The 72,089-nt window shown below is 40.4% G+C and overlaps 3 protein-coding genes across 3 annotated transcripts; all 3 read left to right on the top strand.

Moving 5' to 3' along the window:
* The first annotated feature begins 7,979 nt into the window (after positions 1–7,979).
* Positions 7,980–14,986, top strand: LOC132709803 (vomeronasal type-2 receptor 26-like). Its single transcript, XM_087891725.1, has 4 exons — positions 7,980–8,765; positions 10,325–10,549; positions 11,603–11,729; positions 13,427–14,986. The coding sequence occupies exons 1-4, from the start codon at positions 7,980–7,982 to the stop codon at positions 14,323–14,325; spliced, it is 2,037 nt and encodes a 678-aa protein (XP_087747851.1). The 3' UTR covers positions 14,326–14,986.
* Positions 14,987–28,351: 13,365 nt separating this feature from the next.
* LOC148113622 (vomeronasal type-2 receptor 26-like) lies at positions 28,352–36,187 on the top strand. Its single transcript, XM_087892085.1, has 4 exons — positions 28,352–28,768; positions 30,398–30,622; positions 31,679–31,805; positions 35,289–36,187. Exons 1-4 carry the CDS (start codon positions 28,352–28,354, stop codon positions 36,185–36,187), a joined length of 1,668 nt encoding a protein of 555 aa, XP_087748211.1.
* A 6,683-nt stretch (positions 36,188–42,870) lies between these two features.
* Positions 42,871–52,166, top strand: LOC148113621 (vomeronasal type-2 receptor 26-like). The gene is made up of 3 exons (XM_087892084.1): positions 42,871–42,948; positions 47,624–47,750; positions 51,268–52,166. Exons 1-3 carry the CDS (start codon positions 42,871–42,873, stop codon positions 52,164–52,166), a joined length of 1,104 nt encoding a protein of 367 aa, XP_087748210.1.
* The last annotated feature ends 19,923 nt before the right edge of the window (positions 52,167–72,089 follow it).

Below are 72,089 nucleotides of genomic sequence, written 5' to 3'. Positions count from 1 at the left end.
TATAAGATAGAATTCACTTTCTTCTTTATCTTGGAGTTCTAGTGTCAGTCTATCCATTTCGGCACATTCTGTTATCTTCGAGATTAGTTTGTCTTTGGTTGGGAGTTGATCTGATTTCCAATCTTGCGCAAACAGTAACCGTGCTGCTGTCAAGATGTGTATGATGAGGTATTTTGTCTCTTTGTTGTGTTGTGTTGTTATCATTCCAAATAAAAAAAATTCTGGAGTGTTTTCTACTTGTTGGTTTATTATTTCTTCAATAATTTCCTTTGTGTCCTTCCAGTATTGTTGGGCCTTTGTACATTTCCACCAGGCATGGTAGTATGTCCCCTTTTTTGTTTTGCACTTCCAACAGCGTGGGGAGGTGTTTGGATATATTTTGGCTAGTCTGGCTGGTGTTAGGTGCCATCTGTAAAACATTTTTATGAGGTTTTCTTTGTAGGGTATGGCTCTTGTCATTTTGATGTTCTGTTTCCACAATTTCTCCCAGTTTGCCAGTTGAATGTTGTGCCCTATGTCCCTGGCCCATCTTATCATATTTTCTTTTACTGTTTCTTCCAGTAATTTATATCTAAGTAAGTAGTTATATAATTTGGTTATCATTTTTTGTTCTGGGCCTTGTAAAATCTTATCCAATTCATTCAAATTATTCGAGATTCCATATTGCTTTTTGTCTGCTATGTGTCTTGAATGTATTTGAGTATAGGGCCACCAATCGATATTTATGCCGGAGTTTTGGAGTTGCTGTCTTGAAATGAGTTCGCCTTCATGATTCAGTAAGTCTTGGTACCTCATCATTTTTCCTATTTCGAGAGTGTTCGGGTATATCAATGCTTCCATCGGGGACCACCATTTTGGTATTTTAGTATAGTGAGTTCTCTTAATATCCTGCCAGATCTTGAATAATGAAGCTCGAATTATATGACATTGGAAGTACATGTGTCTTTTATCCGATCCGTCCCATAAGAAAGCGTGCCATCCTCTTATTAAGTCAAAGCCTTCTAAATATAAAGTTCTTTTGTTGTCGAGTTCCATCCATTCTTTAATCCAGGTCAATCCTGATGCCTTATAGTAGAGTTCCCAATCTGGTGTTGCTAGACCTCCTTTGTCCCGTGAATCCTGTAGGGCTTTGATTTTAATTCTGGCCTTCTTTCCCTGCCATATGTAGTTCATTGTTGTTTTGTTGAGGTTCTTAAAGAAATCTCTTCCGGGGTGTATTGGTATCACTTGATATAAATATAGTACTCTTGGTAATATATTCATTTTTATTGAGGCAATTCTGCCCATCAATGAGACTTGTAATCTACTCCAAATTTCTAAGTCTTTTTTGATTTGTTTTAACAATTTGATATAATTATCTTCTTTAATTGTAGTTGCTTTTGCTGTCAGCCAAATACCTAGGTATTTTATTTTCTTTACTATTTGAAGTCCTAATTCTTGTTCTAATTTCAACTGTTGTGTTTGGGTCATATTCTTCGTCAATACTTTCGTCTTCTGCTTATTTATTTTGAGGCCCGCAACTTCCCCGTATTCCTCTATCATTGTCATCAACCTGGTTCCAGATCGTATTGGGTTTTCCAATATGAAGATCACATCGTCTGCAAAGGCAAGTAATTTGTACTCCTCTCCCCGAATCTTAAGGCCTTCTACGTCTTCTTCCTTCCTGATTTCCGTTAGTAAAACTTCCAGTGCGATTATAAATAATAGAGGTGACATGGGGCAACCTTGTCGTACGCCTTTCTGAATGTCAAAAGTTTGTGTCATGTCACCATTTATTGCAATTTTGGCTGTTTGACAGGAGTAAATCTTTCTTATCAATTTAAGGAATTTCTCTCCGCAATTCATTAATTCGAGTTGTGATGTAAGAAAGGACCAATTTAAATTATCAAAGGCCTTCTGGGCGTCGAGAGATATTAAAGCTATTTCCTTATCTATTTTCTTATCGTAGTATTCCAGTATATCTATGATCGTTCTCAAATTATTTTTAATCTGCCTCCTGGGTATGAAGCCGTTTTGGTCTGTATGTATGTATTTATGAATTATTGTTTTAAGTCTCTGCGCTAATATTGACATGAATAGTTTGTAATCTACATTGAGTAATGAAATGGGTCTGTAATTCCTAACTTGGGTCCGGTCTAAATCTTCTTTGTGTATTAACGTAATAATGGTTTCTGTCCATGATTTTGGGATTTCAGCTGTCAATAATGCTGCGTTGAAGATTTGTAGCAATATTTCGTCTATTTCTTGTTGGGAGTGTTTATAAAATTCAGTAGGAATTCCATCTGGTCCTGGAGTTTTATTGTTCTTTTGTTTTTTACGAGCTTCAGTCAATTCAGTCATTGTTATGGGACGGTTCAGGGTCTCTCTATGTTCTTCTTCAAATTGTGTAATATTCACTTTACTAAGATATTTTCGAATTTGGTCTTCCGGGACATCTTCCTGCCGATAAAGATTCTGAAAGAATGTTTTGGCTATGTTTTTCTTATCTACGTGTGTATGGAATAAAGTTCCTGATTCGTCCTGGAGTTGGTGTATAATTCTTTTGTCTGTTTGCTTTTTTAATTTATAGGCTAACCAGCGTCCAGTTTTATTTGCGTGTTCAAAGTTGGTCTGTTTTGCCATTTTTATTTTTTGTGCCAAATCAGCTTTTGTAGTCAAATTCAATTTGTGTTTAGCCAAATTAAGTTTTTGCTGTGCTATCTTATTATTAGGGTGCTGTTGTAATTTAGTTTCTTCTATCTTGATTTCTTCCAATAAGTCATTCCTGATTCTTTGTTTCTCTTTTTTTCTCTTTGCCACGTATGCAATGGTTAGGCCCCTAATATATGCTTTCGTCGTGTCCCATAGATTTTGTAACGACGTTTGGTCCTTTGTGTTAATTTGGAAAAATATCTTAATCTCTTTTTCCATCATTTGTAGATATTCTTTTTCCTTTATAATGCTTGTGTCCATTTTCCATCTTTTTTGTTTTCGGGAGCCTTTCCAAATTATTTTGATGGGGTTGTGGTCAGCCCACATGTTAGGCATAATTTCTACGTCGTGTGTTTCTTTACTTAGTTGGGGTGTCATCCAGGCCGTATCCAATCTTGACCACGATTGATGTGGGCCAGAAAAGTATGTGTACTGTTTGGTTGTAGTATTTAACTCTCGCCAAGTGTCATGTAGACTCATTTCTTGTACCAAGTTCTTGAATGTTTGTGGCAGTGTCTTCCTTTTGATTTTGTTCTTCCTGTTACTATAGTAGTCTTCTCGTGTGTTGACAATTGCATTAAAATCTCCGACAATGCAGATATTTTCATAATCCAGCTCTTTTAATTTATCTTGTAATTTTTTATAAAAGTCTATTTGGTTTCCATTTGGGGCGTAGATGGCTACTAACAGTATTATTTTTGTTTCCAGTTTTACTTCTATTATTAAGACTCGACCCTCTTTGTCCACATATATCGGCTTTGTTCTTATATGGTCTCTAACATATATTACCACTCCCCTTTTTTTACAGTCGCCTAAGGATGTGTACATTACTCCTAATTTTTTATTTTCGAGTAATTTTTTCTGTTGTTTTTTTATGTGTACCTCTTGTAGGGTGATTATATCTGCTCCTAATTTTTGCAGTTTAGTGAATATCTGATGTCTTTTGCTTGGTGAATTTAGACCATTTATATTTATAGAGATGAGTTTTAGTTCTTCTTCCATTCCTGGTGTTGTTTATTTGTCTGTTGTTTTGAGTTTTGATGTGTTTCTTGTGACTCTTTGTGTGATCCCCGTCATTTCCTCCTTCCCCAGCTTTCCCTTCTTCCGTTCCTTGTCCTCTTTATTTATTGGTTGCTCTTCTTGGTCACTGGGGTTTGAATCTTCTCTGCCTCCTCTGCTCTCCTGTTCTCCTTCATATCCTAAATGTTGGTCTGCGAAGTCCTGGGCTTTTTCTATGGTGTCGATTCGAAATTTTCTTCCTTCCCAAGAAATGAGTACTCCTTCTGGTATAAGCCATCTAAATTTAATCTTGAGTTTATTTAACTGTCGGGTTAAGAAGTTATATTCTCTTCTCCTATCCCTGGCCCTTCTCGGTACTTGTTTTAGCGTTAGAACTTCCCTCCCTTTGTACATGACTGTCTCCTCTCTCATCTTTCGGTATATTTCTTCTTTCATTGTTTTTTTTGTAAATCTGATGTGTACTTCTTTAGGGAGTTTGTTTCTTCTGGCATAGTTTGTGAAGGCCCTGTAAATTTCGTCAATACCACCTCTTATTTCATCCTTATCCTTATGTGTCGCCTCTGCCAAAATTCCAACCATAATTTCGCCCAAGTCTTCCTCTCTCTGTTCTTCTATATTTTGAAATCTTAAGTAGAAAGATGCCTTTTCCATTTCGAGAAATGTCAGTGCGTCTTCTGTGTCTCGACTTCTTGTTGCTTGTTGGTTCTCCATCTGTTCCAACCTGGTAGCTGTGACTTCCACCTTTTCCTCAACTTTATGGATTCTCTGTTCGTTTTCGGTTATATTTTGTTGAATTTTCTCTATTTTTTCATCTATATTTCTAATCTCATCTTTAATTTCCCCTACATCCAATCGCATTTGTTCATGGTTCTTTTTGGTTTCATCATGATTCAGGGTCATCTTATCTTCCATCCTTTTCATTCCCTCCTGAATCATTGCAAGGGCAGCTTGGATGTTTTGAATACCTATGTTGGTCTTTTCTTTATCTGTTGTTTCCCCTGTCTTCTGCTGGACCGGGGAAGCCACCAATAGTGTTTGGGTTGGGGGTATTTTCTTGGTTGATTTAATAGTAGTTGGTATGTTTGAGGTTGCCATATCTATTATGCTTATTATTTTTGCCCACAATTTCATAAAATTCTCAGGTCTAATGTTTATAACCTAGATGCAGGATTATTTTTACAAGGTTTTTTCAGAGTATTTCTGGTTAATAATACGATATTGGGAAAACAGCAAAAAGGAAGGCGGGGGGGGAAGCAAGAGAAGGGGGAAACAACGGGGAAAAAGTAAGCTTCTAACAATTCATTAGTTACCTTATTCTTCAATTACTTACAAAATAAAATGTATTTTATTATAATAGTTCTAAAATAGTATCAATAGCAATTTAATTATTATAATTCTATCTAATTATTTAAAATCATTTACTGTATATGAATAAATTAATTAAATATAATTGAAGATAATATGCTATAAATGTTTAATTAATTTCAAATAAACAAATTAGACAAACTACTTAAGAAAAAAACTAATAAGTTATTAAAGGTTATTTTCCGGGTCTAGTATCTTATGATATATAGTAGAATAAACTTAAATCAAGCCAAGCATATATATATTGTCCATTAATTATAATCTTTTATCTTTCTTGGTGTTATGTAAACTTATCTTTCTTCCAACCAAATACAGTTCCAAAGGTCTGAGTCACCCTATTCACTTTAATTATTCCACGATCCAATTTAATCTATAGTCCTCTGTATTCCTGTTGTTAGAATCCACATCCGATCCCCAGAGTATAATGTTGTATCCTCTATTTAAGTCCTTATTATCTGGTTCACCAAGTATTAGTCAATATTTAAATTGTTCAATCCAAACAGTTCAGTCTCTAGTAGTCAAATAATCAAAGTCCCTCACACTTTGTATCAGTTTTGTATCCTAATCTTCGCAAGAAGTATCACTAAAAGATAGTTTGTATAAATCCACTCCAATCAATTTTACCGGGGTTTGTCCCAACTCTCCGCACTCTCCCACAGACTTTTTCTTCTTCGAATTATCTAATTCAATCCACTCTGGCCACTCCACATCAGTAAAATCCAATACGATCAATTTATAAATCCACTCTGGCCACTGCACATCAGTTAAATCCAATACAATTTGTAGAAATCCGTCCAGGTTCCTCTCCTCTCCTCCGATCTCCGGCACTCCACACTGCACACACTCTCTCCGCTCGCTCTGGTGCTGCACGTTCTGTTCTTATTTGTCCAACTCTCTCCGCTCAATCCAGTCCACACTCATGAAGTCCAATAATAATATCAAAATCTTTTTAAATTATTCACTATTCTCGTCGCAGTGTTCATAGGAATTACCTTCTTCCGTTCTTCCGCTCTCACTGTACACTCAGCTGTTCAGATTTTTGCGCTGTCACTTTGCTTTCAAAATGGCTCCATTCCGATCTATCTTCCGTCGCCGCTTATCCTCTTTCTTTTTTCGGGTTTCTCTTCCACCAGCGCTGCTTCTTATTATCAGGTAGTTTTTTGGGTTTTTCTAGATAATAGTCTTCTGTTGATGACCTCTTATAGTTTTCAATCTTCGCTTCCCTCTTATACAGTTATCAGCGCCTCTGGCCAGTCCCGTAAGGCTGGTTTTTCCTCACTCTGGATTAAGGGCTTAATCTTGTACCTTCAGAGAAGTTGCGATCTCCTCTGAGGTCCTAAGATGTTCCCCTTTAAGCTATTGATCACTACGAGATCAATAACGCCTGTTTCGGCTCCAGATGCGGGATTGTTAGGAACTCAGGAGCGGAGCATCACCCCTTTCGTCCCTAACGCACTGATACATTAGAAAAGTAAAATTTAAATCTTAAACTACAGTACAAAATTAATCTTATTTGAGAGCGTCATCTGATCTTCTGGGTTGACCACTATCGGTGGTGAAATCGGAAGCTGTGTTGAGAGAAGGAGTGAAAAGGCTGCCTAGCACACACTACACCAGAGGTCTGCCACCTTAAACACTCAAAGAGCCATTTGGACCCGTTTTCCACAGAAAAGAAAACACCGGGAACCACAAAACCCTTCCTGTACCTGTCTATTTCTTGAACAGCCACAAAACTAGCATATGTAGTTGGATTAAACGTTCTGTTTTCTTCTGAAACTTTTCTTTTCTTGGATTTATCCATGGTTGGCCTACCCAGGTTGAAAAGCTCAATAAATCGTGTGCTAGTGGGTGTCACACATTGGTGGTTGTGATACATATTTTGATTGACAGGGAGCTGCAGAAGAGGGGTGAAAGAGCCACATGCGGCTCCAGAGCCACAGGTTGCTGATCTCTACACTACACAATTACTACGTAAGCTCTGCACGGTTTTAGGGAGTATCTCCTTCCAGCCACTTCCTGCCCATTCTCAACTTAAAGCTAGCCAGCATTTTCACTGCTGCCCTCAACTCTGTTCCAGATTCCAACTTGCCACCCAACAATATGTGAGTCAACTGTCTTTGTTATGTTTGGGTTGGTGTCCAATAAAAATAACAATATAAAACTTAACTGATTTGCCTGAACATTGTTGAAGGATTAGAAGTATGTATTACTTTTGGAGATAATAATAATAATTGCAGTAAATGAGGACATGATTAACCTTCTCTTATTCCTCCAGAATGTCAAGGGCATAGTTTATCCTGCATAAGGTATTTTACCCTACCTGGCGCAGAGAAAGGCAGAAGGTAATGCAATAAATCTAGCTCTTAATTTTTTTTTCTAAGCTAGGAAGAGTTCACATGCAGCTATCCAGCTGCTCATAGGGATGAGCTATCTGTAACTTTACAGTAGCAAACAAAATTTATTTTGTAGTCCCGTTATCTTCATGAAATGAGAAAATATTTCACCTTGGGGTTTTATTGTGGCATTGTTGATCAAAACTTTCAGAATGTACCTAGAGTTCGAGAATTTTTCAATTGTTCAGTTCCATCCAGGAATCATTTTGCAATCTTTTCCCACTGATTATCATAAATAATAATTTTCCTTCCCTTCCCTTCCCTTCCCTTCCCTTCCCTTCCCTTCCCTTCCCTTCCCTTCCCTTCCCTTCTCTTCTCTTCTCTTCTCTTCTCTTCTCTTCTCTTTTTCCCTTCCCTTCCCTTCCCTTCCCTTCCCTCCCCTTCTTCCTCCCTCCCTCCCTTTCTTCCTTCTTTTCTTCATCCCTTCTTTCATTTCTTTTCCTTTAGTTGACTTATGGCTCTTTTGCACATGAAGAGTTTCACAGTACCAAATTATCTTCACTTTACTGCATGGTCCCAAATGAGGACTATCAGTACACTGGAGTTATACAACTTTTCCTCCATTTTGGATGGAGGTGGATTGGAGTCTTTGCTTTTGAAACTAAGGGAGAACATTTTTTGCAGAAAATTCAGCCGTTGTTTTCACAGAACGGGATCTGTTTAGCTTTCACACAAAAAATTCCGCAACATCTCCACTTGGAAGATTTCCCAGAATTGTTAGATTCAGTCTCAATTATTTCAAATAAATTGATGGATCGAAAAGCAAATGTTTTTCTTGTCTACGGAGAATCCTTCACAACAGTGTGGCTCAGTTTTGTCATGTTTCTACGTGATCCTGAAAATAAAGAGAGCGCATTGTTTAGGAAGGTTTGGATCCTGATGAATCCGATTGATTTCATCCTGACGGGAACTCAAAGGAGTTGGGATCTCCAGGTGTACCATGGGGCTCTTTCCTTTACTGTGCATTCAAGAGAAGTTCGAGGCTTCAAAGAATTTCTTCAAGTCCTCAAACCTTCAACCCAGGAAGATGCATTTCTTCAAGAAGTTTGGCAACAATTGTTTGACTGTATATTTTCAAAGACAGACCTCCCTTCAACTATCAGTGGAACTTGTAGTGGGGAAGAGAATTTGGAGGATCTGCCTACACCATTTTTTGAATTTCAGATGACTGGCCAAAGCTATAGTATCTACAATGCTGTTTATGCAGTGGCACATTCTTTGCATGAGGCAGTGAGATCAAGACCCAAGTGGATAAAAATTCAAAGGGCCGAATTTCCAGATCTGCAGCCTTGGCAGGTAATCTCCCCATGCCATACCTATGATTTGTCTTAGCAGTCATTCTCAACCACAATCTGATATGACTTGTTTGCCCTGCCCTATGGCCACATATCAATAGAAATCCTAAAGCAGTGATGGGTAACCTTTTCTGGACCAAGTACTCAAACCCCCATGCATTTGCCCTGCCCCTTGTGCATGTACACATCCCCGCATGTGCCCCCATCCACACATGCATGCATGACCCTCCTCACATACCCCCACCCCCCAAGCATGCACATCAGTGGTGGGTTCCTCCCGGATAAGCACAGTTCTCCCAATCCGGTAGCAGGGACGATATGACATCACCGAACCAGTTCTGCTGCCCACCCCCCAATCCCTGTCCCCCCACCCCCCGCATTATTCTTACCTTTTATTTGGCCCTACCCCCAATCTATTGTTGCCTCCTGAGTCTCAGCTGATGGCTAGAGGGAAAAAAACTGTTTAAACTCTTGCCGCAGGGCTTCAAAGGGCCGCCCTACAGCCGATCAGTGTTAAAAGAAAACAAATGAGTAGACCAATGCCTGCAAAAATGCATGAGTAGATCAGTGCCTGCAAAAAATAAATGGGTAGATTGGTACAGCTCTACAAGCAGTTAGAAGCTGGTAGACCAGTACCTATGCAAAATCCTAAATAATTGTCACATGACCATCAATCCACAGCCACAAAATAAGCCATGCCCACAGAACAGGTAGTAAAGAATTTTAGAACCCACCCCTGATGCACATGTGCCCCCCCCGTATGTCCCCCACCCCTGCACATGCATGCGCAGCCCCCAACATGTCCCCCTGTGCATGCATGGCAGAGACCCGTAGACCAGCTGGCCGGTGGAAGGCACGCACGCATTCACAACAGAGCTGAACTGGAGTGACAGCTCGTGCCACTTCTGGCATGCGTGCCATAGGTTCACCATCACGGTCCTAAAACAACCACAATTTTTGTGTAAGAAATCACTCTATATTATAAAAGAAAAGAGTTTTCAAAGTAATACCGCTTTTGCAAATGTTTGGCCTCATCAATGGGATTTGTGCATCTATCATCATTCCGTTAACCACCATTTCTTCTTGCCCGACTTATAAATTCATCCTGGTTCCAGGAATTCAACAGAGAAGCATCTGTTGAATTTTGTTTCTTGGCACAACAAATGTTTCTTAAATGGGAACATTTCATTTTTTAATTAGTTTTTTGAAGACAGGTTTGTGAGCCTGGGGACGTAGAGTTTATGACAGTTATTCTAGTGTAATAGAGGTGCATTGTTTCCATCAAATGATCTTGGTTTTTAGATTTGTGGTAAATTACCAGAAGAATTGCTGAGTTTGCTGGCTTTAAAGTACTTAGGATAATTAATTAATAGACTGAGCTCCATATCTCAGTTATAGATTGTACTTTGCGTGTTGAGATTTTCTTCTTCTCTATGCGAAGAGAAGAAGGAATGTTGTTTGATTCCTTTGGAAGAAAGAGTAAAAGAAAGAGAAACTTCAATCAATTCCCGATGCATTGTTTCCTTTTTAACTCCCTCTTTCTTCTTCTCCTTCAAGTAGCTCCACGAATTTCTTCAACAGGTTTCTTTTAACAACTCAGCTGGAGAAAGAATCTTTTTTAAAGACAGAAGAGAAGGCCCAGGTGGCTTTGACATCATCAACATGATCACTTTCCCAAACAGATCCTTTCAGAGAGTTAAAGTTGGAAAGTTACACCCTAAGGCTCCAAAAGGAAAAGAAGTTATCATTGAGAATACAATTGTTTGGCACCCTGGTTTTAACCAGGTATGAATAGCAATAGTACTTAGACTTACTGTATTTTTCGGAGTATAAGACGCACCAGAGTATAAGACACACCTTAGTTTTTGGGGAGGAAAATAAGAAAAAAGCTGATTGACGGAATACCCCCAATCAGCTGTTCTGGGAAGTGAATTTTAACAACAGGTTCGTTGGTTGTGAACTCTTTGCCTTGCTTTTTTTTTTTTTTTTTTTTGCTTTTTTTTTCTGCCTCTGAAGGCCTCCGAAACAGAGCTTCAGAAAAAAAGCCTCTGAAGCTCTGTTTCTGAGGCTCTGTTTGGAGGCTTTTTTTTCTGAAGCTCTGTCTGGAGGCTTTTTTTCTGAAGCTCTGTTTGGAGGCTTTTCTGAAGCTCTGTTTCTGATGCTTTTTTCAGCCTCTGAAACCTCCATTTGAGAATCTGGACAGGGCTACATTCGGAGTATAAGACGCACCCAGATTTTCACCCACTTCTTTTAGGGAAAAAGGTGCATCTTATACTCCAAAAAATACGGTATGTATCACTTCATAATCAGTGGTGGGTTTCTACCGGTTCGCCCCAATTCTGGCAACCCAGTAGTGGCGGCAGCAGGAGGCTCCACCCACCTGCCTGGATGTCACCACAGACACTCTGCGCATACACAGAAGATTCTGCACATGTGCAGAACTTCCATACATGAGCCCCCCCAAATGCGCTCCCGGTTCCGAACCGGTAGAAAGGGTAAGAGGAACCCACTAGTGTTCATAATGTTTTATAGCACTCTCAAAGTGGTTTACACAGTCAGCATATTGCCCCCAACAATCTGGGTTTCCATTTTAATGCCCCCGGAAGGATGGAACTTTGATCCGGTGAGGATTGAACTCCCTGCAATGGGCAGAGTTAGCCTGCAATACTGCATTCTAACCACTGCACCACTATGGCTCAATCTTGTTCACATACAAAGGAACACATTCCCTCTGTAAAATGTTAGCAATGTTAAAGGTCATTCGCATAATCCAATGTAGACCATTTCCATAGTCTAAACGGGATTCTTTCAAATCAATGTCTATGTTTATATCTGTAGGTTCTTCCTGTTTCTTTGTGTAATGACCACTGTTCCCTTGGATACTGGAAGAGAGGGGTTGAAGGCAGTCAATTCTGTTGCTATGACTGTGTTCCATGCCCAGAAGGAAAGATTTCTAATCAAACTGGTAGGTTATCAGTTTCAGCATACATATTTTTCTTTAACACGTTGTTATTTCTTAAATTAAACATAAAACAGGCAGGCAGGCAGGCAGGCAGGCCAGCAGGCAGGCAGGCAGGCAGCTCTTAAGGTAAAGGTAAAGGTTCCCCTCGCACATATGTGCTAGTCATTCCTGAATCTAGGGGGTGGTGCTCATCTCCGTTTCAAAGCCGAAGAACCAGCGCTGCCCGAAGACATCTCTGTGGTCATGTGGCCAGCAGGATTAAATGCCAAAGCCACACAAAATGCTGTTACCTTCCCACCAAAGGTTGTCCCTATTTTTCTACTTGCATTTTTGACATGCTTTAGAATAGCTAGGTTGGCAGAAGCTGGGACAAGTAAAGAGAGCTCACCCCATTATGCGGCATTAGGAATTCGAAGCTCCAGCCAATTGATGTTGTGGGTCAGGTCCGCTGGGGTCCAGCGGCTCTGAGCCATGTGGCCCTGAAGATGAGCCCCCCCAGCCAAAGAGGCTGGCATCTGATGTTATCGTGATGTGACTGGGCTCCTGGAAAAGACAGCCCTTGTCCAGCACTGGAGACATCCACCACTTGAGGGAGAGCAACACCTCTGGGGAAACACATACCTTGGTCTGAGAGCTGCTGTTACCTGACCGTTGATATGGGAGCAGGAACCAGGGAAGGGTTCTTGCATGCAGCCAAGCCCAAGGCACTATCTGTTTGAATCTAGGCGCATGGGCTTACTTGAGAAATTCCTTGATCTGTTCTTTTGGGCTGAATTAATATATGATTTGTGGCAGAGGTGAAATGCTACTGGTTTGCCCCTGTTCGGGCAAACTGGTAGTGATAAAAACTATCGGTTTGGGTGAACCAGAAGTTTAAAAAAAATAGCTACCAGTTCGGTCGAACCAGTAGTTAAAAAATGCTACAGGTCCCTCCGAACCAGTATCTCTGACGATCAGCTTTGCCGCATGGTTTAGCTTTGCTAGAAAGCAGGAAATTCTTTCTAGCAAAGCTAAATCACGCAGCCCAGCTGATCCCCCCCCTCACTGTTCTACTTACCTTCCCAAACCTCCTTTAGGTTTGTACTGCACATGTGCGTGCAGTGTGCCTTTGGCATGTGCTGTGCATGTGTGTATGCAGCATGTGCTTGGTGCGCAGCGCCCATGCACGGCCAGTGAACCAGTACCAAACTGGTTCAGATTTCACCACTGATTTGTGGGTAAATCAGCTCCTCTTTTAAAGACAGTATAGAAATAAGCACAATTGAGTTAAATTTCAACTTAAACTTTAAGTAAATGGTGGCGTAAAGCTGAAGAAACAACAATCTGGGGTCTGTAAACTGATAAAGGTCAGTTCTGTGACAAATGCAACATTTATTTTCGACATGATCTGCCTTTTTCCAAGTTTTAACTTCCATGAAAACCTGAGAATATGTGAAAGCAAAGGAGTTTCACTAGACAAAAGAAGTCTTGCGAATGGATCAGCTATTCCATCATCCAAGGCACACCGGGTGGGTATTTGGAAAACCAACTCATGTTCCTCTCATAGATGACAAAAGATTCCTAAAGTCAGGATAAAATACAGGCAACCGATCATATCCCTTTATCAGAAAGGCACATTATAGGAAAGAATAAGAACTCAGGCTAAGTTTTTCAAAAATATGAAATGGATAGGAGACAAATCCATTGACTTTTCTTTCCAGATGTGGATGACTGTTTTGAATGTTCAAAAGATCATTATCCAAATAAAGAAAAGGAAGGCTGTATCCTGAAACTGCTGGTCTTTCTAAATTTCGAAGAACCCTTAGGAATTAGCTTGGTCTCCGCAGCTCTTTGTTTCTTCTTCTTGACAGCTTGGATACTTGGAACATTTATCAAGCACAGGGATACTCCCATTGTCAAAGCCAACAACCGGTCGCTCACCTACACCCTCCTTGTCTCTCTTTCGTTCTGTTTTCTCTCCTCTTTGCTTTTCCTCAGCCAACCTAGCAAGTTGACCTGCCTTCTTCGACAATCAACTTTTGGCATCACTTTCTCAGTTGCCATTTCTAGTGTACTAGCCAAAACCATCACTGTGGTTGTGGCTTTCATGGCCACTAAACCAGGATCTCAGATGAGGAGATGGGTGGGGAAAAGATTGGCTTTTTCTATTGTCCTTTCCTGCTCTCTCTTACAAGTATGTGTTTGTATACTTTGGTTGTCAACATCTCCCCCATTCCCTGAGTTGGACATGCACTCAGAGCTCCAGGAAATGATTTTACAGTGCAATGAGGGGTCAGCTTTCTTCTTCTACTGTGTCTTGGGCTACATGGGAATCTTGGCCATCGCCAGCTTCATTGTGGCTTTCCTTGCCCGTAAATTACCAGACAGCTTTAATGAAGCCAAGTTCATCACCTTCAGCATGTTGGCCTTCTGCAGTGTGTGGATCTCCTTCTTTCCAGCCTATCTGAGCACAAAAGGCAAAGCCATGGTAGCTGTGGAGGTCTTCTCCATCTTGTCCTCCAGTGCTGCATTACTGGGATGCATATTCTTACCAAAGTGCTACATCATTGTTTTGCGGCCTGACCTCAACCACAGAGAGCAACTCATAAGGCGGAATTAGCACATCATGTGTTCTTTCTGGCTACGGAAAATGATTAACAAAAAAGAGTAGAGAGTCTGCTATCTACAGGAAATTATAGACATAATTATTTTATATACCAGTAGGATTGGGTTTATTATTAAAACATATTGTTGCCTATTCCAAATGAAGTACTCATTTTGCTACATTTTCATTCTCCAAAATTGTTTAACCTAACCCTTTTTTCCTTTGAATACATCAAGCTAACAAGATTTTGAGCATCTATCTCTTTATATTCTTAGGAGATTTGAGCTCTTTATACCTAAAAGTTTGCAGCTTTCAGTTCATGGTGTTTATAGCTTCACTTTATAAACCAGTGTATAAATATGGGGGAAAGCTAATGAATATTTTATGGATGTGTATTTAACACAGTATTATAGGGTATCCATTTTGAATTGATTGGTCTTCTTTAAAATGTAAAAGTTAGATTTTTTTTTTTTGAACATTTAACATACATTTAACTGTGTTTTTGAAAAAGCTTTCACGAAGGGTCAAAACCATTCATTCACCATCCACCAATGTCTTTCTACTGTACTTAATCATCCAATTTTAATAATGTTGCAATTTAGAGGTATTATGTAAAACATAGTCTTCCATCTAACACAATCCAATAAAAGCATATGCTGGCCGTTGGCCATAATAATTTTGGATTTAATTTGGTTTGTTTTGGGTGTGTCTTCCACTACTCTTTTGGACGAGACCCTTTCCATTAAAAAGGTAAAGGTAAAGGTTCCCCTCACACATATGTGCTAGTCGTTCCCAACTCTAGGGGGTGGTGCTTATCTCTGTTTCAAAGCCGAAGAGGCAGTGCTGTCCGAAGACGTCTCCATGGTCATGTGGCCAGCATGACTAAATGCCAAAGGCCCACGGAACGCTGTTACCTTCCCACCAAAGGTGGTCCCTATTTTTCTACTTGCATTTTTGATGTGCTTTTGAACTGCTAGGTTGGCAGAAGCTGGGACAAGTAACGGGAGCTCACCCCATTATGTGGAACTACGGATTCAAACCGCTGAACTGTGGGCCTTTTGATCGACAAGCTCAGTGTCTTAGCCACTGAGCCATTGCTGAGCTTGTGGATCCCACTGAGCCCTTTCTATTATGCAATGTCTAATAAAATACCACACCAGGCTAGAAAGCAGGAGACAATGAGTTCAAGTCCCAGTTTAACCATGAAAGCCCACTGGGTGACTTTAGGACAGACTCTCTCTCTCTCAGCCCAACCCACCTCACACTTTGGGGGGGGGGAAATAGGAAGATGAAGGTGTGTTTGATATGTTCTATGCCCTGAATTATTTTAAAAAATAATAAAATGTGTGTCTGGGTCTGGGTGTGTGTGTTAATTCCATGATGTCAGTATTGCTGTTGATTCACCTTAGCATTCTCTGCCTGGAAACGTGGATGAACTCCTCATCCAAATATCTATCTGGTTTTACTGTCATTCCTTAATAGGTAAAAAAAAAAAAAATTCGTCTTCTCTATTAAACAAATCTGTTCATTTTACATGGTAAATGGGAGTCCTGCTCCATTGTAAGTGCTAGGTTTTTGTGCATTAATTCATTAATGCATTTTCTCCATTAATCCAATGAAACTCTGAAGACGAAGCAATTGATAATCAGCTTTATTATTGATCAAGATCAAAACTGGGCATTTTTAATCTCTTGCCTAAATAGAGCAGGCAGAGAGAGAAAAAGCAGGAGTGCCAAAAAAAAACACACACCTTCTGCTCGAACTTCTTATAGTTTACACAGCTTGCACAGATCGTCGTAGTGTTAAAAACATAATTTCTATCCATTGTTTTCATGATTTTCTTAGTGCTTAATAACAATGCACCTCAGAAAGGGAAAAGAATACATTTTCTGGCATATAGCCGAGTTTGCTAGCATTATTATATCACATTAAAGGTAAAGGTAAAGGTTCCCCTTGCACATATGTGCTAGTCGTTCCTGACTCTAGGGAGCGGTGCTCATCTCTGTTTCAAAGCCAAAGAGCCAATGCTGTCCGAAGACATCTCCGTGGTCATGTGGCCGGCATGACTAAATGCCAAAGGTGCATGGAACGCTGTTACCTTCCCACCAAAGGTTGTCCCTATTTTTCTACTTGCATTTTTTTTATGTACTTTCGAACTGCTAGGTTGGCAGAAGCTGGGACAAGCAACGGGAGCTCACCCCATTACGCAGCACTAGGGATTCGAACCGCTGAACTGCCGACCTTTCGATCGAAAAGTTCAGCATCTTAGCCACTGAGCCACCAGGTCCCTTTATCTCACATTACGTTACAGCAAACAGGCAGAATTCACCTTTTGCATTTCACAACAAGTTACTTAGCTAGGCTACTTGGCAGGTTTTATCTTTGCAGGTAGCGCATTATGGAGCTCAGGGAATCAAAAGTTTATTGCTTTTATTGCTTAACGCATTGTAAGCCGCCCTGAGTCTCTGGAGAAGGGCGGCATATAAATCAAATTTTTAAACAATTTTAATATTTTAACGTTTTTAATATCTTTAATACTTAAAGTCTAAATTGGTTTTAAATTAATTGGGGTTTTAATCTGTCTGGGCCAAACTATTTAATTCGATTTTATTTCTGCTTTTTAAATTTTGTATGAATGTATTTTATTGTTGGCTGTTCACCGCCCTGAGTCCTCCGGGAGTAGGGCGGTATACAAATCAAATAAAAGTAAAAAAGTAAAGTAAAGTAATTTTTTTTTAAAAAAGCTAAGTTAGGTTACACTCTGTACGTGCTCTAATCCTTTCATAAGGAATGAACGTGAATTTGAACAACGAAGCCTATTTTTATCATCCTTCTCTTTTATTTTTTATTTTTTATTTTTATTTTTTTTTTTGAATTTGATTTTATTATAACATATAGTAATACAATCGGTACATTTTCGGTTCATTGGTGCAGTTATATACATATATACATCTGCATACATTATTGCTTGTCTTTTGTTGATATTGTTTCTTGGAGCTAGATTTAATTTCAAACATTTAAAAATAATAGTGCTCAACTCCCTAAGACTAAATCTAATACTATTCATATAGATTTTGTTAATTAGTTAAAATTTAATCTCTATTACCTTCTTTATTTCTTTCCCCCATCCATTCGTACCACATGTCCCACACGCTATAAAATTCTGAATCTTCTCTGTCATTAATTTCTGAAGTCAATTTGTTCATTTCAGCGCACTCCAATATTTTTCCAATAACATGTTCTTGAGGTGGTATTTGTTTTTCTTTCCAATACTGGGCAAAGGAAATTCTAGCGGCTGTCAGAATATGTATAATTAAATACTTTTTCTTTTTTGCATATTCAGTTTTCAAAATTCCCAGGAGAAAAGCTTTTGGGTCAAAATCAAAATTTTCTTTTATTATTTCTCTAATCCATACCCATATCATCCTCCAGAATTTTTGTGCCTGATTACATGTCCACCAGCAATGATAAAAAGTACCCTGCTGATGGTCACATTTCCAACATTTAGGGCTCGAATTGGGGTAGATCTTCGCTATCCTGGCTGGGGCCATATGCCATCTATAAAACAGCTTGTATTGGTTTTCCTTATAAGCCGTCGCCTTTGTCATTTTAAGGTTGTTATTCCATATTGAATCCCATTCGTTCAAATTTATATTCTGTCCTATATTTTTGGCCCATGCTAACATCGGTTCTTTAACTACTTCCTCTGCCATATCATACTCCAATAAATAATTATATAATTTAGCTAAAATTTTGTCGTCCGTACCCATCCATATCTTATCAAATCCATTTATGCTCATTTCAATGCCGAATTCCTCCTTATCTTTTTTATATCTGGATTTAATTTGGTTATATGGCCACCAGTCTATAGAAATACCTTGTTCCATCAATTCTTCCCTTGTTTTAAGGTTCCCTCCCCCATCTAATAATTCATTGTATCTGAACGTTTTACCCATTTCTAATACATTTGGATATATTATAGCCTCCATGGTGGAAAGCCATCTCGGAATTTTCCTATAGTGCTTCTGTCTCATCTCTCCCCATATTTGTATCAAGATCTCCCTTATTTTATGTCTATGGAAGTAAGTTTTTATCTTCTTCCCAGTATCCCAGAGATATGCATGCCACCCCTTCTGGAGATCATACCCTTCTAGAGTTAACAGTCTTTTATTTCTTAGGGTTGCCCATTCTTTCAGCCATACTAGGTTTGCAGCTTTTTGATATAACTCCCATTTAGGTAATCCGAAACCCCCTCTTTCCTTCTTGTCCTGTAAATTCCTAATCGCTATCCTTGGTTTCTTTCCCTCCCAAATAAATTTCCTGATGATGCTATTGAGCTCCAGAAAGAATTTTTTATCTAATTTAACAGGGACCGTTCGGAATAGATACAATAACTTGGGTAATATGCTCATTTTTATTGCCGCGATTCTGTCTAATAATGATATCTGTAGTCTTCCCCACTTTTCCAGATCCTGTTTAATATTTCTAATCAATGGTAAATAATTATCCTCTCTGAGGGCCGAGCACCTTGATGAAATCCAGACCCCCAGGTATTTTACCTTCTTGGCGATTTGGATCTCCATTGTTTCTTCCAGTACTTTTTTCCTTGCCTCCGTCATATTTTTTGTTAATAATTTAGTTTTGGATTTATTTAATTTAAGGCCTGCTACCTCCCCGTAATTGCCCAATTCTTCCAGAATTTTAGTGCCTGATTCTAATGGTTCTTCCATGATTAATACCACATCATCTGCAAATGCCTGTGTCTTATATATCTCTTTTCTGATTGTCAGACCCTTTATTTCATTATTGTTCCTAATCTTTCTCAAGAATACTTCTAGTGCTAAGATAAATAGAAGTGGGGATAGAGGGCACCCTTGTCGGACCCCTTTTCTAATTTGAAAAGCCTTAGTTAGTTCTCCATTCAGTAATATATTAGCCTTTTGTTTTTGATAGATTGTGGATATCGTATTGACAAAATTTGATCCGAATTCCATTTGGATAATTTGTTGTTTCATAAATTGCCAATTAAGATTGTCAAATGCCTTTTGGGCGTCGACAAAGACCAATGCCATTTCTTTGTTCGGGTGTTCCTCATAGTATTCCAATATGTCTATTATCATCCTTGTATTATTCCTGATTTGCCTCCCAGGGAGGAATCCATTTTGGTCACTGTGTATTAATTTATTCAAAATTATTTTTAGCCTTCCTGCTAAAATACCCATATAGATTTTGTAGTCCGTATTCAGGAGGGATATCGGTCTGTAATTTTTAATTAATTTTGGGTCTTCTCCTTCTTTTTGGAGGAGAGTAATATACGCCTCTCTCCATGATTCTGGAATTTTGGATTCTATTAGGGCCTCATTATAAATTTCTAACAACTTTGGTAACAAAATTTCTCCCAAATCCGAATTTTTATAAAATTCCCCTGGAAGTCCATCTGGGCCTGGGGATTTATTCTTTTTAAGTTTTGATATTACCATTCTTAATTCTGTCATCGTTATTTCTTTATTAAGTATTTCTTTATCCTCTTCCCCAATTTTTGGAAGACTTTCTTTTGACAAGTATTGGACCACCTTTTCATTAGGAATTTGTTCTTCCGCATACAGAGCCGCATAATACTCTCGGGCAATCTCCAATTTATCTTCCTGTTTATTGTTGAGGTGGCCTTCCGGGTCTTCCAATTGATGAATTATGCCTTTCTCTTTTTCTTTTTTTAACCTATAGGACAGCCACCTGCCCGGTTTGTTTGCATTTTCAAAATAATATTGTTTGGTTCGTTTCATTTTGTACGCCAATTCCTCTTGGTCTATTACGTTTAATTTGTGCCGTATAACCATCCAATTTTCTTTAACATCCTTATTATCTGGTTTATGTTGTAGTTCCCTCTCGGCTTTCCCTAATTCTTCTATCAGTGCCTTCTGCCTCTCTCTTCTTTCCTTATTCCTGTGTGCACTATACGATATTGCTAGTCCTCTTACGTACGCTTTCATTGTATCCCATATGATACTTCGAGATGTTGCCTCCTTTTCATTTACTTCAAAAAATAAATTTAATTCTTGAAAAGTAAAGTATTTTTTTTTAAAAAATGCTAAATTAGATTACACTCTGTACGTGCTCTAATCCTTTCATAAGGAATGAACGTGAATTTGAACAACAAAGCCTATTTTTATCATCCTTCTCTTTTATTTTTTATTTTTATTGGCATCTTCTCCATATCAAAGCACCAGACACTTATGATCTCACCAATAACAAAATAATTGCTTCCTACGGGAATTATGATATTTTCTTACTTAGGCCCAGACTTGCTGAGAAAAAGCATGTTTAAATTCAACAACAATCAAGATGCAAGCATCTGTCTGCTTATGAAGTATCTCTTGACCCACAGGGAGATGGTCACAAAGGGGGAAATGGATCAGTTGGATTCATTGCTATAGGGTCCTTTCTACATGTCCGATATGCCAGAATATCTATTCATATCCTGGTGCTAGCCAAGATATGAATATGCACTCCTTTGGATCGTCAAATAGATAGTGATGGATTTTTGTCATTAGGTGAACTTTCAGATATAAAGCTTAGCTCAATCATTGGACGAACGTTGGATTACTTTCCTATGCATTTGATAAAAAGAGATGGACATTTTCACCATAACTAAAGAGTCAAAATGTTGTTCCTTCTGATATTTTGGGGGCACAAACAGATTACCCTGAGCTGCCCTGCAAGTGATGCTTTCCTTGTTCCACATGAGTGGTACCAGCTTGGTGATTTTATCATTGGGGGGATGATGTCTCAGTTTTTTTACCATTTTAATGAAATTGACTTTAAGGAACACCCGTCTCTCATACAGTATGATTTACCAATGTAAGGATTTTTCTTTGTTTCTTCTTCTTCTTCCTCCCATGAATCTTATAATCTTAACCACAATCCTCAAAAATTGCTTATAGAAGTGAAAGCATTTTGAGAGTAAATAAAGAGTTTTGTATAAAATCTATGTGTTTCAGATATAATTGGTTTCTGGCTACTTTGTGTTTCAAATGTACCTTTTCTGCAGTCTACAAAGAGTGCAGAGAAAAGCAACAAAGATAATTAAGGGGCTGGAGGTTAAAGCATACAAATAGAATAGGATAGGATAGGATAGGGTAGGGTAGGGTAGGGTAGGGTAGGGTAGGGTAGGGTAGGGTAGAGTAGAGTAGAGTAGAGTAGAGTAGAGTAGAGTAGAGTAGAGTAGAATAGAATAGAAAATAGAATAGAATAGAATAGAATTCTTTATTGGCCAAGTGTGATTGGACAAACAAGGAATTTGTCTTGGTGCATATGCTCTCTCTGTTCATAAAATAAAAGACACATACATCAAGAATCATAGGGTACAACACTTAATGATAGTCATAGGGAATATGAAGAATGGTTGCAGGAATTGGGTATGTCTAGTCTAGTGAAAAGACTAGGGGTGACATGATAGCAATGTTTCAATATTTGAGGGGCTCTCACAGAGAAGAAGAGGTCAAACCATTCTCCGAAACACCTGAAGGCAGGAGAAGAAACAATGGATGGAAACTAACCAAGGAGAAAAGCAACCTAGAATTAAGGAGAAATTTCCTAATGTTGAGAAAAATTAGCCAGTGGAATGGCTTTCCTTCAGAAGTGGTGAGGGCTCCAACACTGGAAGTTTTTAAAAAGAGATTGGATAACCATTTGTCTCCTATGACATTGGGTCTCCTGCTTGAGCAGGACATAGGACTAGAAGACTTCCAAGGTCACTTCCAGCTGTGTTATTCTGGTTGTGAGGGAAGACATTATTTTCTTTACATTATGTTATCATGAAATGCATGAAACTTTGGTAGAAGACTTTTTGAAGAACATTTAGTTAGCTTAATAATAATAATAATAATTTATTGTCATTGTACGTGTATACACAGTATACCCATATAACAAAATTCACTTAACACCCAAAGACCAGACCCAACACACGTAACAATCCCCAAACACACTCCCACCCACCACAAATTCCCCACCCCTAAACCACCCAAACATCCACACAACAGACCAAGTAATGCTGTCCAACAGCTAACTGATGGTGGCCCTTTAGTTCATTGTTGAGTGCAATTATAGCTCTGGGATAAAAACTATTCAGAAGACGTGCGGTCCGAGTTTTAATTGTCCTGTATCTTCTGCCAGAAGGCAACAGTCCAAAAAGATTGTAAGCAGGATGGGAAGAGTCTCTGAGAATGTTATGCAATTTCCTCAAACAGCGAGATTCGAAGATATTCGAAGATATGAGGACCCAGTTTGTGGGGGCAATAAGCTGACTTTGTATAAATATACAAAAGGATGAAGGCTATTGCTGAGCACATTGTAAGCCACCCTGAGTCTTTGGAGAAGGGCGGCATATAAATCAAATTAAAAAAAAAAAAATCGTCCAGGGCTGGTTGCTGGAGCCCAATGATATTCTGGGCAGTTTTGGTTTTTGTTATTTTTTTTTTAATTATTTTTTTATAAAAAAAAGTTTTAGTTAGAACCATTAATCAGTGGAATAAATTTCCTCCAGAATTTGTGAATGTTCCAACAATGGAAGTTTTTAAGAAGAGATTGGACAACCAATCCCTTCCCTTCCCTTCCCTTCCCTTCCCTTCCATTCTATTCTATTCTAAGCCACGGTGGCACAGTGGTTGGAGTGCAGTACTGCAGGCTACTCCTGCTGATTGCAGGCTGTCTGCAATTTGGCAATTCAAATCTCACCACCTTCCGAGGTGGGTAAAATGAGGACCCAAATTGTTGCGGGCAATATGCTGACTCTGTAAACCACTTAGAGAGGGCTGTAAATCACTGTAAAGCGGTATATAAGTCTAAGTGCAATTGCTATTGCCATTCTACTCAACTCTACTCTACTCTATTCTTAAAAAACTAGTTTAAGATGCAGCAGGCATCCTTAGAATTGACAAACAAGATCCTGACAGTTTCAGAGAGGACATCCAGATGTCCTCATATGACACTATACATGAAGCAAAGGTTCATTGGTAGAACACACAACCTCCTGAAACAGAGCCATGGAAATTCTGACAGCCACACTCAATAACAACATTTTTTTTTTATCTTCTTTGTGTATCAGTATAATATTTCCTATTGCGGTTTGTGGTTCTCTAACTTAGACTACTTATATTGGCCTGTGTTCATTTAAAAAATAATTAAACCATCAGCCACTTATTCCCTCATGAAAAATAAAAGTTGTTTTTTTTCTTTTAATCCCTTATAATCCCTTGTATTAGGGTGGAATCAGGGCAACTGAATGGAACTGAGAGTTTACTGGCCAGATGCCCTTCCTGATGCCTACATGGAACTCACAGCAGATATTTTCTCTTTGGACCCAGAGAGAGAAACATCTGCCGCTACCTAGGATCAAACTTCCAGCCTCCTGATTGTGAGGTAAAAGCTTCACCTGTAGGCCACCATGGTCCTCCATAAAAAAAATAAAACAATATGCTAGAGAAATCACTATATATATATTTTTAGCTAGGCTAAAATATCAAAGGCTTTGCATAAAAGCATTTAAATTCAACAATAATTAAGGTGTCTGTTTGGTTATTAATTAATTAATTAATTAATTAATTAATTAATTAATTTTTAAATTTGTATACCGCCCTTCTCCCTGAGGACACAGGGCGGTGAACAGCCAAGTAAAAAAACATAAACTACAAACATTAAAATACAATTAAAAAGATATATATAAATTTGGCCCCATGATTAAAAACAATAACAGACAATTAAAAACATTTTAAAAAGTGTTAGGCCAGCCCGGCTTGCTGGAAAAAGAAGGTTTTAAGGGCACGGCGGAAGGCACCGAGGTCTTGGATTCTCCTTATCTCTGGGGGCAGCTGATTGCAGAGGGTAGGTGCCCCCACAGAGAAGGCCCTCCCCCTGGGGGTCACCAGCCTACATTGTTTGGCTGATGGCACCCCGAGGAGGCCCTCTCTGTGGGAGCGCACAGGTCGATGGGATGCCGTCGCTAGCAGCAATTAACTTTGAACCACAGGGAGATTGGCACCAGGGATAATAATGATCCTGTCTGATACATCGCTTCAAGTTTCTTACTGCCTTTCTCCTTTGCCAGAATATATATATATATTCCAATCCTTGTGATATTCAAGATATAAATTGGCCCCCATGTGGCTCTTTGAATAGAAATCAATGGATTAAGGGCATTCTCAGATAATGGATTAAACCATGGAGGAACCACTGGGGTAAATGCATCCTATAGATATTATAGAACACACAAATATTTTCACCATCTGAAGAGCATGATGATGTTATTCCTTCTGATGTTCCTGATGCACAAAGTAGCTACTTTGAGCTGCCCTGCAAGTGAAGCTTTCCCTGTTCCACATGAGTGGTACCAGCCTGGTGAGCTTGTCATTGGTGGGATGGTGTCTCACATTTTTTACCACTTTTATGAAATTGAATTTAAGGAACACCCTTCTCTAAAACCGTATGACTTACCTCTGTAAGGATTTTTATTCTTCCCATGTTTTTTCTTCTCTTAGCCAGGTCCTCCCAAAATTGCTGATTTCTGTAAAAGCTTTTTAGAATAAATGTATATGTATATGTATATAATAAGCCTTCTTTGTCTTTCAAATGTACTGTATTGTGGGGAGAAGAAATCATTTTCTTTACATTATATTAAAGTCCTTCTCATGAAAGGCATGAAAGTTTGGGGCAAGATATCTACTGAAGGACATTTAACGATCTTGAGGTAATTTTAAAAAAGGTTATGCATGATCACCCCTCACAAAACATACATACAGTAGGTGATACTTGCTGAAGATATTCCTATTCTACTTAGTGCCAAAATTGTTAGAATTATATTCGTTAACTTAAAAAAGGTCACTGCTTTTATTTCTTGCAGTATATTGTTGTTGTTGTTAGTTGCAAAGTCGTGTCCAACCCATCGTGACCCCATGGACAATGTTCCTCCAGGCCTTCCTGTCCTCTACCATCCTCTGGAGTCCATTTAATTTCACACCAAGTACTTCAGTGACTCCATCCAGCCACCTCATTCTCTGTCATCCCCTTCTTCTTTTCTCCTCAATCTTTCCCAGCATTAGGTTCTTCTCCAGTGAGTCCTTTCTTCTCATTAGGTGGCCAAAGTATTTGAGTTTCATCTTCAGGATCTGGCCTTCTAAAGAGCAATCAGGGTTGATCTCCTCTAGGACTGACCGGTTTGATCCCTTGCAATCCAAGGGACTCGCAAAAGTCTTCTCCAGCACCAGAGTTCAAAGTTCTCAATTCTTTGGCACTCAGCCTTTCTTATGGTCCAACTTTCACAGCCATACATTGCAACTGCGAAAACCATTGCCTTGACTGTACGCACTTTTGTTGGCAGGGTGATGTCTCTGCTTTTTAGAATGCTGTCTAGATTTGTCATAGCTTTCCTCCCCAGGAGCAAGCGTCTTTTAATTTCTTGGCTGCAGTCCCCATCTGCAGCGAACTTGGAGCCCAGGAAAATAAAATCTGTCACTACCTCCATTTCTATATATAATTATATATAGTATATAAGTATATAATTGCTGCTAATCATGAAAACCACCATGTCAAATATAAAATTGAACTCTGTGGAAATTATTGACTATTTTAGAAAGGCTGTTCTATTCCTACTTCCAAGAGAGATTGTTGGTTATTCATGTAGAAATGATGCAACCTTACAAGAATTGCAGAATTGTTTTTTCAATGGGCTATTTAATTTATTTGCAGTGTCATAACCAAATTCTATCAACATGTCCTCGCCTTGGCCTTTGCTGTGAAGGAAATCAATGAAGACTCCCAGATCTTACCTAACGTCACTCTTGGGTTCCACATCTATGACAGTTACTACAATCCAAGGATGACCTATCGCACCACTCTGGACCTGCTCTTTAAATCCCAAGAATTTCTCCCTAACTACAGATGTGATAGCCAGAAGAATCTCATGGCCCTCATTGGAGGATTGGGTGCTCCTACTTCATCCTTTATGGCAGAAACTATAAATCGCTTCAAGATTCCACAGGTAATTTTGGCAGGTGGCTGAAAAAGAGCATTTGACTTCATTTGTAATGCATATCAGAAATCAGGGTTTTGTTGCTGTGCCTTTCTGCAGAACTTCAATTAAATCCACTTTCTTTTCTCCCTTCTGCAATTTCCCCCACAATCCAATAGGCTGGCTCAAAGTAATCCAACAGGAAAATCAAAATCTTTTATCTGATACATTAGAAAAGTAAAATTTAAATCTTAAACTACAGTACAAAATTAATCTTATTTGAGAGCGTCATCTGATCTTCTGGGTTGACCACTATCGGTGGTGAAATCGGAAGCTGTGTTGAGAGAAGGAGTGAAAAGACTGCCTAGCACACACTTCATCAGAGGTCTGCAACCTTAAACACTCAAGAGCCATTTGAACCCATTTCCCACAGAAAAGAAAACACCGGGAACCACAAAACCCTTCCTGTACCTGTCTATTTCTTGAGCAGCCACAAAACTAGCATATGTAGTTGGATTAAACGTACTGTTTTCTTCTGAAACTTTTCTTTTCTTGGATTTATCCATGGTTGGCCTACCCAGGTTGAAAAGCTCAATAAATCGCGTGCCAGTGGGTGTCACACATTGGTGGTTGTGATACATATTTTGATTGACAGGGAGCTGCAGAAGAGGGGTGAAAGAGCCACATGCGGCTCCAGAGCCACAGGTTGCTGACCCCTACACTACACAATTACTACGTAAGCTCTGCACGGTTTTAGGGAGTATCTCCTTCCAGCCACTTCCTGACCATCCTCAACTTAAAGCTAGCCAGCATTTTCACTGCTGCCCTCAACTCTGTTCCAGATTCCAACTTGCCACCCAACAATATGTGAGTCAACTGTCTTTCTTATGTTTGGGTTGGTGTCCAATAAAAATAACAATATAAAACTTAACTGATTTGCCTGAACATTGTTGAAGGATTAGAAGTATGTATTACTTTTGGAGATAATAATAATAATTGCAGTAAATGAAGACAAGATTAACCTTCTCTTATTCCTCCAGAATGTCAAGGGCATAGTTTATCCTGCATAAGGTATTTTACCCTACCTGGGGCAGAGAAAGGCAGAAGGTAATGCAATAAATCTAGCTCTTAATTTTTTTTTCTAAGCTAGGAAGTGTTCACATGCAGGTATCCAGCTGCTCATAGGGATGAGCTATCTGTAACTTTACACTAGCAAACAAAGTTTATTTTGTAGTCCCGTTATCTTCATGAAATGAGAAAATATTTCACCTTGGGGTTTTATTGTGGCATTGTTGATCAAAACTTTCAGAATGTACCTAGAGTTTGAAAACTTTTCAATTGTTCAGTTTCCATCCAGGAGTCATTTTGCAATCTTTTCCCACTGATTATCATAAATAATAATTTTCCTTTCCTTTCCTTTCCTTTCCTTTCCTTTCCTTTCCTTTCCTTTCCTTTCCTTTCCTTTCCTTTCCTTTCCTTTCCTTTCCTTTCCTTCCCTTCCCTTCCCTTCCCTTCCCTTCTCTTCTCTTCCCTCCCCTCCCCTCCTCCCTCCCTCCCTCCCTTTCTTCCTTCTTTCATTCATCCCTTCTTTCATTTTTTTTCCTTTAGTTGACTTATGGCTCTTTTGCACATGAAGAGTTTCACAGTACCAAATTATCTTCACTTTACTGCATGGTCCCAAATGAGGACTATCAGTACACTGGAGTTATACAACTTTTCCTCCATTTTGGATGGACGTGGATTGGAGTCTTTGCTTTTGAAACTAAGGGAGAACATTTTTTGCAGAAACTGCAGCCATTGTTTTCACAGAACGGGATCTGTTTAGCTTTCACACAAAAAATTCCGCAACATATCCACTTGGAAGATTTGTCCCAATTGTTAGATCCAGTCTCAATTATTTCAAATAAATTGATGGATCGAAAAGCGAATGTTTTTCTTGTCTACGGAGAATCCTTCACAACAGTGTGGCTCAGATTTGTCATGTTTCTACGTGATCCTGAAAATAAAGAGAGCGCATTGTTTAGGAAGGTTTGGATCCTGATGAATCCGATTGATTTCATCCTGACGGGAACTCAAAGGAGTTGGGATCTCCAGGTGTACCATGGGGCTCTTTCCTTTACTGTGCATTCAAGAGAAGTTCGAGGTTTCAAAGAATTTCTTCAAGTCCTCAAACCTTCAACCCAGAAAGATGCATTTCTTCAAGAAGTTTGGCAACAATTGTTTGACTGTATATTTTCAAAGACAGACTTCCCTTCAACTATCAGTGGAACTTGTAGTGGGGAAGAGAATTTGGAGGATCTGCCTACACCATTATTTGAATTTCAGATGACTGGCCAAAGCTATAGTATCTACAATGCTGTTTATGCAGTGGCACATTCTTTGCATGAGGCAGTGAGATCAAGACCCAAATGGACAAAAATTCAAAGGGCCGAATTTCCAGATCTGCAGCCTTGGCAGGTAATCTCCCCATGCCATACCTATGTTTTGTCTTAGCAGTCATTCTCAACCACAATTTGATATGACTTGTTTGCCCTGCCCTATGGCCACATATCAATAGAGATCCTAAGCAGTGATGGGTAACCTTTTCCGGACCAAGTACTCAAAGCATATGCATGAATCCCCAAAATTCAATGTGTGCACAGCCAACATGCATTCGCCCTGCCCCTTGTGCATGCACACATCCCCACATGTGCCCCCACCCACACATGCACGCATGACCCTCCTCACGTACCCCCACCCCCCAAGCATGCACATCAGTGGTGGGTTCCTCCCAGTTCGGCACGGTTCTCCCGAACCGGTAGCGGTGACGATATGACATAACCGAACCAGTTCTGCCCCCTTTTATTTGGCCCCACCCCCAATCTATTGCTGCCTCCTGAGTCCCAGCTGATGGCTAGAGAGAAAAAAACTGTTTAAACTCTTGCCGGGGGGCTTCAAAGGGCCGCCCTACAGCTGATCAGTGTTAAAAGAAAACAAATGAGTAGACCAATGCCTGCAAAAATGCATGAGTAGATCAGTGCCTGCAAAAATACATGAGTAGATCAGTGCCTGCAAAAATACATGTGTAGATCAGTGCCTGCAAAAATAAATGGGTAGACCAGTGCCTGCAAAAAATAAATGGGTTGATCGGTACAGCTCTGCAAGCAGTTAAAAGCTGGTAGACCAGTACCTCTGCAAAATCCTAAATAATTGTCACATGACCATCAAGCCATGCCCACAAAATAAGCCACACCCACAGAACAGGTAGTAAAAAAAATTAGAACCCACCCCTGATGCACATGTGCCCCTCCGTATGTCCCCTGCCCCTGCTCATGCATGCACAGCTCCCAACATGCCCTCCTGTGCATGCACAGCAGAGACCCGTAGACCAGCTGGCTGGTGGAAGGCACGCGCGCATGCACGACAGAGCTGAACTGGAGTGACAGCCACTTCTGACATGCGTGCCATAGGTTCACCATCACGGTCCTAAAGCAACCACAATTTTTGTGTAAGAAATCACTCTATATTATAAAATAAAAGAGTTTTCAAAGTAATACTGCTTTTGCAATTGTTTGGCTTCATCAATGGGATTTGTACATCTATCATCATTCCGTTAACCACCATTTCTTCTTGCCCGACTTATAAATTCATCCTGGTTCCAGGAATTCAACAGAGAAGCATCTGTTGAATTTTGTTTCTTGGCACAACAAATGTTTCTTAAATGGGAACATTTCATTTTTTAATTAGTTTTTTGAAGACAGGTTTGTGAGCCTGGGGACGCAGAGTTTATGACAGTTATTCTAGTGCAATAGAGGTGCATTGTTTCCATCAAATGATCTTGGTTTTTAGATTTGTGGTAAATTACCAGAAGAATTGCTGAGTTTGCTGGCTTTAAAGTACTTAGGATAATTAATTAATAGACTGAGTTCCATATCTCAGTTATAGATTGTACTTTGCGTGTTGAGATTTTCTTCTTCTCTATGCGAAGAAAAGAAGGAATGTTGTTTGATTCCTTTGGAAGAAAGAGTAAAAGAAAGAGAAACTTTAATCAATTCCCGATGCATTGTTTCCTTTTTAACTCCCTCTTTCTTCTTCTCCTTCAAGTAGCTCCACGAGTTTCTTCAACAGGTTTCTTTTAACAACTCAGCTGGAGAAAGAATCTTTTTTAAAGACAGAAGAGAAGGCCCAGGTGGCTTTGACATCATCAATATGATCACTTTCCCAAACAGATCCTTTCAGAGAGTTAAAGTTGGAAAGTTACACCCTAAGGCTCCAAAAGGAAAAGAAGTTATCATTGAGAATACAATTGTTTGGCACCCTGGTTTTAACCAGGTATGAATAGCAATAGCACTTAGACTTACTGTATTTTTCGGAGTATAAGACGCACCAGAGTATAAGACACACCTTAGTTTTTGGGGAGGAAAATAAGAAAAAAGCTGATTGACGGAATACCCCCAATCAGCTGTTCTGGGAAGTGAATTTTAACAACAGGTTCGTTGGTTGTGAACTCTGTGCCTTGCTTTTTTTTTTTTTGCCTTTTTTTTTCTGCCTCTGAAAGCCTCCGAAACAGAGCTTCAGAAAAAAGCCTCTGAAGCTCTGTTTCTGAGGCTCTGTTTGGAGGCTTTTTTTTCTGAAGCTCTGTCTGGAGGCTTTTTTTCTGAAGCTCTGTTTGGAGGCTTTTCTGAAGCTCTGTTTCTGATGCTTTTTTCAGCCTCTGAAACCTCCATTTGAGAATCTGGACAGGGCTACATTCGGAGTATAAGACGCACCCAGATTTTCACCCACTTCTTTTAGGGAAAAAGGTGCATCTTATACTCCAAAAAATACGGTATGTATCACTTCATAATCAGTGGTGGGTTTCTACCGGTTCGCCCCAATTCTGGCAAACCGGTAGTGGCAGCAGCAGGAGGCTCCACCCACCTGCCTGGATGTCACCACGGACACTCTGCGCATACACAGAAGATTCTGCACATGTGCAGAACTTCCATACATGAGCGAAATGAAACCCCCCCAAATGCGCTCCCGGTTCCGAACCGGTAGAAAATGTAAGAGGAACCCACTAGTGTTCATAATGTTTTATAGCACTCTCAAAGTGGTTTACACAGTCAGCATATTGCCCCCAACAATCTGGGTTTCCATTTTAATGCCCCCGGAAGGATGGAACTTTGATCCGGTGAGGATTGAACTCCCTGCAATGGGCAGAGTTAGCCTGCAATACTGCATTCTAACCACTGCACCACCATGGCTCAATCTTGTTCACATACAAAGAAACACATTCCCTCTGTAAAATGTTAGCAATGTTAAAGGTCATTCGCATAATCCAATGTAGACCATTTCCATAGTCTAAACGGGATTCTTTCAAATCAATGTCTATGTTTATATCTGTAGGTTCTTCCTGTTTCTTTGTGTAATGACCACTGTTCCCTTGGATACTGGAAGAGAGGGGTTGAAGGCAGTCAATTCTGTTGCTATGACTGTGTTCCATGCCCAGAAGGAAAGATTTCTAATCAAACTGGTAGGTTATCAGTTTCAGCATACATATTTTTCTTTAACACGTTGTTATTTCTTAAATTAAACATAAAACAGGCAGGCAGGCAGATCGTAAGGTAAAGGTAAAGGTTCCCCTTGCACATATGTGCTAGTCATTCCTGAATCTAGGGGGTGGTGCTCATCTCTGTTTCAAAGCCGAAGAACCAGCGCTGCCCGAAGACGTCTCTGTGGTCATGTGGCCAGCATGATTAAATGCCAAAGCCACACAAAATGCCGTTACCTTCCCACCAAAGGTTGTCCCTATTTTTCTACTTGCATTTTTGACATGCTTTAGAATAGCTAGGTTGGCAGAAGCTGGGACAAGAAAAGAGAGCTCACCCCATTATGCAGCATTAGGGATTCAAACCACTGAATGCCGACCTTTTGATCAACAAGCTCACCCTCATCACAAAACCCTTATTTTGTATTAGAGTGGAAGTTACTTTTGTTCACACTTGCATTCTCCTTTGCATCAATCTTTTAGTCCCTATGTTTTCTGTGCTCATGCAACAGTAAGACATATTGTGAACACCGATGGTCATCTGTTGTCTTAATGAACTTTGGATGTTAGGTGGGCGTAGGAATTTTCCATGTCAACCGCCAGCCCCTCCGGCAGCTGAATCAGATGAGGAGGCAGTGTGGGAGTCGGGGCCAGCATCAAGGCAATCTGAGAGCTCTGAGGGAGAAGAGGGAATGGAGCTGTCAGAGATAGAGACATAGGCAGAGCCTGGGCCATCTGTCAGCCCTCAGATGGAGAGTCAACAGCCCCCAGGTCTGGAGGTGGCTGATGAGGAAGTGGAGGAACAGCTGGGTCCAGTGCCTACACATGGATGTGCAGAAGGCAGAGGAGAGGAGAGCAGCAGGAATCTATGGTCCAGTCCTTGGGACAGAAGAGCCAGTTTTGCTAGCTAAGCCCCACCCTAGCTCTGGGGATAAAAGGCAGGGGGTGGAGATGAATAGGTTCGGCAGATAACTATTCATCTCCCCTTCGGTCAACCACTTCTGAATCCTGTCTGGAACTCATCAGAATTCTTCCTTGAATCTGCTGAGAGTTGGGTGTACTTTCTGAGCGTGTGTGTCTCTGCTGATGGAAAAAAACGAGCACACTTTCCAGGACTTCTTGTGTGAGTGTTTAGAGAAAGAGACTCCTGGTATGTTGGGCCATTTCAGGGCGAAAGGGAGCGAGCTTCACTTTCCACAGTTCAATTCAAATCTTTATTGCCAGTGCACAACATAGGTATAATGAGATTGGTCGCGCTCTCTCAATGTACCTCCCCAACACAATACAACTCACAGTGAAGATAGAAAATCCCTAACCCAATAAATCATATTAACAAAACACCCAGTCCTATTGCACCAGTGTGAACATGTTACACATTGCACCTGCCCTTCAGACCATCATACTACGTAGTTATGGTGTTATTTCTCATTCAGGAGTCTGACAGCCCACGGATAAAAACTGTTCTTCAGCCTTTTTGTGTGGCTGGCTATGCTTCTATATCTCCTTCCCGATGGTAGGAGGGTAAAGAAGTGGTGACCAGGGTGAGAGTCATCCCTGAGAATTTTCATCACTCTTCTATCGCAGCGAGTCCTAGTGACCTCATCACAGGCACTGAAAGATTTGTTAGCCTGCTGTGTGTGAGAAAAAGAGAGACTTTTTGCCGGGGCTGCTGGCGCTCCTAATAAAAGGAACATTTAATTAACTACAGATGGTTTGTCATGTTTGGGAGCCGAGTCAGAACACAGGGTGTTGTGATGTTGATTCCTGGATTATGTGTTAGGCCTCGACCTACTAACAAGTCCAGCTAAGCCATGTCTGATCTAGCCAGTTTATGAGTGGGAGATGTCCAGCCTATTATATGACCAGCAGAGTAGACTTTCCAATGGTGGAAAAAGACATGAGTGAAATATTTGATTCTTATCAAGAAAGAAGACCACTAGGCCTGTTGTGGACCGGCTGAGGCAATCCACCTGACTATTTGCCACCCCCGCGATATGCTTCGCGTTGAGGGAAAGCAAATGCTTTTCTCCCCACCTCCCCAGGAGCTCCACTTCCATCATGAGGCTCATGGAATGAGTGCCTCTTTGATGGTTTATGTGTGCCTTGGCCGTGACATTGTCTGTAAGAATGAGAAGATGTGTTGGCCCTGTACTAAGGTCTTGAAGCGGAGAAGGGCAAGGTGAGCCACCCAAAGCTCCAGCCAATTGATGTTGTGGGACAGGTCCGCTGGGGTCCAGCGGATCTGAGCCATGTGGCCCTGAAGATAAGCCCCCCAGCCAAACGGGCTGGCATCTGATGTTATTGTGATGCGACTGGGCTCCCGGAAGAGACAGCCCTTGTCCAGCGCTGCAGACATCCACCATTTGAGGGAGAGCAACACCTCTGGGGAAACACATACCTTGGTCTGAGAGCTGCTGTTGCCTGACCGTTGATATGGGAGCAGGAACCAGGGAAGGGTTCTTGCATGCAGCCAAGCCCAAGGCACTGTCTGTTTGAATCTAGGTGCATGGGCTTACTTGAGAAATTCCTTGATCTGTTCTTTTGGGCTGAATTAAGGTATGATTTGTGGCAGAGGTGAAATGCTACTGGTTTGCCCCGGTTCGAGCAAACCGGTAGTGATAAAAACTATCGGTTCGGGCGAACCAGAAGTTTAAAAAAAATAGCTACCAGTTCGGTCGAACCAGTAGTTAAAAAATGCTACAGGTCCCTCCGAACCAGTATCTCTGACAATCAGCTTTGCCGCATGGTTTAGCTTTGCTAGAAAGCAGGAAATTCTTTCTAGCAAAGCTAAATCACGCAGCCCAGCTGATCCCCCCCTCACTGTTCTACTTACCTTCCCGAACCTCCTTTAGGTTTGTACTGCGCATGTGCATGCAGTGTGCCTTTGGCATGTGCTGTGCATGTGTGTGTGCGCAGCACGTGCTTGGTGCACAGCACCCATACACGGCCAGTGAACCAGTAGCAAACTGGTTCAGATTTCACCACTGATTTGTGGGCAAATCAGCTCCTCTTTTAAAGACAGTATAGAAATAAGAACAATTGAGTTAAATTTCAACTTAAACTTTAAGTAAATGGTGGTGTAAAGCTGAAGAAACAACAATCTGGGTTCTGTAAACTGATAAAGGTCAGTTCTGTAACAAATGCAACATTTCTTTTCAACATGATCTGCCTTTTTCCAAGTTTTAACTTCCATGAAAACCTGAGAATATGTGAAAGCAAAGGAGTTTCACTAGACAAAAGAAGTCTTGTGAATGGAACAGCTATTCCATCATCCAAGGCACACCTTGGAAAACCAACACATGTTCCTCTCATAGATGACAAAAGATTCCTAAAGTCAGGATAAAATACAGGCAACCGATCATATCCCTTTATCAGAAAGGCACATTATAGGAAAGAATAAGAACTCAGGCTAAGTTTTTCAAAAATATGAAATGGATAGGTGATAAATTCATTGGCTTTTCTTTCCAGATGCGGATGACTGTTTTGAATGTTCACAAGATCATTATCCAAATAAAGGAAAGAAAGGATGTATCCTGAAACTGCTGGTCTTTCTAAATTTCGAAGAACCCTTAGGAATTAGCTTGGTCTCCGCAGCTCTTTGTTTCTTCTTCTTGACATCTTGGATACTTGGAACATTTATGAAGCACAGGGATACTCCCATTGTCAAAGCCAACAACCGGTCGCTCACCTACACCCTCCTTGTCTCTCTTCTGCTCTGTTTTCTCTCCTCTTTGCTTTTCCTCAGCCAACCTGGCAAAGTGACCTGCCTTCTCCGACAACCAACATTTGGCATCACTTTCTCAGTGGCCATTTCTAGTGTACTAGCCAAAACCATCACTGTGGTTGTGGCTTTCATGGCCACTAAACCAGGATCTCAGATGAGGAGATGGGTGGGGAAAAGATTGCCTTTTTCTATTGTCTTTTCCTGCTCTCTCTTACAAGTATGTGTTTGTATACTTTGGTTGTCAACATCACCTCCATTCCCTGAGTTGGACATGCACTCAGAGCTCCAAGAAATGATTTTACAATGCAATGAGGGGTCAGCTTTCTTCTTCTACTGTGTCTTGGGCTACATGGGAATCTTGGCCATCTCCAGCTTTATTGTGGCTTTCCTTGCCCGTAAATTACCTGACAGCTTTAATGAAGCCAAGTTCATCACCTTCAGCATGTTGGCCTTTTGCAGTGTGTGGATCTCCTTCTTTCCAGCCTATCTGAGCACAAAAGGCAAAGCCATGGTAGCTGTGGAGGTCTTCTCCATCTTGTCCTCTAGTGCTGCATTACTGGGATGCATATTCCTGCCCAAATGCTACATCATTGTTTTGCGGCCTGACCTCAACCACCGGGAGCAACTCATAAGGCGGAATTAGCACATCATGTGTTCTTTCTGGCTACGGAAAATGATTAACAAAAAAGAGTAGAGAGCCTGCTTTCTACAGGAAATTATAGACATAATTATTTCTATCAAACAAGATTTTATATACCAGTATGATTGGGTTTATTATTAAAACATATTGTTGCCTATTCCAAATGAAGTACTCATTTTGCTACATTTTCAAACATTCTCCAAAATTGTTCAACCTAACCCTTTTTTCCTTTGAATACATCAAGCTAGCAAGATTTTGAGCATCTATCTGTTTATATTCTTAGGAGATTTGAACTATTTACTTTAAGGATATCTAAAGGTTTGCAGCTTTCAGTTCATGGTTTTTATAGCTTCACTTTATAAACCACTGTATAAATATGGGGGAAAGCTAATGAATATTTTATGGATGTGTATTTAACACAGTATTGTAGGGTATCCATTTTGAATTGATTGGTCTTCTTTGAAATGTAAAAGTTAGAATTTTTTTTTGAACATTTAACATACATTTAACTGTGTTTTTGAAAAAGCTTTCACAAAGGGTCAAAACTATTCATTCGCCATCCACCAATGTCTTTCTACTGTACTTAATCATCCAATTTTAATAATGTTGCAATTTAGAGGCATTATATAAAACATAGTCTTCCATCTAACACATCCCAATAAAAGCATATGCTGGCCGTTGGCCATAACAATTTTGGATTTAATTTGGTTTGTTTTGGGTGTGTCTTCCACTACTCTTTTGGACGAGACCCTTTCCATTAAAAAGGTAAAGGTAAAGGTTCCCCTCGCACATATGTTCTAGTCGTTCCCAACTCTACGGGGTGGTGCTTATCTCTGTTTCAAAGCCGAAGAGCCAGTGCTGTCTGAAGACGTCTCCGTGGTCATGTGGCCGGCATGACTAAATGCCAAAGGTGCACGGAAGGCTGTTACCTTCCCAGCAAAGGTGGTCCCTATTTTTCTACTTGCATTTTTGACGTGCTTTCGAACTACTAGGTTGGCAGGAGCAGGGACAAGTAACGGGAGCTCACCCCATTATGTGGAACTAGGGATTTGAACTGCTGAACTGCCGACCTTTCGATCGACAAGTTCAGCATCTTAGCCACTGAGCCACCACATCCCTTTATCTCACATTACGTTACAGCAAACAGGCAGAATTCACTTTTTGCATTTCACAACAAGTTACTTAGCTAGGCTACTTGGCAGGTTTTATCTTTGCAGGTAGCGCATTATGGAGCTCAGCTCTGCAGGGAATCAAAAGTTTATTGCTTTTATTGCTTAACGCATTGTAAGCCGCCCTGAGTCTCTGGAGAAGGGCGGCATATACATCAAATTTTTAAACAATTTTAATATTTTAACATTTTTCATATCTTTAATACTTAAAGTCTAAATTGGTTTTAAATTGACTGGGGTTTTAATCTGTCTGGGCCAAACTATTTAATTCGATTTTATTTCTGCTTTTTAAATTTTGTATGTATGTTTTTTATTGTTGGCTGTTCACCGCCCTGAGTCCTTCGGGAGTAGGGCGGTATACAAATCAAATAAAAGTAAAAAAGTAAAGTAAAGTAAAATTAAAAAAAAAAAGCTAAGTTAGGTTACACTCTGTATGTGCTCTAATCATTTCATAAGGAATGAACGTGAATTTGAACAACGAAGCCTATTTTTATCATCCTTCTCTTTTATTTTTTATTTTTATTGGCATCTTCTCCATATTAAAGCACCAGACACTTATGATCTCACCAATAACAAAAAAATTGCTTCCTACGGGAATCACGATATTTTCTTACTTAGGCCCAGACTTGCAGAGAAAAAGCGTGTTTAAATTCAACAACAATCAAGATGCAAGCATCTGTTTGCTTATGAAGTATCTCTTGACCCACAGGGAGATGGTCACAAAGGGGGAAATGGATCAGTTGGATTCATTGCTATAGGGTCCTTTCTACATGTCCGATCTGCCAGAATATCGATTCATATCCTGGTGCTAGCCAAGATATGAATATGCACTCCTTTGGATCGTCAAATAGATAGTGATGGATTTTTGTCATTAGGTGAACTTTCAGATATAAAGCTTAGCTCAATCATTGGATGAACGTTGGATTACTTTCCTATGCATTTGATAAAAAGAGATGGACATTTTCACCATAACTAAAGAGTCAAAATGTTGTTCCTTCTGATATTTTGGGGGCACAAACAGATTAGCCTGAGCTGCCCTGCAAGTGATGCTTTCCTTGTTCCACATGAGTGGTACCAGCTTGGGGATTTTATCATTGGGGGGATGATGTCTCAGTTTTTCTACCATTTTAATGAAATTGACTTTAAGGAACACCCATCTCTCATACAGTATGGTTTACCAATGTAAGGATTTTTCTTTCTTTCTTCTTCTTCTTCCCATGAATCTTATAATTTTAACCACAATCCTCAAAAATTGCTTATAGAAGTGAAAGCGTTTTGAGAGTAAATAAAGAGTTTTGTATAAAATCTATGTGTTTCAGATATAATTGGTTTCTGGCTACTTTGTGTTTCAAATGTACCTTTTCTGCAGTCTACAAAGAGTGCAGAGAAAAGCAACAAAGATAATTAAGGGGCTGGAGGTTAAAACATACAAATAGAATAGAATAGAATAGAATAGAGTAGAGTAGAGTAGAGTAGAGTAGAGTAGAGTAGAGTAGAGTAGAGTAGAGTAGAGTAGAGTAGAGTAGGATATGATAGGATAGGATAGGATAGGATAGGATAGGATAGGATAGGATAGGAAAGGGTAGGGTAGGGTAGGGTAGGGTAGGGTAGGGTAGGGTAGGGTAGGGTAGAATAGAATAGAATAGAATAGAATAGAATAGAATAGAATAGAATAGAATAGAATAGAATAGAATAGAATAGAATAGAATAGAATAGAATAGAACAGAATAGAATTCTTTATTGGCCAAGTGTGATTGGACAAACAAGGAATTTGTCTTGGTGCATATGCTCTCTCTGTTCATAAAATAAAAGACACATACATCAAGAATCATAAGGTACAACACTTAATGATAGTCATAGGGAATATGAAGAATGGTTGCAGGAATTGGGTATGTCTAGTCTAGTGAAAAGACTAGGGGTGACATGATAACAATGTTTCAATATTTGAGGGGCTCTCACAGAGAAGAAGAGGTCAAACCATTCTCCGAAACACCTGAAGGCAGGAGAAATAACAATGGATGGAAACTAACCAAGGAGAGAAGCAACCTAGAATTAAGGAGAAATTTCCTAATGGTGAGAAAAATTAGCCAGTGGAATAAATTTCCTCCAGAATTTGTGAATGTTCCAACAATGGAAGTTTTTAAGAAGAGATTGGACAACCAATCCCTTCCCTTCCCTTCCATTCTATTCTATTCTATTCTAAGCCACGGTGGCACAGTGGTTAGAGTGCAGTACTGCAGGCTACTCCTGCTGATTGCAGGCTGTCTGCAATTTGGCAATTCAAATCTCACCACCTTCCGAGGTGGGTAAAATGAGGACCCAAATTGTTGCGGGAAATATGCTGACTCTGTAAACCACTTAGAGAGGGCTGTAAATCACTGTAAAGCGGTATATAAGTCTAAGTGCAATTGCTATTGCCATTCTACTCAACTCTACTCTACTCTATTCTTAAAAAACCAGTTTAAGATGCAGCAGGCATCCTTAGAATTGACAAACAAGATCCTGACAGTTTCAGAGAGGACATCCAGATGTCCTCATATGACACTATACATGAAACAAGGGTTCATTGGTAGAACACACAACCTCCTGAAACAGAGCCATGGAAATTCTGACAGCCACACTCAATAACAACATTTTTTTTTTATCTTCTTTGTGTATCAGTATAATATTTCCTATTGCGGTTTGTGGTTCTCTAACTTAGACTACTTATATTGGCCTGTGTTCATTTAAAAAATAATTAAACCATCAGCCACTTATTCCCTCATGAAAAATAAAAGTTGTTTTTTTTCTTTTAATCCCTTATAATCCCTTGTATTAGGGTGGAATCAGGGCAACTGAATGGAACTGAGAGTTTACTGGCCAGATGCCCTTCCTGATGCCTACATGGAACTCACAGCAGATATTTTCTCTTTGGACCCAGAGAGAGAAACATCTGCCGCTACCTAGGATCAAACTTCCAGCCTCCTGATTGTGAGGTAAAAGCTTCACCTGTAGGCCACCATGGTCCTCCATAAAAAAAAAAACACAATATGCTAGAGAAATCACTATATATATATTTTTAGCTAGGCTAAAATATCAAAGGCTTTGCATAAAAGCATTTCAATTCAACAATAATTAAGGTGTCTGTTTGGTTATTAATTAATTAATTAATTAATTAATTAATTTTTAAATTTGTATACCGCCCTTCTCCCTGAGGACTCAGGGCGGTGAACAGCCAAGTAAAAAAACATAAACTACAAACATTAAAATACAATTAAAAAGATATATATAAATTTGGCCCCATGATTAAAAACAATAACAGACAATTAAAAACATTTTAAAAAGTGTTAGGCCAGCCCGGCTTGCTGGAAAAAGAAGGTTTTAAGGGCACGGTGGAAGGCACCGAGGTCTTGGATTCTCCTTATCTCTGGGGGCAGCTGATTGCAGAGGGTAGGTGCCCCCACAGAGAAGGCCCTCCCCCTGGGGGTCACCAGCCTACATTGTTTGGCTGATGGCACCCCGAGGAGGCCCTCTCTGTGGGAGCGCACGGGTCGATGGGAGGCCGTCGCTAGCAGCAATTAACTTTGAACCACAGGGAGATTGGCACCAGGGATAATAAGGATCCTGTCTGATACATCGCTTCAAGTTTCTTACTGCCTTTCTCCTTTGCCAGAATATATATATATATTCCAATCCTTGTGATATTCAAGATAAAAATTGGCCCCCACATGGCTCTTTGAATAGAAATCAATGGATTAAGGGCATTCTCAGATAATGGATTAAACCATGGAGGAACCATTGGGGTAAATGCATCCTATAGATATTATAGAACACACAAATATTTTCACCATCTGAAGAGCATGATGATGTTATTCCTTCTGATGTTCCTGATGCACAAAGTAGCTACTTTGAGCTGCCCTGCAAGTGAAGCTTTCCCTGTTCCACATGAGTGGTACCAGCCTGGTGAGCTTATCATTGGTGGGATGGTGTCTCACATTTTTTACCACTTTTATGAAATTGAATTGAAGGAACACCCTTCTCTAAAACCGTATGACTTACCTCTGTAAGGATTTTTATTCTTCCCATGCTTTTTCTTCTCTTAGCCAGGTCCTCCCAAAATTGCTGATCTCTGTAAAAGCTTTTTAGAATAAATGTAAATGTATATGTATATAAATATACTAAGCCTTCTTTGTCTTTCAAATGTATTGTATTGTGGAGAGAAGAAATCATTTTCTTTACATTATATTAATTATAAGTCCTTCTCATGAAAGGCATGAAAGTTTGGTGCAAGATATCTAATGAAGGACATTTAACGAGCTTGAGGTAATTTTGAAAAAGGTTCTGCGTGATCACCCCTCACAAAACATACATACAGTAGGTGATACTTGCTGAAGATATTCTTATTCTACTTAGTGCCAAAATTGTTAGAATTATATTCGTTAACTTAAAAAAGGTCACTGCTTTTATTTCTTGCAGTATATTGTTGTTGTTGTTGTTAGTTGCAAAGTCGTGTCCAACCCATCGTGACCCCATGGACAATGTTCCTCCAGGCCTTCCTGTCCTCTACCATCCTCTGGAGTCCATTTAATTTCACACCAAGTACTTCAGTGACTCCATCCAGCCACCTCATTCTCTGTCATCCCCTTCTTCTTTTCTCCTCAATCTTTCCCAGCATTAGGTTCTTCTCCAGTGAGTCCTTTCTTATCATTAGGTGGCCAAAGTATTTGAGTTTCATCTTCAGGATCTGGCCTTCTAAAGAACAGTTAGGATTGATCTCCTCTAGGATTGACCGGTTTGATCCCTTGCAATCCAAGGGACTCGCAGAAGTCTTCTCCAGCACCAGAGTTCAAAGGCCTTGATTCTCTGGCACTCAGCCTTTCTTATGGTCCAACTTTCACAGCCATACATTGCAACTAGGAAAACCATTGCCTTGACTGTATGCACTTTTGTTGGCAGGGTGATGTCTCTGTTTTTTAGAATGCTGTCTAGATTTGTCATAGCTTTCCTCCCCAGGAGCAAGCGTCTTTTAATTTCTTGGCTGCAGTCCCCATCTGCAGCGAACTTGGAGCCCAGGAAAATAAAATCTGTCACTACCTCCATTTCTTCCCCATCTATTGGCCGGGAGTGTAGTATATAATTGCTGCTAATCATGAAAACCACCATGTCAAATATAAAATTGAACTCTGTGGAAATTATTGAGTATTTTAGAAAGGCTGTTCTATTCCTACTTCCAAGAGAGATTGTTGGTTATTCATGTAGAAATGATGCAACCTTACAAGAATTGCAGAATTGTTTTTTCAATGGGCTATTTAATTTATTTGCAGTGTCATAACCAAATTCTATCAACATGTCCTCGCCTTGGCCTTTGCTGTGAAGGAAATCAATGAAGACTCCCAGATCTTACCTAACGTCACTCTTGGGTTCCACATCTATGACAGTTACTACAGTCCAAGGATGACCTATCGCACCACTCTGGACCTGCTCTTCAAGTCCCAAGAATTTGTCCCTAACTACAGATGTGATAGCCAGAAGAATCTCATGGCCATTATTGGAGGATTGGGTGCTCCTACTTCATCCTTTATGGCAGAAACTATAAATCGCTTCAATATTCCACAGGTAATTTTGGCAGGTGTCTGAAAAGGATCATTTGACTTCATTTGTAATGAATATCAGAGATCAGGGTTTTGTTGCTGTGCCTTTCTTCAGAACTTCAATTAAATCCACTTTCTTTTCTCCCTTCTGCAATTTCCCCCACAATCCAATAGGCTGGCTCAAGGTAATCCAACAGGAAAATCAAAATCTTTCATTTGATAGATTAGAAAAGTAAAATTTAAATCTTAAACTACAGTACAAAATTAATCTTATTTGAGAGCGTCATCTGATCTTCTGGGTTGACCACCACCGGTGGTGAAATCGGAAGCTGTGTTGAGAGAAGGAGTGAAAAGGCTGCCTAGCACACACTACACCAGAGGTCTGCAACCTTAAACACTCAAAGAGCCATTTGAACCGTTTCCCACAGAAAAGAAAACACCGGGAACCACAAAACCCTTCCTGTACCTGTCTATTTCTTGAACAGCCACAAAACTAGCATATGTAGTTGGATTAAACATTCTGTTTTCTTCTGAAACTTTTCTTTTCTTGGATTTATCCATGGTTGGCCTACCCAGGTTGAAAAGCTCAATAAATCGCGTGCTAGTGGGTGTCACACATTGGTGGTTGTGATACATATTTTGATTGACAGGGAGCTGCAGAAGAGGGGTGAAAGAGCCACATGCGGCTCCAGAGCCACAGGTTGCTGACCCCTACACTACACAATTACTACGTAAGCTCTGCACGGTTTTAGGGAGTATCTCCTTCCAGCCACTTCCTGACCATCCTCAACTTAAAGCTAGCCAGCATTTTCACTGCTGCCCTCAACTCTATTCCAGATTCCAACTTGCCACCCAACAATATGTGAGTCAACTGTCTTTCTTATGTTTGGGTTGGTGTCCAATAAAAATAACAATATAAAACTTAACTGATTTGCCTGAACATTGTTGAAGGATTAGAAGTATGTATTACTTTTGGAGATAATAATAATAATTGCAGTAAATGAAGACAAGATTAACCTTCTCTTATTCCTCCAGAATGTCAAGGGCATAGTTTATCCTGCATAAGATATTTTACCCTACCTGGGGCAGAGAAAGGCAGAAGGTAATGCAATAAATCTAGCTCTTAATTTTTTTTTCTAAGCTAGGAAGTGTTCACATGCAGGTATCCAGCTGCTCATAGGGATGAGCTATCTGTAACTTTACACTAGCAAACAAAGTTTATTTTGTAGTCCCGTTATCTTCATGAAATGAGAAAATATTTCACCTTGGGGTTTTATTGTGGCATTGTTGATCAAAACTTTCAGAATGTACCTAGAGTTTGAAAACTTTTCAATTGTTCAGTTTCCATCCAGGAGTCATTTTGCAATCTTTTCCCACTGATTATCATAAATAATAATTTTCCTTTCCTTTCCTTTCCTTTCCTTTCCTTTCCTTTCCTTTCCTTTCCTTTCCTTTCCTTTCCTTTCCTTTCCTTCCCTTTCCTTCCCTTCCCTTCCCTTCCCTTCTCTTCTCTTCCCTCCCCTCCCCTCCCCTCCCCTCCTCCCTCCCTCCCTCCCTTTCTTCTTTCTTTCCTTCATCACTTCTTTCATTTCTTTTCCTTTAGTTGACTTATGGCTCTTTTGCACATGAAGAGTTTCACAGTACCAAATTATCTTCACTTTACTGCATGGTCCCAAATGAGGACTATCAGTACACTGGAGTTATACAACTTTTCCTCCATTTTGGATGGACGTGGATTGGAGTCTTTGCTTTTGAAACTAAGGGAGAACATTTTTTGCAGAAACTGCAGCCATTGTTTTCACAGAACGGGATCTGTTTAGCTTTCATACAAAAAATTCCGCAACATCTCGACTTGGAAGATTTCCCAGAATTGTTAGATTCAGTCTCAATTATTTCAAATAAATTGATGGATCGAAAAGCGAATGTTTTTCTTGTCTACTGAGAATCCTTCACAACAGTGTGGCTCAGATTTGTCATGTTTCTACGTGATCCTGAAAATAAAGAGAGTGCATTGTTTAGGAAGGTTTGGATCCTGATGAATCCAATTGATTTCATCCTGACGGGAACTCAAAGGAGTTGGGATCTCCAGGTATACCATGGGGCTCTTTCCTTTACTGTGCATTCAAGAGAAGTTCGAGGCTTCAAAGAATTTCTTCAAGTCCTCAAACCTTCAACCCAGAAAGATGCATTTCTTCAAGAAGTTTGGCAACAATTGTTTGACTGTATATTTTCAAAGACAGACTTCCCTTCAACTATCAGTGGAACTTGTAGTGGGGAAGAGAATTTGGAGGAGCTGCCTACACCATTTTTTGAATTTCAGATGACTGGCCAAAGCTATAGTATCTACAATGCTGTTTATGCAGTGGCACATTCTTTGCATGAGGCAGTGAGATCAAGACCCAAATGGACAAAAATTCAAAGGGCTGAATTTCCAGATCTGCAGCCTTGGCAGGTAATCTCCCCATGCCATACCTATGTTTTGTCTTAGCGAATAGTCATTCTCAACCACAATCTGATATGACTTGTTTGCCCTGCCCTATGGCCACATATCAATAGAGTTCCTAAAGCAGTGATGGGTAACCTTTTCCGGACCAAGTACTCAAAGCGTATGCATGAACCCCCAAAATGCAATGTGTGCACGGCCAACATGCATTCGCCCTGCCCCTTGTGCATGCACACATCCCCACATGTGCCCCCACCCACACATGCACGCATGACCCTCCTCACATACCCCCACCCCCCAAGCATGCACATCAGTGGTGGGTTCCTCCCGGTTCGGCCCGGTTCTCCCGAGCTGGTAGCGGTGGCGATTTGATAAGATATGATCCATGTTATAAAAGAAAAGAGTTTTCAAAGTAATACTGCTTTTGCAATTTTTTGGCTTCATCAATGGAATTTGTGCATCTATCATTATTCCATTAACCACCATTTCTTCTTGCCCGATTTATAAATTCATCAGCTCTGGTTCCAAGAATTCAACAGAGAAACATCTGCTGAATTTTGTTTCTTGGCACAACAAATGTTTCTTAAATGGGAACATTTCGTTTTTTAATTAGTTTTTTGAAGACAGGTTTGTGAGCCTGGGGACGTAGAGTTTATGACAGTTATTCTAGTGTAATAGAGGTGCATTGTTTCCATCAAATGATCTTGGTTTTTAGATTTGTGGTAAATTACCAGAAGAATTGCTGAGTTTGCTGGCTTTAAAGTACTTAGGATAATTAATTAATAGACTGAGTTCCATATCTCAGTTATAGATTGTACTTTGCGTGTTGAGATTTTCTTCTTCTCTATGCGAAGAGGAGAAGGAATGTTGTTTGATTCCTTTGGAAGAAAGAGTAAAAGAAAGAGAAACTTTAATCAATTCCCGATGCATTGTTTCCTTTTTAACTCCCTCTTTCTTCTTCTCTTTCAAGTAGCTCCACAAATTTCTTCAAGAGATTTCTTTTAACAACTCAGCTGGAGAACGAATCTTTTTTAAAGACAGAAGAGAAGGCCCAGGTGGCTTTGACATCATCAACATGATCACTTTCCCAAACAGATCCTTTCAGAGAGTTAAAGTGGGAAAGTTACACCCTAAGGCTCCAAAAGGAAAAGAAGTTATCATTGATAATACAATTGTTTGGCACCCTGGTTTTAACCAGGTATGAATAGCACTTAGACTTACTGTATTTTTCGGAGGATAAGATGCACCAGAGTATAAGACACACCTTAGTTTTTGGGGAGGAAAATAAGAAAAAATCTGATTGACGGAATACCCCCAATCAGCTGTTCCCAGAGGTGAATTTTAACAACAGGTTCGTTGGTTGTGAACTCTGTGCCTTGCTTTTTTTTTTTTTTTTTGCTTTTTTTTTCTGCCTCTGAAAGCCTCTGAAACAGAGCTTCAGAAAAAAAGCCTCTGAAGCTCTGTTTCCGAGGCTTTGTTGGAGGCTTTTTTTCTGAAGCTCTGTCTGGAGGCTTTTTTTCTGAAGCTCTGTTTGGAGGCTTTTCTGAAGCTCTGTTTCTGATGCTTTTTTCAGCCTCTGAAACCTCCATTTGAAAATCTGGACAGGGCTACATTCGGAGTATAAGACGCACCCAGATTTTTGCCCACTTCTTTTAGGGAAAAAGGTGCATCTTATACTCCAAAAAATATGGTATGTATCACTTCATAATCAGTGGTGGGTTTCTACCGGTTCGCCTCAATTCTGGCGAACCGGTAGTGGCGGTGGCAGGAGGCTCCACCCACCTGCCTGGATGTCACCACGGACACTCTGCACATACACAGAAGATTGTGCGCATGTGCAGAACTTCCATGCACGAGCGAAGTGAAACCCCCCCACATGCGCTCCCGGTTCCGAACTGTAGCGAAGATAAGAGGAACCCACTAGTGTTCATAAAGCTTTATAGCATTCTCAAAGTGGTTTACACAGTCAGCATATTGCCCCCAACAATCTGGGTTTCCATTTTAATGCCCCCGGAAGGATGGAAGGATGGAACTTTGAGCCGGTGAGGATTGAACTCCTGGCAATGGGCAGAGTTAGCCTGCAATACTGCATTCTAACCACTGCACCACCATGGCTCAATCTTGTTCACATACAACGGAACACATTCCCTCTGTAAAATGTTAGCAATGTTAAAGGTCATTCGCATAATCCAACGTAGACCATTTCCATAGTCTAAACGGGATTCTTTCAAATCAATGGCTATGTTTATATCTGTAGGTTCTTCCTGTTTCTTTGTGTAATGACCACTGTTCCCTTGGATACTGGAAGAGAGGGGTTGAAGGCAGTCAGTTCTGTTGCTATGACTGTGTTCCATGCCCAGAAGGAAAGATTTCTAATCAAACTGGTAGGTTATCAGTTTCACCATACATATTTTTCTTTAACACGTTGTTATTTCTTAAATTAAACGTAAAACAAGCAGGCAGGCAGGCCGGCAGGCCGGCAGGCAGATCTTAAGGTAAAGGTAAAGGTTCCCCTCGCGCATATGTGCTAGTCATTCCTGAATCTAGGGGGTGGTGCTCATCTCTGTTTCAAAGCCGAAGAACCAGCGCTGCCCAAAGACGTCTCTGTGGTCATGTGGCCAGCATGATTAAATGCCAAAGGCACACATAATGCTGTTACCTTCCCACCAAAGGTTGTCCCTATTTTTCTACTTGCATTTTTGACATGCTTTAGAATAGCTAGGTTGGCAGAAGCTGGGACAAGTAAAGAGAGCTCACCCCATTACGCGGCATTAGGGATTCGAATTGCTGAATGCCGACCTTTCAATCAACAAGCTCACCCACATCACAAAACCCTTATTTTGTATTAGAGTGGAAGTTACTTTTGTTCATACTTGTATTGTCCTTTGCATCAATCTTCTAGTCCCTATGTTTTCTGTGCTCATGCAACAGTAACACATATTGTGAACACCGATGGTCATCTGTTGTCTTAATGAACTTTGGATGCTAGGTGGGCGTAGGAATTTTCCATGTCAACCGCCAGCCCTTCCGGCAGCTGAATCAGATGAGGAGGCAGTGTGGGAGTCGGGGCCAGCATCAAGGCAATCTTAGAGCTCTGAGGGAGAAGAGGGAGTGGAGCTGTCAGAGATAGAGACAGAGGTGGGACCTGGGCCAGCCATCAGCCCTCAGATGGAGAGTCAACAGCCCCCAGGTCTGGAGGTGGCTGATGAGGAAGAGGAGGAACAGCTGGGTCCAGTGCCTGAAACGCGGATGCGCAGAAGGCAGAGGAGAGGAGAGCAGCAGGAATCTATGGTCCAGTCCTTGGGACAGAAGAGCCACCTTTGCTAGCTAAGCCCCACCCTAGCTCTGGGGATAAAAGGCAGGGGGCGGAGATGAATAGGTGTGGCAGACAACTATTCATCTCCCCTTCGGTCAACCACTGATAGCCTGACTTCTGAATCCTGTCTGGAACTGATCAGAATTCTTCCTTTGAATCTGCTGAGAGTTGGGTGTGGTTTCTGAGTGTGTGTGTCTCTGCTGCTGGAAAAAAACGAGCACACTTTCCAGGACTTCTTGTGTGAGTGTGGAGAGAAAGAGACTCCTGGTGTGTTGGGCCATTTCAGGGAGAAAGGGAGCGAGCTTCACTTTCCACAATTCAATTCAAATCTTTATTGCCAGTGCACAACATAGGTATAATGAGATTGGTCGAGCTCTCTCAATGCACCTCCCCAACACAATACAACTCACAGTGAAGACAGAAAATCCCTAACCCAATAAATCATATTAACAAAACACCCAGTCCTATTGCACCAGTGTGAACATGTTACACATTGCACCTGCCCTTCAGACCATCATACTACGTAGTTATGGTGTTATTTCTCATTCAGGAGTCTGACAGCCCACGGATAAAAACTGTTCTTCAGCCTTTTTGTGTGGCTGGCTATGCTTCTATATCTCCTTCCCGATGGTAGGAGGGTAAAGAAGTGGTGACCAGGGTGAGAGTCATCCCTGAGAATTTTCATCACTCTTCTATCGCAGCGAGTCCTAGTGACCTCATCACAGGCACTGAAAGATTTGTTAGCCTGCTGTGTGTGAGAAAAAGAGAGACTTTTTGCCAGGGCTGCTGGCGTTCCTAATAAAAGGAACATTTAATTAACTACAGATGGTTTGTCATGTTTGGGAGCCGAGTCAGAACACAGGGTGTTGTGATGTTGATTCCTGGATTATGTGTTAGGCCTCGACCTACTAACAAATCCAGCTAAGCCATGTCTGATCTAGCCAGTTTATGAGTGGGAGATGTCCAGCCTATTATATGACCAGCAGAGTAGACTTTCCAATGGTGGAAAAAGACATGAGTGAAATATTTGATTCTTATCAAGAAAGAAGACCACTAGGCCTGTTGTGGACCGGCTGAGGCAATCCACCTGACTATTTGCCACCCCCGCGATATGCTTCGCGTTGAGGGAAAGCAAATGCTTTTCTCCCCACCTCCCCAGGAGCTCCACTTCCATCATGAGGCTCCTGGAATGAGTGCCTCTTTGATGGTTTATGTGTGCCTTGGCCGTGACATTGTCTGTAAGAATGAGAAGATGTGTTGGCCCTGTACTAAGGTCTTGAAGTGGAGAAGGGCAAGGTGAGCCACCCAAAGCTCCAGCCAATTGATGTTGTGGGACAGGTCCGCTGGGGTCCAGCGGATCTGAGCCATGTGGCCCTGAAGATAAGCCCCCCAGCCAAACGGGCTGGCATCTGATGTTATTGTGATGCGACTGGGCTCCCGGAAGAGACAGCCCTTGTCCAGCGCTGCAGACATCCACCATTTGAGGGAGAGCAACACCTCTGGGGAAACACATACCTTGGTCTGAGAGCTGCTGTTGCCTGACAGTTGATATGGGAGCAGGAACCAGGGAAGGGTTCTTGCATGCAGCCAAGCCCAAGGCACTGTCTGTTTGAATCTAGGTGCATGGGCTTACTTGAGAAATTCCTTGATCTGTTCTTTTGGGCTGAATTAATGTATGATTTGTGGCAGAGGTGAAATGCTACTGGTTTGCCCCGGTTCGAGCAAACCGGTAGTGATAAAAACTATCGGTTCGGGCGAACCAGAAGTTTAAAAAAAATAGCTACCAGTTCGGTCGAACCAGTAGTTAAAAAATGCTACAGGTCCCTCTGAACCAGTATCTCTGACAATCAGCTTTGCCGCATGGTTTAGCTTTGCTAGAAAGCAGGAAATTCTTTCTAGCAAAGCTAAATCACGCAGCCCAGCTGATCCCCCCCTCACTGTTCTACTTACCTTCCCGAACCTCCTTTAGGTTTGTACTGCGCATGTGCATGCAGTGTGCCTTTGGCATGTGCTGTGCATGTGTGTGTGCGCAGCACGTGCTTGGTGCACAGCACCCATACACGGCCAGTGAACCAGTAGCAAAGTGGTTCAGATTTCACCACTGATTTGTGGGCAAATCAGCTCCTCTTTTAAAGACAGTATAGAAATAAGAACAATTGAGTTAAATTTCAACTTAAACTTTAAGTAAATGGTGGTGTAAAGCTGAAGAAACAACAATCTGGGTTCTGTAAACTGATAAAGGTCAGTTCTGTAACAAATGCAACATTTCTTTTCAACATGATCTGCCTTTTTCCAAGTTTTAACTTCCATGAAAACCTGAGAATATGTGAAAGCAATGGAGTTTCACTAGACAAAAGAAGTCTTGTGAATGGAACAGCTATTCCATCATCCAAGGCACACCTTGGAAAACCAACACATGTTCCTCTCATAGATGACAAAAGATTCCTAAAGTCAGGATAAAATACAGGCAACCGATCATATCCCTTTATCAGAAAGGCACATTATAGGAAAGAATAAGAACTCAGGCTAAGTTTTTCAAAAATATGAAATGGATAGGTGATAAATTCATTGGCTTTTCTTTCCAGATGCGGATGACTGTTTTGAATGTTCACAAGATCATTATCCAAATAAAGGAAAGAAAGGATGTATCCTGAAACTGCTGGTCTTTCTAAATTTCGAAGAACCCTTAGGAATTAGCTTGGTCTCCGCAGCTCTTTGTTTCTTCTTCTTGACATCTTGGATACTTGGAACATTTATGAAGCACAGGGATACTCCCATTGTCAAAGCCAACAACCGGTCGCTCACCTACACCCTCCTTGTCTCTCTTCTGCTCTGTTTTCTCTCCTCTTTGCTTTTCCTCAGCCAACCTGGCAAAGTGACCTGCCTTCTCCGACAACCAACATTTGGCATCACTTTCTCAGTGGCCATTTCTAGTGTACTAGCCAAAACCATCACTGTGGTTGTGGCTTTCATGGCCACTAAACCAGGATCTCAGATGAGGAGATGGGTGGGAAAAAGATTGCCTTTTTCTATTGTCTTTTCCTGCTCTCTCTTACAAGTATGTGTTTGTATACTTTGGTTGTCAACATCACCTCCATTCCCTGAGTTGGACATGCACTCAGAGCTCCAAGAAATGATTTTACAGTGCAATGAGGGGTCAGCTTTTTTCTTCTACTGTGTCTTGGGCTACATGGGAATCTTGGCCATCTCCAGCTTTATTGTGGCTTTCCTTGCCCGTAAATTACCTGACAGCTTTAATGAAGCCAAGTTCATCACCTTCAGCATGTTGGCCTTTTGCAGTGTGTGGATCTCCTTCTTTCCAGCCTATCTGAGCACAAAAGGCAAAGCCATGGTAGCTGTGGAGGTCTTCTCCATCTTGTCCTCCAGTGCTGCATTACTGGGATGCATATTCCTGCCCAAATGCTACATCATTGTTTTGCGGCCTGACCTCAACCACCGGGAGCAACTCATAAGGCGGAATTAGCACATCATGTGTTCTTTCTGGCTACGGAAAATGATTAACAAAAAAGAGTAGAGAGCCTGCTTTCTACAGGAAATTATAGACATAATTATTTCTATCAAACAAGATTTTATATACCAGTATGATTGGGTTTATTATTAAAACATATTGTTGCCTATTCCAAATGAAGTACTCATTTTGCTACATTTTCAGACATTCTCCAAAATTGTTCAACCTAACCCTTTTTTCCTTTGAATACATCAAGCTAGCAAGATTTTGAGCATCTATCTGTTTATATTCTTAGGAGATTTGAACTATTTACTTTAAGGATATCTAAAGGTTTGCAGCTTTCAGTTCATGGTTTTTATAGCTTCACTTTATAAACCACTGTATAAATATGGGGGAAAGCTAATGAATATTTTATGGATGTGTATTTAACACAGTATTGTAGGGTATCCATTTTGAATTGATTGGTCTTCTTTGAAATGTAAAAGTTAGAATTTTTTTTTGAACATTTAACATACATTTAACTGTGTTTTTGAAAAAGCTTTCACAAAGGGTCAAAACTATTCATTCGCCATCCACCAATGTCTTTCTACTGTACTTAATCATCCAATTTTAATAATGTTGCAATTTAGAGGCATTATATAAAACATAGTCTTCCATCTAACACATCCCAATAAAAGCATATGCTGGCCGTTGGCCATAACAATTTTGGATTTAATTTGGTTTGTTTTGGGTGTGTCTTCCACTACTCTTTTGGACGAGACCCTTTCCATTAAAAAGGTAAAGGTAAAGGTTCCCCTCGCACATATGTTCTAGTCGTTCCCAACTCTACGGGGTGGTGCTTATCTCTGTTTCAAAGCCGAAGAGCCAGTGCTGTCTGAAGACGTCTCCGTGGTCATGTGGCCGGCATGACTAAATGCCAAAGGTGCACGGAAGGCTGTTACCTTCCCAGCAAAGGTGGTCCCTATTTTTCTACTTGCATTTTTGACGTGCTTTCGAACTACTAGGTTGGCAGGAGCAGGGACAAGTAACGGGAGCTTACCCCGTTATGCGGCACTAGGGATTTGAACTGCTGAACTGCCGACCTTTCGATCGACAAGTTCAGCATCTTAGCCACTGAGCCACCACATCCCTTTATCTCACATTACGTTACAGCAAACAGGCAGAATTCACTTTTTGCATTTCACAACAAGTTACTTAGCTAGGCTACTTGGCAGGTTTTATCTTTGCAGGTAGCGCATTATGGAGCTCAGCTCTGCAGGGAATCAAAAGTTTATTGCTTTTATTGCTTAACGCATTGTAAGCCGCCCTGAGTCTCTGGAGAAGGGCGGCATATACATCAAATTTTTAAACAATTTTAATATTTTAACATTTTTCATATCTTTAATACTTAAAGTCTAAATTGGTTTTAAATTGACTGGGGTTTTAATCTGTCTGGGCCAAACTATTTAATTCGATTTTATTTCTGCTTTTTAAATTTTGTATGTATGTTTTTTATTGTTGGCTGTTCACCGCCCTGAGTCCTTCGGGAGTAGGGCGGTATACAAATCAAATAAAAGTAAAAAAGTAAAGTAAAGTAAAATTTAAAAAAAAAGCTAAGTTAGGTTACACTCTGTATGTGCTCTAATCGTTTCATAAGGAATGAACGTGAATTTGAACAACGAAGCCTATTTTTATCATCCTTCTCTTTTATTTTTTATTTTTATTGGCATCTTCTCCATATTAAAGCACCAGACACTTATTATCTCACCAATAACAAAATAATTGCTTCCTACGGGAATCATGGTATTTTCTTACTTAGGCCCAGACTTGCAGAGAAAAAGCGTGTTTAAATTCAACAACAATCAAGATGCAAGCATCTGTTTGCTTATGAAGTATCTCTTGACCCACAGGGAGATGGTCACAAAGGGGGAAATGGATCAGTTGGATTCATTGCTATAGGGTCCTTTCTACATGTCCGATCTGCCAGAATATCGATTCATATCCTGGTGCTAGCCAAGATATGAATATGCACTCCTTTGGATCGTCAAATAGATAGTGATGGATTTTTGTCATTAGGTGAACTTTCAGATATAAAGCTTAGCTCAATCATTGGATGAACGTTGGATTACTTTCCTATGCATTTGAGAAAAAGAGATGGACATTTTCACCATAACTAAAGAGTCAAAATGTTGTTCCTTCTGATATTTTGGGGGCACAAACAGATTAGCCTGAGCTGCCCTGCAAGTGATGCTTTCCTTGTTCCACATGAGTGGTACCAGCTTGGGGATTTTATCATTGGGGGGATGATGTCTCAGTTTTTCTACCATTTTAATGAAATTGACTTTAAGGAACACCCGTCTCTCATACAGTATGATTTACCAATGTAAGGATTTTTCTTTCTTTCTTCTTCTTCTTCCCATGAATCTTATAATTTTAACCACAATCCTCAAAAATTGCTTATAGAAGTGAAAGCGTTTTGAGAGTAAATAAAGAGTTTTGTATAAAATCTATGTGTTTCAGATATAATTGGTTTCTGGCTACTTTGTGTTTCAAATAAAGAGCCTTGGTAGTACAGTGGTTTAATGCACCCTGTTATTAACACAGCTGCCTGCAATTTCTGCAGGTTTGAATCTTACCAGGCTCAAGGTTGACTCAGCCTTCCATCCTTTCTAAGGTAGGTTAAATGAGGACCCAGTTTGTGGGGGCAATAAGCTGACTTTGTATAAATATACAAAAGTATGAAGGCTATTGCTTAACGCATTGTAAGCCGCCCTGAGTCTCCGGAGAGGGGCGGCATATAAATCAATTATTTTTTTTAAAAAAATGTACCTTTTCTGCAGTCTACAAAGAGTAGAGAAGAGTAGAGTAGAGAAAAGCAACAAAGATAATTAAGGGGCTGGAGGTTAAAACATACAATTAGAATAGAATAGAATAGAATAGAATAGAATAGAATAGAATAGAATAGAATAGAATAGAACAGAACAGAACAGAACAGAACAGAACAGAACAGAACAGAACAGAATAGAATAGAATAGAATAGAATAGAATAGAATTCTTTATTGGCCAAGTGTGATTGGACAAACAAGGAATTTGTCTTGGTGCATATGCTCTCACTGTACATAAAAGAAAAGATACATCCGTCAAGAATCATAAGGTACAACACTTTATGATAGTCATAGGGAATATGAAGAATGGTTGTAGGAATTGGGTATGTCTAGTCTACTGAAAAGACTAGGGGTGACATGATAGCAATGTTTCAGTATTTGAGGGGCTCTCACAGAGAAGAAGAGGTCAAACCATTCTCCGAAACACCTGAAGGCAGGAGAAGTAACAATGGATGGAAACTAACCAAGGAGAGAAGCAACCTAGAATTAAGGAGAAATTTCCTAATAGTGAGAAAAATTAACCAGTGGAATGGCTTGCCTTCAGAAGTTGTGAGGGCTCCAACATTGGAAGTTTTTAAAAAGAGATTGGGTAGCCATTTGTCTGCTGTGACATTGGGTCTCCTGCTTGAGCAGGACAGAGGACTAGAAGACTTCCAAGGTCACTTCCAGCTGTGTTATTCTGGTTGTGAGGGAAGACATTATTTTCTTTACATTATGTTACTAGTATTCATCATGAAATGCATGAAACTTTGGTGGAAGACTTTTTGATGAACATTTAGTTAGCATAATAATAATAATAATAATAATAATAATAACAACAACAACAACAACAACAACAACAACAACTTTATTGTCATTGTGTGTGTATACATAGTATACCCATACAACGAAATTCACTTAACACCCAAAGACCAGATCCAACACACATAACAATCCCCAAACACACTCCCACCCACTGTGAAGTTTCCGAAAGATGCCCTAATTAATTCATGAGCCATGAGCTGAACTTCAAAAGAAATACAGTCATTCCCCACCCCTAAACCACCCAAACATCCACACAACAGACCAAGTAATGCTGTCCAACAGCTCACTGATGGTGGCCCTTTAGTTCATTGTTGAGTGCAATTATAGCTCTGGGATTAATAAAAACTGTTCAGAAGACGTGCGGTCCGAGTTTTAATTGTCCTGTATCTTCTGCCAGAAGGCAACAGTCCAAAAAGATTGTAAGCAGGATGGGAAGAGTCTCTGAGAATGTTATGCAACTTCCTCAAACAGCGAGATGCGAAGATGTCGTCCAGGGCTGGTAGTTGGAGCCCGATGATATTCTAGGCAGTTTTAATGATTCTCTGTAGAGCTTCTTTGTCCGCTACAGAGCTGCTCCCAAATTTATTTCCTTAAATTTATATTATTAATTTTAAATTAATTTTATGATAATTCACTATTAAAATTGAATAAGCAACCAAACAAATACACGTACATGGTCTCTCCCTCACATAATATATATGCATGAAATGAGTAATATTTGCTGGTCATATATTCGATTTTGTGGTAAACTAATAGAAATAAATGTGGTAGCTTGCCTTTTATTTAATACAATATATCATTGTTGAAGGTCATGCAAACACTGTCTGAAAAGTATATTTGAACTCTGTACAAAGTATTGAATATTTAAGAAAGGCTTTTCTATTCCTATTTCCAACAAAGATAGAAATGTTTGTTAATCATATAAAAATGATACCGCCTTACAAAAAGTGTCAATGTCCTATTTAAATCATTTGCAGTGTAATAACCAAATTCTATCAGCACGTCCTCGCCTTGGCTTTTGCTGTGAAGGAGATCAATGAGGACCCCCAGATCTTACCTAACATCACTCTTGGGTTCCACATCTGTGACAGTTACTACAACCCAAGGATGACCTATCGCACCACTCTGGACCTCCTTTTCAAATCCCAGGAATTTGTTCCTAACTACAAATGTGATAGCCAGAAGAATCTCATGGCCATCATTGGAGGATTGGATGCTCCTACTTCATCCTACATGATGCAAACTATAAATATCTTCAAGATTCCACAGGTAATTTTGGCAGGAGGCTGAAAGAGAAATTTTGACTTCCTTTTTAAATGAATGTCAGAGATAATTATTTTGCAGTGCCTTTCTGCAAGACTTCCATTAAATCCAATTCCAATTTGCTCTTCCTTCTGCAATTTCCGTGGTGGTGCAGTGGTTGGAATGCTTATTGCAGGCTAATTCTGCTGACTGCCAGGGGTTCAATCCTCACCGGCTCAAGGTTGTTGTTTTTTTAAAAAAATTTGATTTATATGCTGCCCTTCTCCGGAGACTCAGGGCGGCTTACAATGCGTTAAGCAATAGCCTTCATACTTTTGTATATTTATACAAAGTCAGCTTATTGCCCCCACAAACTGGATCCTCAATTAACCTACCTTAGAAAGGATGGAAGGCTGAGTCGACCTTGAGCCTGGTAAGATTCGAACCTGCAGAAATTGCAGGCAGCTGTGTTAATAACAGGATGCATTAAACCACTTTACTACCAAGGTTCTTTAACACAGGTTAACACAGCCTTCCATCTTTCCAAGGTTGGTCAAATGAGGATCCAGATTATTTGGGGGCATTATGCTGATTCTGTAAACCACTTATATAGAGAGGGCTGTAAAGCACTGTGAAGCAGTATGTAAGTCTAAGTGCTATTGCTATTTTGCCCACAATTCACTCAAGGTCATCCAGTCAACAAAATTGAAATCTCTTATTATGATGATAGATCGGAAAATCTAAAACAAATATTACACAACAAATTTAAACTTATTTGATGCACGCAAGTAACTTTGTGGTGTAATCACCACCCAAACCTTAAGTGATTAACTCGCTTTGCTGTGTCTCAGTTTGTGTCTGATAATGATAACTCGGTTTGCCTGGAAATGATTGAAGGATTGGGGGCTATGTGGTATTTTGGAAGATCACTATAATAACTGCAGTAAAAGAAGATATGCTTGACTCTTTCTTTTCTTCAAAAATCCCATGCATAGTCTTTCATTCTTAAGTATTTTACTCTATCTACTGCAAAGTTGGGCAGAATATTATCCAATAAGTCTAACTCTTAATAATTTGTAGCCTGGATAGAGTTCACATACTGGGGTAGTGAGAAGATTTCCAGCTGTTCATGAGGATGTGCTTTCTGAAGCTCTTCCTTTGATTCTAATCAATAATAACTTTCCGTTCCTTTTCCTTTCCTTTCCTTTCCTTTCCTTTCCTTTCCTTTCCTTTCCTTTCCTTTCCTTTCCTTTCCTTTCCTTTCCTTTCCCAGAGGATTATTGGTTGTCATCTCCCTTCTTTGGAAGAGCTTTATAGCTCCCACTGCCTTAAGAACATTCAAAACATTCTTAAAATCCATCTCATCCTGGGCACTTTTTTTTTTTTTTAACTATTACCATCTGGCTGCCGGTACCGGATAAAAAAAACAAGGACAAATAGGCTGAAAAACAGCTTCTATCCCAGGGCAGTAACTAGATTGAATTCTACTGTATAGTCCAATATTAATGCAATATCGGTTTTCAATTCAATTGTATAGAATGTGAAGGATGTTTGTTTGTGTTTTATTTTTATAATTATAATGTACACTGAAGATGGCATTTAATTTTGTAGCACAAGGTGCAATGACAATAAAGTAAAGTAAAGTAAACTAAGTAAACTTTCCTTTCCTTCTATTATCTTCCCTTCCCTTCTCTTTTCTTTTTTTCCTTCCTTCCTTCCTTCCTTTCTTTTTCTTCCTTTTTTTCTTCCTTTTCTTTTAGTTGACCTATGGCTCTTTTGCCCAAGAAGAGTTTCAGTCTACTAAGTTATCTTCACTTTACTGCATGGTCCCAAATGAGAACTATCAATACATGGGAGTTATACAACTTTTCCTCCATTTTGGATGGACGTGGATCGGAGTCTTTACTTTTGAAACTAAGGGAGACCATTTTTTGCGGAAAATGCAGCTGTTGCTTTTACAGAACAGGATCTGTGTAGCTTTCATACAAAAAATTCCAGAACATATCAACTTGGAAAACTTCCCGGAATTATTTGTTTCAATCACAATCACTTCTAATAAATTGATAGATCAGAAAGCAAGTGTTTTTCTTGTTTATGGAGACTCACTCACAATAGCGTGGCTCAGAACTGTCATGGTTCTACACGATCCTGAAAATAAAGAGAGCGCATTGTTTAGGAAGGTTTGGATCCTGATGAACCCGATTGATTTCATATTGACAGGATTTCAAAGGAGCTGGGATCTCCAGTTGTTCCATGGGGCTCTTTCCTTTACAGTGCATTCAAGAGAAGTTCCAGGCTTCACAGAGTTTCTTCAAGTCATCAAACCTTCAACCCACAAAGATGGATTTCTTCAAGAGGTTTGGCAACAATTATTTGGCTGTATATTTTCAAAGGCAAACTTACCTTCAACTCTCAGTGGAACTTGTAATGGGGAAGAGAATTTGGAGAATTTACCTGCTCCTCTCTTTGAGTTGCAGATGACTGGCCAAAGCTACAGTATCTACAATGCTGTTTATGCAGTGGCACATTCTTTGCATGAGGCAGTGAGATCAAGAACCCAAGGAAGAGAGATTCAAAGAGTTGAATTTCTGGATCTGCAACCTTGGCAGGTAATCTTCTCTTATCTATACCTATCTTGTATTTCAGTCATCATAGCTTATTTACCCTCTCCTATGGCCACCCATAGAGAGGCAACAAAACCATTAGTGTCAGAAGTCGCTCTATGTTCTAAAACAACAACAGCAAACATCATGTCTTTGTCAATTTCAGCCTAGTCAATGGAATTGATGTATCAATGTTCATTCCATAAATAACTGTTTCATCTCCACAATGAATTGGCCTGCCTTGTAAATTTATCCAGCTTGGTTCCACAAAGGATCAAGCTAGTCTAGTGAAGAGAAGAGAAGAGAAGAGAAGGACCAGGGGAGACATGATAGCAGGGTTCCAATATATGGGGTGCTGTCACAGAGAGAAGGGGGTCAAGCTATTTTCCAAGGCACCCGAAGGCCAGACAAAGGAATAATGGATGGAAACTGTTCAAGGAGAGATTCAACCTGGAAATAAGGAGACATTTTCTGACAGTGAGAACAATCAACCCATGGAACAGAAGTTGCCTTCAGACGTTGTAGGAGTTTCCTCACTGGAGGCTTTCAAGAAGAGACTGGACTGCCAACTATCAGAAATGGTATAAGGTCTCCTGCTTGGGTGTGGGGGGAGGGTTGGACTAGATGACCTACAAGGTCCCTTCCAACTCTGTTAAACTGTAAAAATAAAGGATTCAATCGCATTGTGTCTGCATTGCATCTTTTTTTATGCCCCCCCCCCCAAAAAACCTTTTCTGAAATGTGGACATTTCACTTTTATTAGCTTTTTGCAATTTATTCAAGACAGGATTGTTAGATGGGAGACCTAGGGCTTATCATACTATCTTTGGTAATAGAGGTGTATTATATATAAATTAAATTATAAATAAATAAATAAATAAATAAATAAATAAATAAATAAATAAATAATATTTCTATAAGGGACGTGGTAGCTCAGTGGCTAAGATGCTGAGCTTGCCGATCGAAAGGTCGGCAATTCAGCGGTTCGAATCCCTAGTGCTGCGTAACGGGGTGAGCTCCCAGTACTTGTCCCAGCTTCTGCCAACCTAGCAGTTCGAAAGCACATAAAAAATGCAAGTAGAAAAATAGGGACCACCTTTGGTGGGAAGGTAACAGCGTTCTGTGCACCTTTGGCATTTAGTCATGCTGGCCACATGATCACAGAGACATCTTCGGACAGCGCTGGCTCTTCAGCTTTGAGATGGAGATGAACACTGCCCCCTAGAGTCGGGAACGACTAGCACATATGTGCCAGGGGAACCTTTACCTTTACCTTTAATGTGAGATATTTCTATGAAGTGATGTTGATTTCCAGATTTATGATAAAGTACCAGAACAAATGCTGAGTTTTTTTGGCTTTAAAGGATTTGCCATAATTAATTAATAAAACAAAAGTGAGTTCCATATCTCAGTTATTAATCATTCTTTGTGGGTGGACATTTCCTTCTTCAAACCAAGAAATATTATTTGATTTCCTGAGAATAGAAATTTTTAATTTTTTTTATCCATGATGCATTGTTTTCTTTTTGAATCCCTTTTTCCTATCCTTCTTCAAGTAGCTCCACAAATTTCTTCAAGAGATTTCTTTTAACAACTCAGCTGGAGAACGAGTCTTCTTTAAAGACAGAAGAGAAGGTCCAGGTGGCTTTGACATCATCAATATGGTCACTTTCCCAAACAGATCCTTTCAGAGAGTTAAAGTTGGAAAGTTACACCCTAAAGCGCCAAAAGGAAAAGAAGTTATCATTGAGAACACAATCCTTTGGCACCCTGGTTTTAACCAGGTACGAAAACGTGTTCATGGACAAAGGAACACATCCCCTCATAAAATGTTCTCATGAAGTTTTATTATTTTCAGCATAGGTCTCCCAACATTTTTTTCAAACATAATTAGGGCCTGAATTTCTGCAATGGTCTAGAGAAAATGCTGCAAATGATGATGATGATGGTAAATAGATGTTAGATAGATGATGATAGATAGATAGATGATAGATAGATAGATAGATAGATAGATAGATGGATGGATAGCTAGATATCTAGATAGCTAGATGGATAGATGATGGATAGATAGCTAGCTAGTTGTTAAAAATACGATAATTATTCAGAGTTTCAATCTTGTCTGCTTGTTGTTCTTGTCCCTATGATTTCAAGAATTTCTACAACCCCTCCCCCAAATACTAATAATGTCAAAGGTCATTCATATAATCCAATTTAGATAATTTCCATTGTCTAATCTATATTCTTTCATATCTATGTCTATGTCCCTAGGTTCTGCCTGTTTCTCTCTGTAATGATGCCTGCTCTCCAGGTTACTGGAAGAAAAGGACTGAAGGGAAAGCATTCTGTTGTTATGATTGTGTTCCGTGCCCAGAAGCCAAGATTTCAAATCAAGCTGGTATTTTCACAATATTTTGGAGGGGGGGTGTATTACATCACTAATTTTTCATTAATTAGCCATTCATTATATATGCTTCAAAGAAATGTAATGCCCTGTATGTGTATTTGTATAATTAAAAGTTTTAATGAGGAATATTTTTAGCTGATTCCCAAATTTGTTTATGGGAAACCTGTAACTATTATTCCACCGGGGATAGATAGATAGATAGATAGATAGATAGATAGATAGATAGATAGATAGATAGATAATATATAGAGATGATGTCAGCGTTCCAACAGATGCCCTAATTAAATCATGAGCCTCAAGCCAAGCTTAAAAAAAAATCCAGTTTTTTATTAGGAGCTTCATGTTGGCATGTTCCCAAGTGAAGCCAGCTCTTACCCTATGTAATTCACGGTCCAATTATGACCCTGTTCCCCCCCTCTCCCTCAGGGTGTGTCATCAATCACATTCACCAATGGAGCAGCTCCAGCTGCTGTAGGTGACCATGGGATACAGCCTTGAGAGAGATAAGTGTGGAATGTGCATCTGTCTTTGGCTGCTGTGCCATTTCGCCGGTTTCCCATCCCGCCTGGCCTATGGCAACTCGAGAGCAGGCTAGGGATGCTTTGTGAGTTGATGATGGATAGATGGATGGATGGATGGATGGATGGATGGATGGATGGATGGATAGATAGATAGATGATAGATAGATAGATAGATAGATAGATAGATAGATAGATACTGTATATATATTTGTGACAAAACAATACATCACAGAGTAGAGTACAGTACAGAGTAGGCATGATAGATAGATAGATAGATAGATAGATAGATAGATAGATAGATAGATAGATAGATGGATGATGGATGGATATAAATTTTATTTCACCATTGAAATGAGGTGGGGGAAAGGGAGGAGAAGGAGGAAAAAAAGGAGATGATTAGAAGAAGAAGGAGAAGCAGAAGGAGCTTCACAAAAATTCACAATTCTAATTTCTTTTGTATTGGTGTTTTTGTCTCTGTGATTTTCAGTTTTCATGTAACAATATCAAATATTGAGAATACTGATGGTCATCCATTATTTTAATTAACTTTGAGTGCTATATGGATGTAGGAATTTTCAATACCAGGCACTGATTCCTAATATTTCCTAGATTATATGCTGAGCCGAATTGCTTGGGATGACAACCTACTCATTATGAATCCAGCTATGCAATGTCTGACTAAATAAATATATGAATGAGAGAAGACCAGCCAATGACATTTCTTAGAGTAGACTTAGAATTAAAGGAAAAGAATGCTACAAAAAAACAACAGCAAAATACTTTCATCTTACGAAAAAACGTGAACATATCATTGGAGTTTATGGCCATTGACTTATTTTATCTTTTTTTTCCCCAGATAAAAATATTAAAAATTAAACTTAAACTTCTGATTAAAGTCTAAATAATGAATGTCTACTTATGTTTCTCGGTCCCCACCTTTTTTTCAAAATTAAAATACTGATCTTTTCTTAATTTACTCACTATTTAGGAAGGAGGAAAGCTAAACGGGTTTAAATGAATTATATTGTTTGCACCTCAGAGTCCGTACTTCTCATTCTCTTATTTGTTATATATCCATCATCACACTTATTTTTTCTATGTTTTGCAAAAATGGGAAAATCCACATTGCCTATATTGTAATAAATGTGAAAATGTTGGGAAAAATTGCATTTCAAAGAATAACAATTGCACTTAGATTTATATACCACTTTATAGTGCTTTACAGCCTTCTCTAAGTGGTTTACAGAGTCAGCCTATTGCCCCCAATAATCTGGGTCCTCATTTTACCAACCTTGGAAGGATGGAAGGCTGAGTCAACCTTGTGCCATTTAGAATTGAACTGCTGGAGTGAGCAATGAGTTATTATTTTATTTTATTTTATTTTATTTTATTTTATTTTATTTTATTTTATTTTATTTTATTTTATTTTATTTTATTTTATTTTATTTTATTTATTAGTCATATTTCTATGCCATCCACTCTCCAAGGATTCTGGGCAGCTTACACCAAAGACAGTATACTAAATAGCATATTGCCCCCAAAAATCTGGGTCCTCATTTTACCCATCTCAAAAGGATGGAAGGCTGAGTCAACCTTGAGCCGGTGAGATCTGATCCGCTGATCTGCTGAACTAGCAGTCAGCTGAAGTAGCTGCAGTACTGCACTCTAACCACTGTGCCACCTCAGGTCATCAACTAATATTGCAGTTATCCTGCAGTATTGCATTTTAACCACTGGGCCACTATGGCTCTTCCCTTCATTTATGCCAATAAATGGCAGCAATAATTACTACTCCCTTCATTTATGCCAATCTTAAATTATAAAATTAAGGAAAAACGAATGATGGTATTATTAAGCATACAAAAAAAAATATTATGATTAGCAGTGAAATGATAAAATTAAACAAAGGGAGAATAGATAATGAAAGAATATATATTTAATGTAAACATGTGTATTAATACTAGAATCACACTGTTTGGATGATTGGAAAGAACATGAATAGATTTCTTCTATATGTTTAGATGATTGTGACTGGTATTAGAAGTGTACATTGAAACACTGAACAATGAAAGAATGAAGGATGAAACTTTAATATAAATAGATGTGAAGAGTTAAATAAGGGAAATACGAATAAGAAAGCAGGTGAAAGATGGAAGATAGAAAAGAAAAGTCTTTGAATATTACGGGGACATGGGGGAAAAGTTAAAATAGGGATAGAAATAAGAGGGGAATAATAGTATATATATATTAATATAACAAGATATATGTAATAATAAAAGGGGCTGGTGGCTCAGCAGACTAAAAGCATTGTGATTAACACCAGCTGTCTGCAATTACTGTAAGTTCGAATCTCACCAGGCTCAAGGTTGACTCAGCCTTCATCCTTTCTAAGGTAGGTAAAATGAGGACCCAGTTTGTGGGGGCAATAAGCTGACTTTGTATAAATATACAAAAGTACGAAGGCTATTGCTTAATGCATTGTAAGCCGCCCTGAGTCTCCGGAGAAGAGTGGCATATAAATCAAATTTAAAAAAAAATAAAATAAGGGGGAAGTCTAGAAATTGAAGGGCGGCAGTATTAGGTATGTTTAAACAATATGAAACAATGAAAATGAAATGTAATAACTATGAGTAATAATATTATGTCTATTTGTGATACCCAGGTATCACACTATTCACACATTGATATGTATTTATTTATTTATTTATTTATTTATTTATTTATTTATTTATTTATTTATTTAATTTGTATACCGCCCTTCTCCCAGAGGGGACTCAGGGCAGTGAACAGCCAAAATTAAAAAACATACAAATACAAAAGTTAAGATAATTAAAAAAGAATTAAATCATTAGCTTCCCAATTTAAAACCCCCAAGTCCATAAAATTTAAAATCCCAATTAAAAACCATTTAGGCTAGGCCGACTTGGTGGAATAAAAACGTCTTCAGGGCTTTACGGAAGGTCCGGAGGTCCAGGATCAATCGTATTCCAGGAGGCAGCTCGTTCCACAGGGCGGGTGCCCCCACAGAGAAAGCTCTCCCCCTGGGGGCCACCAGCCGACATTGCCTGACCGACGGCACCCTGAGGAGGCCCTCTCTGTGAGAGCATATTGGCCGGTGGGAGGTTATCGGTAGCAGCAGGCGGTCTCGCAAATATCCTGGCCCTAAGCCATGGAGCGCTTTAAAAATGAGAACCAACACCTTAAAGTGCACCCGGAAGACCACCGGAAGCCAATGCAGCTCACGCAGGAGAGGTGTTACGTGGGAGCGCCATGTCGCTCCCATAATCACCCGCGCAGCCGCATTCTTGTCATGGACAGATCATTCGCTCCTTCACTTAGACTTTCCTACCACTTTCCCCCGCCGCAGGGAGACGGAACCAACCAGATGGTTCCGTCCCAGGCGCCTGATGGATCCCGAAAGGTTCCTGACGGAGCTTGGGCCATTTCCTGAGACTCTAACACACGACTCGACTGAAGAACTGGTGGCCGCCTGGGAAAGGGCGGCCGCTGGAGCTTTGGACCGCGTCGTGCCTTTGCGGCCTCTGACCCGATGCCGATCTCAATTAGCTCCTTGGTTCTCTGAGGAGCTGAGAGAGATGAAGCATCGGAAAAGACGCCTAGAGAGCATTTGGAGGACTAGTCAATCCGATTCTGACCGGACACAGGTGAGGTCTTATATCAAGACCTACCTAGTGGCGATAAAAGTGGCAAAATCTAACCATTTTTCCGCTATTATCGCATCTGCAGAGAACCGCCCAGCTGCCCTGTTTAGGGTGACCCACTCCCTTCTTCGGGGGGGAGTACGGGAAGATCCCTTGCAGGGTCGTGCTGAGGATTTTGTGCAATTCCTGCATGATAAAGTCGCTCGGATTCGGGATGGCTTGAACTCCGATTGGATGAGTCCACGGGAGGAGACCGGGGCAGGTCTTGAGAATGTTATCTGGGAGGAGTTTGATCCTGTGACTCCCGAGGATGTGGACAGAGTTCTGGGTAAGATTAGTGCCGCCACGTGTTTATTGGACCCGTGCCCCTCCTGGTTGGTACTGGCCTCCCGGGAGGTTACACGAGGCTGGCTCCAGGGGATTATAGGTGCTTCTCTGAGTGAGGGTGCCTTTCCTGCCGCCTTGAAAGAGGCGGTGGTGAGGCCCCTCCTCAAGAAGCCTTCCCTGGACCCGGCTGAATTAGCTAACTATCGTCCAGTCTCCAACCTTCGTTTTGTGGCGAAGGTTGTTGAGAGCGTGGTGGCACGACAACTTTCCCGACACCTGGATGAAGCTATCTATCTAGACCCGTACCAGTCGGGCTTCAGGCGGGGGTACAGCACAGAAACGGCATTGGTCGCATTGGTGGATGATCTCTGGAGGGCTCGGGACAGGGGTTGCTCCTCTGTCCTAGTCCTATTAGATCTCTCAGCGGCTTTTGATACCATCGACCATGGTATCATGCTGCAGCGGTTGAGGGGGTTAGGAATAGGGGGCACCGTTTTGCGGTGGTTCTCCTCCTTCCTCTCCGACCACTCGCAGTTGTGTTGGCAGGGGGACAGAGGTCGACCTCGAGGCGTCTCACATGGGGGGTGCCGCAAGGGTCAGTCCTCTCGCCCCTCCTGTTCAATATTTATGTGAAGCCGCTGGGTGAGATCATCCGTGGTTTTGGAGTGAAGTGCCATCTGTACGCTGATGATACTCAGCTGTACATCTCCACCCCAGACCACCCCAACGATGCCCTTGATGTGATGTCTCGCTGCCTGGAGGCCGTGCGGGTCTGGATGGGGAAGAACTTGCTCAGACTCAACCCCTCCAAGACCGAGTGGCTGTGGCTTCCGGCGCCCCGATATAGTCAGCAGGTGCCATCGCTAACTATTGGGGGTGAATCTCTGCCCCCCACAGAGAGGGCTCGCAATCTGGGTGTCCTTCTGGATGCACGGCTGTCTTTAGAAGAGCATATGACGGCCGTGGCCAGGGGGGCCTTTTATCAGGTTCGCCTGATTCACCAGTTGCAGCCCTTTCTGGATCGGGACGCCCTACGCACGGTCACTCATGCCCTTGTTACTTCCCGGTTGGACTATTGTAATGCTCTCTACATGGGGCTCCCCTTGAAGAGCACTCGGAGGCTCCAACTGGTCCAGAATGCAGCCGCGCGGGTGGTTAAGGGCGCAACTCGTTGTGCCCATGTGACACCCCTCCTGCGCGAGCTGCACTGGCTCCCAGTGGTCTTCCGGGTGCGATTCAAGGTGTTAGTTACCACCTTTAAAGCACTCCATGGCATAGGACCCGGGTACCTCCGAGACCGTCTTCTGCCACCAATAGCCTCCCACCGACCAGTCCGTTCCCACAGAGAGGGTCTCCTCAGGGTGCCGTCAACCAAGTTATGTCGACTGGCGGCGCCCAGGGGGAGGGCCTTCTCTGTGGGAGCCCCAGCCCTGTGGAACGAACTGCCCCCAGAAATTCGTAAGATCTCCGACCTCCGGGCGTTTCGCTGCGCACTGAAGACCCTATTATTCCGCCAGGCCGGACTAGCAACACAATAGTTTTTAAATTGGGATATTTAAATTTATTGGGGTTTTAAATCTGAGCCACTTTATTTAATTATTTTAAATTTTATATTGTTGTTTTGTTTGTGTTTTTAAACAGGCTGTACACCGCCCTGAGTCCTTCGGGAGAAGGGCGGTATAGAAATAAAATTATTATTATTATTATTATTATTATTATTATTATTATTATTATTATTATTATTATTATTATTATTCTGCACCAGCTGGAGCCTCCGGGTGCTCCTCAAGGGGAGCCCCATGTAGAGAGCGTTGTTATGTATAAATAATATAAAATAAAAAACTTGGGGGGGGTAGGAAAAAATGCATTTTCATAGAAACATGATCCAACTGGTACTATGTGGAAAGAACTCAAAGTAGAATAATAGTTGGCCACCAACCAAATTATAGCTAGGAGATGTGGTGATGCAGTGGTTAGAATGAAGTATTGCAGGCTAACTCTGCTCACTGCCAGGAGTTCGATCCTGACTGAATCAAGTTGCCTTAACCTTCCATCATTCTGAATAGAAAACCCAGATTGTTGGGGGGGCAATAGGCTGACTCTGTGAACGACTTAGAAAGGGCTGTAAAGCACTGTGAAGTGGTATATCACTCTAAGTGCTATTGCTATAAAGTGAAACACGATCTGCTGATGCAAAAGCATGAATTCATGTCTGTCAAATAGTGTGATCTTTGTCATTTTGACCGGAATGGTGTGATTGAAAGTTGGCCTTATTAGCAAGCTTCTAATGAACTACACTCATTGCGTGTGCTGAATGTCATACTCAAGCATCTCTTGCAAAACCTGGTATAAAAGACCTGTCAATCATCCCAGCTTGGTCCATTAGAAAAGAAAGACTCTTAGGCTATTGCGATGGAATGCATAAATGAAAAATGTCTTGACTTTTCTTCCAGATATGGATGATTGTTTTGAATGTTCACAAGATCATTATCCAAATAAAGAAAAGAAAGGATGCATCCTGAAACCGGTCATGTTTCTAACCTTTGAAGAAACGTTAGGACATTCTTTAGCCTCAACTTCTGTTTGTTTCTTCCTCTTGACATCTTGGGTACTTGGAACTTTTATGAAGCATAGGAATACTCCTATTGTCAAAGCCAACAACCGGTTCCTAACCTACACCCTTCTTGTCTCTCTTCAGATCTGTTTTCTCTCCTCTTTGTTGTTCCTCAGCCAACCTGGCAAAGTGACCTGCCTTCTCCGACAACCAACTTTTGGCATCACCTTCTCAGTGGCCATTTCTAGTGTATTGGCCAAAACCATCACTGTGGTTGTGGCTTTCATGGCCACTAAACCAGGATCACAGATGAGGAAGTGGGTGGGGAAAAGATTGGCTTTTTGGGCTGTCTTTTCCTGTTCTCTCTGCCAAGTGTGTATTTGTATTCTTTGGTTGTCAACATCACCTCCATTCCCTGAGTTGGATATGCACTCAGAGCTCCAGGAAATGATTTTACAGTGCAACGAGGGGTCGGCTTCCTTCTTCTACTGTGTCTTGGGCTACATGGGTATCTTGGCCATCGCCAGCTTTATTGTAGCTTTTCTTGCCCGTAAATTACCTGACAGCTTTAATGAAGCCAAGTTCATCACCTTCAGCATGTTGGCCTTCTGCAGTGTGTGGATCTCCTTCTTTCCAGCCTATCTGAGCACAAAAGGCAAAGCCATGGTAGCTGTGGAGGTCTTCTCCATCTTGTCCTCCAGTGCTGCATTACTGGGATGCATATTCTTGCCAAAGTGCTTCATCATTGTTTTGAGGCCTGACCTCAACCACAGGGAGCAACTCATAAAGCGAAATTAGTACCCTGTGTGTTCTTTCTTGCAAGGAAAAATTGCGGACAAAAAAAAAATAGAACATTTGATTGCTGCCTAGAAGAAACCTATAGAAGTAGTTATTTCTTTCAAAATTTTCTTTCAATAATCCTTTATGGAGGATTATTATGTTTACTCCTAGACGGGGAAGAAATTGAGGCAATGACAGATTTTATTTTCCTGGGTTTCAAGATCACCGCAAATGGGGACTGCAGCCAAGAAATTAAAAGACGCTTGCTCCTGGGGAGGAAAACTATGGCAAATATAGACAGCTTACTAAAAAGCAGAGACACCACCCTGCCAACAAAAGTGAGTATAGTCAAGGCTATGGTTTTCCCAGTTGCAATGTCTGGCTGTGAAAGTTGGACCATAAGAAAGGTTGAGCACCAAAAAATTGAGGCCTTTGAACTATGGTGCTGGAGAAGACTCCTGCGAGTCCCTTGGACTGCAAGGCAATCAAACCGGTCAATCCTAGAGGAGATCAACCCTGACTGCTCTTTAGAAGGCCAGATCCTGAAGAGAAAACTCAAATCCTTTGACCACCTAATGAGACGGAAGGACTCACTGGAGAAGAGCCTAATGCTGGGAACGATTGAGGGCAAAAGAAGAAGGGGACGGCAGAGAGTGAGGTGGCTGGATGGAGTCACTGAAGCAGTTGGCGGGAGCTTAAATGACTCCAGAGGATGGTAGAGGACAGGAAGGCTTGGAAGAACATTGTCCATGGGGTCGTGATGGGTCGGACATGACTTCGCTACTAGCAACAACAACAAATTATGTTTACTGAGATTTATTATGGGCATCCATTCCAAAAGAAGTGTTCAGGCTGCTACATTTTCAACCATTCATTTAACCTAACCCTTTCTTATTTTGAATGTACTGTATAAGATTGTGAGTTTCTATCTCTTTTTATTCCAAGGCATTTGAAATAAATATGTATTTAACACAATATCATAAGGTATCAGTTTTGGATTGGTTAGGTTTGTTTGAAATTTAGTATTTTTGGATTTTTTAAAAATCTGTACATATAATGTTACTTCAAAAAGTTTTTCTGCTGACTCTCTGTCCATCTGACTCTCTATCCATCCAACTATTTCTATTGCAACTTATCATCATATTATTAACTTAATGATACAGAAAATTTAGTGAAACAAAATGTATTCTTCCTGCTACCTCATCATTTATTCAAAGTGTATCTGCCTTATTACCATAATCAAGAATGATTTGATCTGATAAATGAGAAGTATGCATTTTACATGCGGACATGTGATGTGACACCCAGAAAAATATAGCATACTTCACTTAATCCTCCAAGGAAAGATTAAAGGCAAATGAGGTCCAGGCAGAAGAAAAACATCATGGCTTCAAAATCTAAGAGACTAGTTTGGACAAAACTCGGCAGCACTTTTTCGTGCGGCTGTTGATAAAAATAGGATTGTCAACATGATTGCCAACAACTGATGATAAGTATGGCACAAGAAGAAGGAGATTTTACATGGAAACTAAAAGTGAAATTTAGCCCAAATCGTAGAAGATGTAGAGCCCTTTTGTGATGACCCAGCGTATGACACAAAGGCAACATAGCCAGAGAACCAATATGAGTCCCTTTATTATCACCAACTGTGCCCCCAATGTCCCTATCAATTGTCTGGCCTGGAGAGATTTCTTCCACCAACCTGTAATAGTCTTTGGCTGCCAATACTTCAGTCCCAAACATTGTAAGCAGAAAACGTCCAACTAAAAATCCAACAAGGCAAGACAATGTAATTATTCCAGCAGGCCAAGCAAAATAGGGAATTCCAGAAGTGAAGTAGCACGGCAGTAAATCAAACCAGTTGGGAGGATGCCAGGAACTCAGATAAACACCAGATGAATTCAGTGTTTGTTCCTGACAACCGCCTCTCCCATTTGCCTCTCTTTTTAAACTCCATCAGCAGCTGTGCCTTATAAAGAGGATCGGGTCCCTTTCCTCCCTCGTAAGCCATGCAACCCACGTTGCTCTCTTCTCCGTTCCTCCCTGCGTTGCCTAGGATGAGGAGGGGTGGGCCTTGGTCTTCATCTGAACCCCCTCTCCCTTGTTCTACCTCTCCCCAGCTCTGCCCAGCCTGACTTTGCACTTCCCCAGTTTCTTCCACAGCCAATGGATCCACT

Source organism: Pantherophis guttatus, chromosome 4, assembly GCF_059756535.1.
Source record: "Pantherophis guttatus breed Tessera chromosome 4, ASM5975653v1, whole genome shotgun sequence".
Classification (NCBI taxonomy): domain Eukaryota; kingdom Metazoa; phylum Chordata; class Lepidosauria; order Squamata; family Colubridae; genus Pantherophis; species Pantherophis guttatus.
This window is presented reverse-complemented; position numbering and strand designations above follow the sequence as displayed.

Bases quoted from the DNA above. Each gene is read 5' to 3' on its own strand.
- LOC132709803 (XM_087891725.1), top strand. From the start codon at position 7,980: ATGGTCCCAAATGAGGACTATCAGTACACTGGAGTTATACAACTTTTC. The intron at 10,550-11,602 runs GTATGAATAGCA...TTATATCTGTAG, and splicing joins GGCACCCTGGTTTTAACCAG to GTTCTTCCTGTTTCTTTGTG. The intron at 11,730-13,426 runs GTAGGTTATCAG...TTTTCTTTCCAG, and splicing joins AAAGATTTCTAATCAAACTG to ATGTGGATGACTGTTTTGAA.
- LOC148113622 (XM_087892085.1), top strand. From the start codon at position 28,352: ATGAATCCGATTGATTTCATCCTGACGGGAACTCAAAGGAGTTGGGAT. The intron at 28,769-30,397 runs GTAATCTCCCCA...TCCTTCAAGTAG, and splicing joins CAGATCTGCAGCCTTGGCAG to CTCCACGAGTTTCTTCAACA. The intron at 30,623-31,678 runs GTATGAATAGCA...TTATATCTGTAG, and splicing joins GGCACCCTGGTTTTAACCAG to GTTCTTCCTGTTTCTTTGTG.
- LOC148113621 (XM_087892084.1), top strand. From the start codon at position 42,871: ATGGCCATTATTGGAGGATTGGGTGCTCCTACTTCATCCTTTATGGCA. The intron at 42,949-47,623 runs GTAATTTTGGCA...TTATATCTGTAG, and splicing joins ATCGCTTCAATATTCCACAG to GTTCTTCCTGTTTCTTTGTG. The intron at 47,751-51,267 runs GTAGGTTATCAG...TTTTCTTTCCAG, and splicing joins AAAGATTTCTAATCAAACTG to ATGCGGATGACTGTTTTGAA.